Source organism: Rhipicephalus sanguineus, chromosome 4 (genome assembly GCF_013339695.2).
Source record: "Rhipicephalus sanguineus isolate Rsan-2018 chromosome 4, BIME_Rsan_1.4, whole genome shotgun sequence".
Lineage (NCBI taxonomy): Eukaryota > Metazoa > Arthropoda > Arachnida > Ixodida > Ixodidae > Rhipicephalus > Rhipicephalus sanguineus.
The window spans coordinates 87172444-87244532 of NC_051179.1; the positions used below are offsets into that span (position 1 = coordinate 87172444).

Consider the following 72089-nt stretch of genomic DNA (forward strand, 5'->3'; position numbering starts at 1 on the left):
CATGCAAGAAACACAGCGCAGATACGGGTTGCGCGGTCTCCGATTTATACGGGGAAAAGTCGTAACGCGGTGGTATACACCACTTCGAGGTCACCGGCAGGGCACACAGCGGACGAAAACGTAAACGAAAACAGTTACGAAAACGTAACCCCTGGACAAGTCTGGTTTTATCGTATTACGTGTGCTGGTATTACCGAAACATAACCCTCCCACTCCTGGTCGCAAAAATAGCTACTTGAGAGCTCCCCATTTTTTTTCTGCTGTAGACTTATAGCCACAGAACATGAATGAAGGCTCAATTCTGAGTTATAAACAGAGCGAACAACTTTTCAAATCAACCCTCACAGTTAAGCAAGAGGCACAAGATAGCGGTATATGATATTTTGCACACTATGCTCACATAGTTATTAGGGTTCAAAGATGGTTAAAGTCCCATGATACTTGCAAGGAAAGACGTTTGCACACAATCTAGACAAGAACGCAGAAGACACAGACAAACGCAAGACATGGTTGCGCTCCTCCGTGTCTTCTGAGCCCGTGTCTAGTTTGTGCGCAACGATTTTTCCTTGCAAGTATGAACAAACTCATCTAGCAGAAAGTTTTATTGTTCTATGATAATTCACCCAAAATTACGATTTTGCTAATGCGCTTACGTATATGCATGGTGGCAGTTCACCTACCATAAGAAAAAGACTGCTCTGAAGATTTGAAGCGCTGTGAGTTTCACAGAAAATTTGAGTGACTCCTCAGCTGAGACCGCTCTTTTCAATAACGCTAGTTGTCAGTGTAATCAAGACTTTGCCAATGTAAATGCGAAGCAAAAAACAAAAAAAGCGCCAGGCCTGCGCGGAAAGCGCAGCACAGTCACAGCGAAAGCTAGAGCCCGTTTCTAGAGCCCGTTGTAAACTCTCTTGGGGCTGAAGAGTAAAATAACAACCAGGCGTCACACAGTGCTAGCTGCGTAACGAGTGTGTGGTTTAAAGCTTCCAACCCATTCCAAATGGCTCAGTCATAATTCTTCATCGTCATCAGCCGCATGCAGCATCAACAAGGAGGAGAAGGAAAAGAAAAAGTCACAGTTTCGCCGCAACGGCGAAGCAATGATTGCGATAGCAATAAATTGTAATGTAACGCGAAGAACGGAAAGCAGCTCGAAATTGCCAGCGCATCGCTCGACCCCAAAGGACGCACGAAAAGAACGCACACAGGACGAGCGCGAACTAATGCGTCACAGCTCGACACTTGAAGCGCACTGCTCAAACATAAAGCAGGACGCACGAAACGAGCGAACAGGTACACACAAGACGAGCGCGAACTAATTGTCACAGTTTTTACTTATTTCTGTTTGAACAGCGCGCTCCTTTCGCAAACGCGGCCGCTGCAGCGAGCGAAGCGAATCACCCCACCGGCCGCCCCTTCTTTCTTTGAGATAAGCGCACGAAAGCGACGACGCCCTGTAGAGCGAACAGCAACGGCGTTCGCAGGGGCGGGGCGACGATCTTTAAAGCGCGCAACACGCGCGCACGTCGCGCCATCTATGTGGCCACTAAGAAAGCATGCTGAATAACATGGTGTATATAAATAGCTCGCCGTTAGCAGGCTGAGAGACGGTGCTGTCGTGGCCTAACGTCTAACGCGGCGGGCTGCAAAGCGAGAGGTCGCCCGTTCGATTCCGCGCGTCGGAAAGAATTTCTTAATTATTTTTCTTTGTGGCCTTTCTTTATATATACATACTTATACATATACGGTGAATGACGGCGACGGGGACGGACATTTTCCAGCCGAGACTGTCCATATAATTGCTATCGCAATAAAAGTCAGTTTCGCCGCAAAGGTGAAGCAATGAATGCGACAGCAACGAATTACGAAGTCACAAGAAGAACACCAAGCAGCTCGGTACTTGCAGTGCGCCCCTCAAGCGCAACTGAATCCCGAAAAGAACACACGAAGGATGACCACGAGCTAACAACGGTAACAGCTCGACACTTGCAGCGCGCTGCGCTGCTCAAACACCACGAAGGATGCTCGAAAAGAACGCACAGGTACACACAGGACGAGCGCGAACTAGCAACTGTCCCATTTACTTATAGTGTTTGAGCGGCGCGCTATACAACCCAACGCTCTTAGATATTTTTGTTTTCTTGAAAACTTCGGCGCCCCTCCGCGTCTCCTGCCGCGCGGTGGCGTTAGACGCATTCAACATCGCGTGTGGGTACAGAATTGGGCCAGTTTTTAGTGCGCGTCTGAAGGGTAGTTTTCAAACATAAGCAAAATCTAGCAGCATTAAGGAGCATTGCTTTAAAGCGCGCCCTGCGGGCAATCTCGCGGGTGATACTGCACACGCGGAAGCACCTCCGAGATCTGCGTACCGCCATCGTTAAATGGTGTATATAATAGCTCGCCGTAAGAAGCCTACGCAACCGGTTGCGCGTGGCCGAATTATTTAAAGCGGCGCGCTGAGGAGTGACGGTTCGCAGGTTCGAGTCCCAGTGGTGCACTTCGAAATTTTTTTCTTCTGATTTATTTTTCTTTGTTGGTTTTATTTACATATACCTACATATACATATCCGGGGCATGGCGGCGACGGCAAAAAGCAGCCGAGAGTGTCCATATAATTCTTATCGCAATAAAAAACGGAAGAACAGAGATGTTAGCCAGTTCTCGCAGCATCAACAAAGTGCGCATAATGCCTTACAGATGTGTAGCGGTTACCCCGCTTCTTCGCAAAATGACGAATAATGGCATAGTGGGTGCTTTCCTACTTCACAAAAATTATGATTTATGGTGTTGTCGATACCTTGCATGTGTACTTCTATTAGATGCCCCAAGAGAGTTCGGAACGGGCCTAGAAAGGCCGCTCTTCGAGCTTTCGCTGTGACTGTGCTGCGCGTTGCGCGCAGGCCTGGCGTTTCTTTTTACTCAGTCGACTGCATTGATACCGACCGAAATATTTCCGCACCCAACGTGGTTTTGCATGATGACGTCATAATGTGACGTAATAGCAACGTCACGATGACGTCGTCATGTCCCACGTTTTTGCGACCACTGATGTCATCACATTATGATGATTGTTTGTGTCACTCGTGTCAACGCTGCTGAAGCCGACGGTCACTTTTCCGGTTTGACGAGGCATCTAAGGCTTTCGCCTTAATAATGTGTGCCTAGAAAGAGGGATGCAGCTAGGATATTATTTCGATGATCGGAGAGGGCAGGGGGGGGGGGGGGGGGGGCGTCCGATCCAGTATATGTATGTGCGCGTAATATAGATTTGTATATCCGTGCACTGCAGCTTTTTTTTTCCTGAATTGATGTCTGAAAAAAGTTGACTCTCTGCTGTCAAATTCTGTAGGGGCAGGGGCCTTTGTCAAGCCGCAATAATAGCGGCTTTTTGCTCCTGTCCTAGCATTTGTTCTCATGATGAATGCTGAAATAAAGGAATCTGAAATATGAATCTGATATACACGAAAACAATATTTGGGGAAGCGGAGGAGCTGGCGTCACTAAGCACGTGATAGGTGACGCCAGCTTGCAAAAAAGAGTGTTCCACACTTTCTTTTGCGGCGCTGTCAGTGTCAGTCAGTGGCGCTGATTAACAAACACTCCCAGGATTACATGCAGAGAAATACCCAATAAAGTGAACGGGAGGAGGACCGCTGCTGTAACTCAGTTCGTAGAGCATCGGACGAGTTACTCGAAGGTTGAAGGTTCGGCCCCTGCCTGCGGCAAGTTGTCTTTTCGTCCACTTCATTTTCTTCACATTTATATCATAATTCCTAGAATAAAGTTAAGAGACTACAAATAACGTCACCTACACCTTACTTGGCCTCATTGTCTGTTGATTTTCATTGAGATTGTGTCTAATACTAATATTCCCGTTTTGTTCATTCATCGTGAAGAAAAAAAAAAGACGATATGAGCGATGGAGATATTTTTCGCTTTTAATTCTCACGTTGTTCGCGGTTATCAGTGGAACTTCTGAATGTCAGACCTGACAAGGTTAGTAAGCACTGATTTCCTATAAAAGAAAACATTTAACACAATAGAATCTTTAGAAGAAAAAAATCGGCAGATCCCATTTACAGTGGAAATCGATGTTATGCGAAGCATGTGGCTGGAAGGTGACTGCGGCGTAATTTTTTTTACTGAGCGAAACGTTACCAAATTAACGCTAAAGATCTGTATAAATTTTATACGCACACATATATCTTGAAGAGCCGCATATACATTAATAAGCAGTTCACAGTTGGGTAACACTACCAACGGCAACATGGGTACTACGAACAGCAGGAGCGGTAAGCTGATATGTAGTGCTTCTACTTGCCCCTAATGATGGAGAACGCACGCACGTTTCACAAACCCTTTTGCATGTGTGGAAGAGGTTCTCAGCATCACCGTGGTCAGCGAGTACCAGCAGCTGGTCATGACTTGTTATTGGATCCGGTCGTGATCGCGATGACGAGGTGTCATGTGTAGTGAAGTATGAGGTATAGTAGAGCTGCTGAAAATCGTGGATGCCTCGTTTATTTCGTCGACAAATTGTATGCCGACAGAGCCGGCGACATGTCGGAACCTGAAGTCACCCTTAGCGTTGGTGAGGTATAGGCCGTCGAGGCTGGTAGGCCTGAATAGTGCTACGTAGACTACCTGGGCGTATGTGGCCTACGTAGCCCAGTCTACAAAGCGACTGAATATCAATCCGGCATCATCCTCGGTCAGCATGAGGCCATTGCCCAGACTCGTAAGAAAGGAAGAAGACTGTGTCGTTCTGTTAAGTGCACTTTATGGTGCGATGATGTGAGTATCATACGTAACTTTCGTTAATATATTCCTCCGGGATCGAGCAATGCTTCAATATAGCTTGCTGAATCATATGAATACAAATGTAATGTTTATTAGACTGCTATAAAAGCGGAGCCAACACTGGAATTAGAGATGTTAATCTGATATGACGCCTGTATCGTAGGAGTACACATCGTACGAGCATCGTGTAGTCTTTACTGTTTTCTTGCAAAATTAGATAGCCAGCACCATAAGCACAACTGACGCTGCACCGACATTACGCCTGCATAGGCTGTTTTTCCAAACCAGTTTATACACCTGGCGTGGCTCTGTGGTAGAATACCTGATCGCCACGCAGAATGCTTGGGCTCGATTCCTGCTGGGACCCTAAGTTTCATGCTTTCCATTCGTCGGGTAAACGCTGCCGGTGTCGGTTTTTCTTAACGCTCTCGCATTTAAGTTACCAATGTCCGTCCTCGCCGTTCCTGGGTAGACATAAACTGTCAATCAACTGTGGCGCATACCCGTACACCGCGGCCCGTGGTAAACGGGCATGTGCCACACGTGGCTGGAGGAAAGGGTCTGACGACGTACGCGTCAGGATTTACATGTTATTCATGTCATGAACAGACAGTCATATACGTCAAATCCCCTTATCCTCCCATGCCAGTTTTGGTCTACACCAAGTTGAGGAGGCGACCATGAGAGCACCCAGACGTAGGCGGCTAGATATATAGATAGATACGTAGATAGAAACGCTCAAAATGCCAAAGGTTCGCTAAGAAATGCTGCGCATTTAAAATCACAGGGTCCCTTATGCATTCACCTAAGACGACTCGAAGGCGAAAGGCATCTTCTTTTTCCTCTCAGTCGACGCAAGATCCTGCCCCGCCGCCCAACGCACCTTTCCGCACCTAACGTGGCCTTTCACTGCCCCCAGGATCGGAGGCGTTGCAAGATTTCTGCGCATCAACTGGTTCAGCACTGCCTCCGTGATCGGTCCACCTGTGACCAAACGACGATGCCATGTGATAACGTCCCGTGATGTGACTACATAGGGAGCTGTGTAGTCTACATGGCGATATGTGACATCATGTGACGTAATATGGTGACGTCATCACGGGATGATTTTTTGCATCACTCGTGTGTGCCCCGACGCCGCCCACGCGGGACAGCATTCAATTTTCACGTCTGATGAGGCATCTAAGGCTTGCGCCTTAAAGAGCGAGTGATCTCTCCCTGACATAAATCTGGACGTTAGTTTAATGAAAAATGTCTTTGAAGGATGGCACAGGGAAGTGACTAATTTATTGAAGAGGGCCTTTGTTTAACCGCATGCTTTCTAGTATGGCATGCAAAATATATATTGAAATTTATTCCGGCAACTTATTTTACCGATTGTCAACAAATCTTTTCCCACACAGAATCACTGAATGGCTTGCAGTCTACTTATGTGATCGTAATTAGTTTCCAGTTGTGTTGCTTTCCTTAAAATAGAGTACATTCAGTTATCGTCATCTTGGTCATCACTATCTCCTTCGAATTCACTTTCTTCATCCTAACTGCTTTCGTTTGATTAATCACTGTCATCGTCCTCATCCGAGCCATCACCTTCTTCGGATTCACTCTCCTCCTGGGAACCGCTGCCACTAGTTGACCCTTCTTGGCTATCTTCCTCATCCGAGCCATCACCTTCTTCGTATTCACTCTCCTCCTGGGAACCGCTACCACTAGTTGACCTTTCTTGGCTATCTTCCTCATCCGAGCCATCACCTTCTTTGGATTCACTCTCCTCCTGGGAACCGCTACCACTAGTTGACCCTTCATGGCTATCTTCCTCATCTGAGCCATCACCTTCTTCGGATTCACTCTCCTCCTGGGAACCGCTACCACTAGTTGACCCTTCTTGGCTATCTTCCTCATCCGAGCCATCACCTTCTTCGGATTCACTCTCCTCCTGGGAACCGCTACCACTAGTTGACCCTTCTTGGCTATCTTCCTCATCCGAGCCATCACCTTCTTCGGATTCACTCTCCTCCTGGGAACCGCTACCACTAGTTGACCCTTCTTGGCTATCTTCCTCATCCGAGTCATCACCTTCTTCGGATTCACTCTCCTCCTGGGAACCGCTACCACTAGTTGACCCTTCTTGGCTATCTTCCTCATCCGAGCCATCACCTTCTTCGGATTCACTCTCCTCCTGGGAACCGCTACCACTAGTTGACCCTTCTTGGCTATCTTCCTCATCCGAGCCATCACCTTCTTCGGATTCACTCTCCTCCTGGGATTCGCTACCACTAGTTGATCCTTCTTGGCTATCTTCCTCATCCAAGTCATCACCTTCTTCGGATTCACTCTCCTCCTGGGAACCGCTACCACTTGTTGACCCTTCTTGGCTATCTTCCTCATCCGAGCCATCACCTTCTTCGGATTCACTCTCCTCCTGGGAACCGCTACCACTAGTTGATCTTTCTTGGCTGTCTTCCTCATCCGAGCCATCACCTTCTTCGGATTCACTCTCCTCCTGGGAACCGCTACCACTAGTTGACCCTTCTTGGCTATCTTCCTCATCCGAGCCGTCACCTTCTTCGGATTCACTCTCCTCCTGGGAACCGCTACCACTAGTTGACCCTTCCTGGCTATCTTCCTCATCTGAGCCATCACCTTCTTCTGATTCACTCTCCTCCTGGGAACCGCTACCACTAGTTGACCCTTCTTGGCTATCTTCCTCATCCGAGCCATCACCTTCTTCGGATTCACTCTCCTCCTGGGAACCGCTACCACTAGTTGACCCTTCTTGGCTATCTTCCTCATCCGAGCCATCACCTTCTTCGGATTCACTCTCCTCCTGGGATTCGCTACCACTAGTTGATCCTTCTTGGCTATCTTCCTCATCCGAGTCATCACCTTCTTCGGATTCACTCTCCTCCTGGGAACCGCTACCACTAGTTGACCCTTCTTGGCTATCTTCCTCATCCGAGTCATCACCTTCTTCGGATTCACTCTCCTCCTGGGAACCGCTACCACTAGTTGATCCTTCTTGGCTATCTTCCTCATCCGAGCCATCACCTTCTTCGGATTCACTCTCCTCCTGGGAACCGCTACCACTAGTTGACCCTTCTTGGCTATCTTCCTCATCCGAGCCATTACCTTCTTCGGATTCACTCTCCTCCTGGGAACCACTACCACTAGTTGACCTTTCTTGGCTATCTTCCTCATCCGAGCCATCACCTTCTTTGGATTCACTCTCCTCCTGGGAACCGCTACCACTAGTTGACCCTTCCTGGCTATCTTCCTCATCTGAGCCATCACCTTCTTCGGATTCACTCTCCTCCTGGGAACCGCTACCACTAGTTGACCCTTCTTGGCTATCTTCCTCATCCGAGCCATCACCTTCTTCGGATTCACTCTCCTCCTGGGAACCGCTACCACTAGTTGACCCTTCTTGGCTATCTTCCTCATCCGAGCCATCACCTTCTTCGGATTCACTCTCCTCCTGGGAACCGCTACCACTTGTTGACCCTTCTTGGCTATCTTCCTCATCCGAGCCATCACCTTCTTCGGATTCACTCTCCTCCTGGGAACCGCTACCACTAGTTGATCCTTCTTGGCTATCTTCCTCATCCGAGCCATCACCTTCTTCGGATTCACTCTCCTCCTGGGAACCGCTACCACTAGTTGACCCTTCTTGGCTATCTTCCTCATCCGAGCCATCACCTTCTTCAGATTCACTCTCCTCCTGGGAACCGCTACCACTAGTTGATCCTTCTTGGCTATCTTCCTCATCCGAGCCATCACCTTCTTCGGATTCACTCTCCTCCTGGGAACCGCTTCCACTAGCTAACCCTTCTTGGCTATTTTCCTCATCCAAGCTCCGATTTTCTACGGAGTCATTCCCGTCTTTCTGATTGTTTTCGCTGGATACACTTTGTCTGCTTTCATACCTTGGCAAGTAATCACTGTTTTCGCCCGAAGCGTCATCCGCGTCAAGTCTTTCATGCAGATTTGTTGGCTGCGACTTCTTCGCCAGGTCTTCACGATTGCTTGGTATACGCCAATATGGTGCAGCGCATGTAAGGCTAGAGGAAAAATTGAAAACTTAACATTAGAATGATTACTAAGAATCAATTTCTTACTGACGGATGGCACATCGATGGGTAAAAGCATATAGCTAAGTTTGCCATAAGTGATCTTATATGAAATTTTGACGCAGCATTGATTCTGCTGCTTCGTATATCTTGCTGTGTAATTGGTATACTTGTAGATTCCCGGAGGGCTACAGCTTTGCTAAATCTAATTCTATCTCTTTTGTATTTATGTGAGTAACCTAAGGCGCCTTACGATATTACATAGGGATACACACAAAAATAAGTGAAATGTGCATCTTTAGGAAGTACGATACTATAAAAATAGATAAATATCATTCTAAGGAACAAGTTTGGGATTTATATAGAATGTCATGTAGCATATACACGCAAGCATATATATATATATATATATATATATATATATATATATATATATATATATATATATATATATATATATATATATATATATATATATATATATATATATATATATATATATATATAGCTGAAGCCGTGATGACAACCAGTGATAACTTTCGAAAATACAGTATACTCGAGTAAAATAAAAACATCTGGGGGAAATATTAGATGTAGTTATACTAAGGTTAAAATAATATACAATACTACAATTAAACGACAAAACGTTTAAAAGTAAATGTACAAATGCATGTATGTTACGATACGTCGATACGGCTTAAGAAAGTTAAAAGTACAGCTTGAAATGATGATTCTGCAAGTGATTGAGCAGTTGAAGGTACAGAACCTGGCAGTGAATAAAGCTAGGGGAAATTTGATGAGCGTTAGTCTGCGCAAAAATAGGTTTTATTTTATGAGTGCGGTATGCGCGGTTCAAGATGTGAGAATAAAACAGTATGGGGGCTTGAGCATACGGAATATCTCTATGATAAACAGTCTATGGAAGAATAACAACTGGGGAAAATTTCCTTCTTACGTCTAGATAAGGAAGACTGATTACTCTTTGAGTTTGGGAGATGGATACACTTTGATAGTGAGCGAGGGCTTCATGGATTAGGCTCCACATAAACTGTGGAACTTAATTTTAACTGATTCGAGTAGACAGATAGATTTGAAGTTATGTATGTATATTTTAACGGGGGCCTGATTAGGGAACTGCAGGTGAGAAGTCTGGTATCCAAATTCGCATGGTCTAAACGCCATTTGAAAAGAGCAGGTTTTAAAGCGAAGGCTGTAAATGCGCCATATATCGCAAGATCAATCATCGCGTTGAAATGACCTTGAGCCGCCGGAGCCCACGTGCAATGCAAGAAGCGTCCGGCCGGCCTTGGCATAAGATGAGCCGCATGGCTTGAGGCGCAAGCCAGAGAAATAAAGAGAAGGCGCTCGGCTCTCAGCCAGCTCGGACGCTGCAGCTTAGGCTTTGTTCTTTTGTCCCCGCGTCTCTCTCGCTCTAACTCATGGCACTTGATCCACTGCGGAGAGACGTCGCAAGCCCATTCGCTCGAAGCCTCGCCGCTGCTGTACCACGTGGCAAGGCGAAAGTTTAACGGCAGCTTCGCCGGCACTTGGTCGCTCAGACTCGCCATGGATGGCGCGCCGGATGGGCTCTCTGTGCTTAAGTGTTAGAGCGCAAGCGACAAGCTGAATCTACTCATTCACTAGGTATAGTTAGACGATAAGCTGCGGTCTTAAGCAAAGCCAAAGTTGCCTGCTAAAACATCGGAGCAAAGGGGGGCCAGATTAGCATGTGATAAAGAAGTCTACCAAGCGTGGAAGCGTGTCAAGATCGAAGCTATTGCAGCCGCCGCTTGTGTGCACAGTCTGAAAAACAAAGCCAAGCGTACCTTTCGCTCGTGTTAACGAGAATTACGAGAGTTAAAGTTAGCCAATTTCTTTTACATATTGTTGGGGTGATGGGTGATGTGGTCCACAGGAGCGTTACAGTTTAAGTTAAAGGCAAACATAACGCTGAGGTAATTTGTTGAAGACAGTGAATCGATAGGAATACTGCGTACTTTATACATTTTGTGGCAGAGCGAGTATTGAGCAAGTGAAGCAAACTGGCATGTTTAACTTTTTCTTTAACAATTTCCATCTGCCATTAAGCGCACCACTCAATACGCTTAATTTCTTAAAATCAGAGCATAGCGCTTTGAATCAGCAGGGCGGCTTATATTTTTGTACACGACACAGTCATCCACAAGGATGTGCGTTTGAGAACCACGATTAGGTGAAATGTTGCTGCAATAACGACCCGATGCGAAAATCCTCTATCGACCCTGCCCGCACGTCGGAACCTTACCAATGAACGTGGATGGTGTACCAGTTACGGCTCTAATTGACACTTGCGCGCACATGCCTGTTGTGAATGCTCAACTTCTAAACCACCCGAAGAAACTCATTACTCCTGCTCGAACGCCTGTAGTCCGGGCTGGTCTTTTCCCAGTGGCAATACTTTAGATGCGAAAGCATCTTATGCTCGGGGCAGTGTCCGTTCTACGGCGTCCGCACCCATGCTGCGCATGCGCGAACTCTCCCCCCATCTCCTCGCATGAGTGTGAGGAGGTGGGAGGAGGTGACGTGAGCGCTGCCTCCGCTACGTTTCTCCTCTCCCGTTTCCCTCTCTCCGCCACAGCTGTGCGCTCGTATATAATCAACGAAGTTTGTCTAGGTGGCGGCGCGCGCTCGCTCCCGTTGCACTCTCCTTCGCAATGGCGCTATGGACGCTCGCGAAGCTGAACGCAAACGGCAACGCCGGCAAGCGTTGCACTCTCCTTCGCAACGGCGCTATGGACGCTCGCGAAGCTGAACGCAAACGGCAACGCCGGCAAGCGTTGCACTCTCCTTCGCAACGGTGCTATGGACGCTCGCGAAGCTGAACGTAAACGGCAACGCCGGCAAGGGAATCTCGAAGCAGCGAGGCTGCGAAAACGCGCGTTCCCTGTGCTTCCGTCATTCTCTGTGCAACGGTGTGCGAAACGCCATGAATAACGTCAACGTCGGCGTTAGTTGCAGCGGCAGCGCCACCGCCGCGGAGCAGAGGAAGGCTCGGAAAGCCGAACATAAACGTCGGCGTCGGCAAGCGGTAATTCAAACGCCTCGACAACCATCGTCTCATAAGTCACATAAGAGAAACGAAAACTCGATGCGCACCCCCCGCGATGCTTTCTCATCCCAGCATGGTTGCCCGTAGGGGGAGATGGTAAGTCTTTATTGATGTAAATTAGGAACAGGCGGAGACAGAGGACGGAACCACGAGGCATTCTCAAAGTAACGTCGGTATAGTTAGAAACACAGTAGTATAAACTGACCACTTGAGATACGTGAATTAGATTTCCTCAGTACATCGCGTAATATTGCAGTCTACCTGTGGGTTATTAGCTTTCAGTATTTGACGATTATCTTTTACCCAGTCGAAAGCTTTAGAAAAAAGATGGCTGATCCGTCCGTCATAAGAATCGGTATAACACTAAAGTGAAACGTGTTAAGTAGTTGATTGCCTATAGTGCACTGGTACATGACAGCTTGCACAATGTCTACTGTTCTTTGGCAGATATAGCACCGCTTGATGTGGACGTACCCACGTTGACGCTTAGTGGCACATCTCCGTACCGACGAATAACGCCCATGATCAGGATTGAACCCTTGCGGTAGCTGAAACAAGGTTGAGCTGATGTTGTCAAGATAAAGCTGGGCCACGGAGGAAGAAATATCTGGACACCGCATATGGTGAATCCCGCGCAAAGATGGCATCAACAAGCACATCGTAAACACTGATACTCGATATGCACTCCTTGAAAGCGTCGTGAAACGCGAAGAGAAACACGACGAGCGTCGTGTCTTCACTCTACCCTGGCCATTAATGCTCACAGGGCGAGCGGGGAAGGCGGTGCGACAGGCAGGCAAGCGTCGGATGGCTATTTTTCTATATGGATGGATGCTATGAGCGAGGCTTGGGCTAAAGCCGCCACCTCGCGGTGCGTTAAAGCGTTGACATGACATTCTGCTATTGGAAATGCGCCGAGTGGGATGGCCGTAGCAACGACGCGTTGTAGGAGCTAATAGCGGAGGCAACGAAGTCCTCTTTTTTTCGACCCTGGTGGCACACATGTCACCGCCCCGTTATAAAGGGGTCGCTCATAGCGCCATCCATCCATCCAATATCACTGCGAGACGAAAATATGAAAGATAAAAGGCGCGTTCATATTACCTTCGTTATGCGTCTGGCGGTAGCTCAGTGGGCTCAATCGCCGCCAGCCATTGTCGCGGACCGAGATGTCGCGGGTTCGACTCCTGTCAACGGAACTTGTTCTTATAGTTTTTTTTTCTTTGCCATCTGATGGCGTTCATTTTGCTGAGGCATTTCCGTGACGGGAATACGTCATGAAAGTCTTGGTGGACCCCTACATAAAACACGTTCGTGTTAAAATGAGTGAGATGCGTGTGTGTGAAAAAGTTTGTGCTATAGAATGTGAACATCGGTTACTAGTTTATGTTACTATTCAAATGGGGGTGTTGTGCTTCGAGCAACTTTACACGTTGCGTCGCGGAAGGCTTCTTGTAAGGCAGGTCAGGCTGCCAGCGAGCACGAGCGCGAGCGACAACCACAGTCACCGATTGTCGTCTTCCTCTTTCATAACAGCGGAGCGTCTGTCATTCGCATTCAGTACAATTATTCCCCGCGCAATAAGGAGCCATCCTGGCGACCTAGGGGCCAGAAAACACAGGAGGATCGTAGCACTGTTTGAGTCTGGACACGTGAACGATTTCCTGGCCACGGCGGCGATGGTCAGAAGACGGTTCCAGTGGCTCGATGAGGTAGTTCACCGGCGAAGACTGCTGAAGTACACGATATGGACCGTGGTACTTGGGGACCAGCTTGGTGGAAAGGCCAGTAGTAGTAGACCGCACACGCAGCCAAACGAGCGAGCCAGGATCGTAGGAAGTAGTGCTAGTGGACGCGTCGTGGTGGTGCTTCAGGCGCCCCTGGTCTTGTGTTGTGAATGAGCGTGCAAGTTGGCGGCATTCTTCAGCATATGTAGCTGCTTGGGATAGAGTTGTAGACTCTGAGGCATCGGGTCGGTACAAAAGAATAGTGTCCATAGTACAAGAAGGCTCGCTTCCGTAAAGGAGGAAAAATGGGGAGAACCCAGTAGTGCTTTGAATGGCGGTATTATAAGCGAAAGTAATAAACGGTAGTACCCGATCCCAATTGGAGTGGTCTGACGAGATGTACATAGACAGCATGTCACCGAGAGTACGGTTAAAGCGTTCTGGGTCATCCCATTGGTTTGAGGGTGATAGGCGCTTGTGGTGCGGTGCACGACGCGGCACTCACGCAGCAATGCTGTGATCACGTCCGAGAGAAACACACGACCGCGATCACTCAGCAACTCTCGAGGGGCGCCATGACGAAGGACGAGATTGTGGAGAATAAAAGTGGCCACGTCTTTTGCTGTAGATGAAGGAAGGGGTGAAGTTTCGGCGTACCGTGTGAGGTGGTCGACGGCAACGATTATCCAACGGTTACCGTCTGCAGTGCTGGGAAGGAGACCGTAGATGTCGATGCCGACGCGGTCGAACGGTCGGGCAGGGCATGGCAAAGGTAACAAGGCGCCGGCGGCGTGTTGAGGGGGAGTCTTGCGTCGCTGGCATGTGGAACATCCCCGAACGTACTGTCGAATGAAACGATACATGCCACGCCAGTAATATCGAAGCCTGATCCGAGAATAAGTTTTAAGGAAACCTGCGTGGCCGCATTGTGGGTCGTCGTGGAACGTAGAACTAATTTCGGACCGGAGGTGACGCGGAATGACGAGTAACCAGTTACGGCCGCCGTGTGTGTAATTTCGGCAGTAGAGCACGTCTTCGGTGAAGTGATCGGCTTGCCGACGCAATGTCCGAGAGCATGGAGAAGGGGTCCGACCAGACAGAACGTCTAGAATGGAAGCAAGCCAAAGATACTTGCGTTGCTCAGAGGGCATGTCGGAGATGGTGAGGGCGGTGGTATCGCAGGTAGTATGTGTGAAGCTGGCAGAGTCAGGAGACAGGGGCGAACGGGAGAGGGCGTCTGCGTCTGAACGCTTGCGGCCAGAGCGATACACTACGCGGATATCGTATTCTTGGAGCCGTAACGCCCATCGGGCAAGGCGACCACTTGGATATTTTAGTGACGACAACCAACACACGGCATGGTGGTCAGTCACTACGTCAAATGGGCGTCCGTACACGTAAGGCCGAAATTTCTCTATCGCCCAAATAATGGCAAGGCATTCCTTTTCGGTGACAGAATAGTTGCTTTCGGCTTTGGTAAGACTTCGGCTTGAGAAGGCGACGACGTACTCTTGGAAGCGATCTTTCCGTTGCGCAATAGCGCCGAGCCCGACACCGCTAGCGTCTGTGTGGACCTCAGTGGGTGCAGATGGGTCGAAATGTCGCAGAATAGGAGGTGACGTGAGGATGCGGCGCAGTTCGTCGAAAGCATCGTCACAAGGGGGAGACCACGCCGAAAGATCACTAGAGCCAGCGAGGAGCTTGGTCAAAGGGGTGATGATGGTAGCGAAGTTGCGGACAAAGCGCTGGAAATAGGAACAAAGGCCGATGAAGCTTCGGAGCTGTTTCATGGTGGTTGGTTTTGGGAACGCTGAAACGGCTGTTAGTTTGGTGGGATCAGGGAGAATACCGTCCTTCGAAACCACATGCCCTAGGATCGTAAGCTGCCCAGCGGCAAAGTGGCATTTCTTCAGGTTCAGTTGCGGTCCCGCGGCGGAGAGGCAAGCAAGAACTTGCTCGAGGCGGGTTAAATGGGTCGCGAAATCGGTAGAAAAGATGACAATGTCGTCTCAATAACAAAGGCAAATATTCCACTTGAGGCCTCGAAGGATTGTGTCCATCATACGCTCGAAAGTGGCAGGCGCGTTGCAGAGGCCAAAGGGCATGACTGTAAATTCGTAAAGGCCGTCGGGCGTAACAAAAGCCGTTTTTTCGCGATCGGCCTCCGCCATGGGCACCTGCCAGTAGCCAGAGCGCAGATCTAAGGAAGAGAAGAATTCTGCGCCCTGTAGGCAGTCTAGGGCATCGTCGATGCGCGGTAGAGGATAGACATCCTTGCGCGTGATACGGTTGAGACGGCGGTAGTCCACGCAGAACCTGATGGATCCGTCCTTTATCTTCACCAGCACAACTGGAGAGGCCCAGGGGCTGCTGGACGGCTGAATTATTCCACGCTTAAGCATATCGTCTACCTGTTGATCGATGACAATTCGTTCGGAAGTCGACACACGGTATGGACGCTGTCGCAGTGGTGCATGTTGACCGGTATCAATACGGTGGACAACTGCTGACGTTCGACCTAAAGAAGGCTGGTCGTGGTCGAAGGAGGCTCGAAAACGCTGGAGGAGTTGGACAAGCTGTTTCTTCTGCACAGGCGTAAGGTGGGAATCGACGGCTTTGCAGAATACGTCCATAGGAGCAGCTGTGTCAGTTGCAGAAGGGATGGCACAAGGCAGTAGTGATGCCGTGTCTCCAAGTGTTGTATCGTCGAAAATGTCAGCAAAAGTAGTGAGGCTCCCCATACATTCGCCGCGTAGTACAAGAGACGGGACAGCAGAGACGTTGCATGCGTAAAGTGCCGCAGAACCATTGCAAAATTTGATGACGGCAAACGGGAGGATGAAGGTTCGGTGACGCGCACTCGTTACAGATGGCTGAAACAAAGCAGTAGAGTTAGTGGCAGTAGGCGAAAACACAGGCACTATGACGGCGGACAAAGGCGCGATGTGGACGTCAGCTGCGGCAAACACTTTAGGGGGACTGCGGTCGTCGAGGTCAGGGCACGGCTTCGACAACGTGAGTTCAGCACGAGCGCAGTCTACGTGGGCCTGATGGGTAGAAAGAAAATCCCATCCTAGAATGACGTCGTAGGATGATCGCGGAAGAACGACAAACTTGACGGCATACCGAACATCTTGAATCACAACACGAGCTGTGCACTGAGCCGAAGGTGTGATGTAATGCGATGTCGCTGTACGCAGGGCAAGATTCGTAAGCGGTGTGGTAACTTTTCTGAAACTGCGGCACAGTTTCTCACTAATGACAGAAACAACGGCTCCTGTGTCGACAAGTGCACGTACGGCGATACCTTGTACTACTATATCAATTTCGTTGGGCGGATGAAGAGGAGGTCTTGGAGAGTTCGACGACAACGCAGTTCTTGCCTCCGGAACTGCGGCTGTCAGTTTTCCTCTCGTGCGGGGCTAGGTCGTCGAAGCATCGGGGAGATGGATCGGCGACGGGGCGAAGACGAACGGCGTGAGTCGGAAGGGCGTCGAGGGGAAAACGAGTCAGCGACAGCCGAAGAAAGTCGTTGGGAGTGCTGGGCAGTCCGATAATTGGACGAAGCCACACCGTCCTGAGACTGGAAGCTGCGACGTCAACAGTAGCGAGCTATATGCCCTGCCAAACCACACGCGAAACATATCGGCCGATTAACAAAGGTACGCCATGGGCTAACGACAGAAGGTCCGGAGGGCGAAGTAGGATGGGGTACCACCGTGCGTGTGAGCGGCGGCGGCGTCGTGTAGAAGGACCCGGTGGCCCGGTAGGCGCCAGAAACAGATGGAGCCTGTGGTCTGGCAGCGACGGCCGCGTAAGTCAGCGGTGTAGGGGCAGGCGGTGATGGTGGTAGTGCCTGCGCGACTTGCGCCTGAATGACCTGACGAAGACGTGGTTCCAATGATGTCACTGGTGCAGGTAATTGGGCGACAAGGGAAAGTTGACGCGCAACTTCCTCACGGATGAACTTCTTGATCTGTGGCAGTAAAACGGTGTGATCAGCAGTGACGTCATCGACAAGGGTGGAAACCTCAGCTGTAGCCTCGGCAGCGTGGCGCATCGAGACACGCTGCTTTCGCAACTCGTCGTACGACTGACAGAGTTGGACCACGTCAGCGACAGTCTGAGGGTTCCGAGCGACAAGCATCTGAAACGTGTCGTCGTCGACTCCTTTCATGATGTGCTTTATCTTGTCCATTTCGGCGAGAGATGGGTCGACGCGCTTGCATAGGGACAAGACATCTTCGATATAGCTCGTAAACGTCTCGTGCCGGCGCTGGACTCGGCTACGCAAACGCTGTACCGCGCGAAGCCGGCGGGACGACCGAAGACCTCGGTGATGGTTGCCTTAAAGGTCGATCAGGTGGTGATGTCAGCCTCATGGTTTTTAAACCAGAGGCTGGCTACATCAGCTAGGTAAAAGCGCACGTTGGTGAGCTTGTCGCAGTCGTCCCATTTGTTGGAAGCGCTTACGAGTTCGTACTCAACGATCCAATCCTCGACGTCGTGCTCGTCATTGCCGTGAAATACGGGCTGGTCGCGTTGCCGTTGCACGCCAGTACAGAAGACTGTCGTCGTGGCGGCAGCAGCTTGCGAAGGGCCAGGTGCAGTCATGTTGAAAGGCGATGGTAGCGTCCGATTGCGAAGTTCCAGGATGATGGGAACCCTCGCTCCTCCACCACTTCAAATGGGGGTGTTGTGCTTCGAGCAACTTTACACGTTGCGTCGCGGAAGGCTTCTTGTAAGGCAGGTCAGGCTACCAGCGAGCACGAGCTTGGTTGGTTGGTTCCTTAAGGGAATAGCTCAACCCACTACGGGGGATCGGCCACGAAGCGTGCGGCAGTAGACTTTGTGAAAAAAATAAAATAAAAGGAAGATGCTAAAAGATAATTTATAGTAAAAATAAAAAAAGAATAAAAAAATTGTTGGGGCTATTTTGATTTTTTTCCTTTTTTTTAAATGGAATGGCCCGAGCGAAAACCACAGTCACCGATTGTCGTCTTCCTCTTTCATAACAGCGGAGCGTCTGTCATTCGCATTCAGTACACTATAATAGTCAATCTAGAGCTGGAAGCCATATTGATAATGTAGAAGCATGCTTCAGCCCATAACGACCGCCCGCAACAACCTCCTCGCCGAGACGTGGGAGGCCAAGGTATCCGCACGGGACCTAGACGACCAACGAGGACTCGTCGCCAGGGCCCGGGAGGCGATCGCGGCCAGAGGATTCCTGGACTAAAGGACCCTCCCACCTAGAGTGACCCCGAGCTTAAGAGCTCGGGGACACTATTTTGGCAAATTAAAAGTTTATTTCATCATCATCTGTGGAGTCACAGCCTTTTAATGCCGATAGTGCTAATTTTGATTTGCAATGTTCCGTCACACAAGCTACATCCAAAAATTGCCTGAAGATTAGCGGTGAAAAAACAATTGACGAAGGTTATATTTAAAAATGTGGTGCTTATGCCGTCGCGAGTTGTTCGGGTTTTACAGGAAATCTGTTAATATTGTGAGTTGTACTGCGATGCCTTGTCGTAATGCAAGAAAAAGATAATGGCAGGAATATTAAAATCTTATTCATTCTCTGTCGCAATTAGCAGAAAACACTTTAGGCATAGCTTTTTTTCTTCTGTAATAGCTTGTTTCCTGTCGTGAGATCCATTTTGGCTATATTGTGTCTCTACATGCATTACTGTATATTCTACCGCTTTTTGTACGTCGTGCTAAGACTTGAAACACCAACCAAGGTACAGGGACAGGTGGCCGATGCTTGATGCACTTTTTCTTCTCTTGTTTGTGCGAATTGTTCTGTTTAATGTGTGGAGTCCCGCTGGAGCAGTTCTAGCACCCCAGTTAAAACGTGCTTATAATATTTTTTTCAGTCTGTAGTTACGATAACATCTAATTTAATACATGTTATAAAGCAAGTGTAACCCAGAATAACGTCCCAAAGTAAAATGCCTGTGGGGGCATCTTGTTAGTACATGTGCAAAATTGTAGATCATACGGTTAGTAGCTTAGGTAAAAGGAGCGGGAAAGTAGATTAAATACACATCAGTAAATAAAGAACACATCGTATCATATAAGCGTTACGAATACGAAAGAAATTACAAATCAGCATAATAGAAGTAATTAATCAAACATCTGTTAGTTGAAGATTACTCAGCGATGAGCAAGAATACATTTATTGTGAGGTACACATAGATGGACAAAATTTCCGGGGTCTTTAGGTCCTTCCTAAAAGACATAAAAGCGAAAGCCTTTCCACCTTCATTGCCTTTTCATTAAAACATTCATTGAATGGTTTCCTTGCCCTTCGTTGAACCCTTACTCGAGTCTTCTTCTCTTTCTCTTGCTGTACAGCCTTGTCCCTTTTTCCAGGGTTGCCCTGCCTTTTCAGTAGAGAATCGTGCGACATAGTCATAGGCGTGCGCAGGGTTCCCCATTAGGGGGTCAAAGGTTCATTGCAGAGCCCCCCCCACCCTACTAAGTCAATGTATGGGGCAGATTTTGCGCCCCCCCCCTCTTAGGCGAATAGAAGGGTCAATGTACAGGACAGATTTTGCGCCCCCCCTCTTAGGTGATTAGGGGGGGCGACTGCCCCCCCTGTGCGCACGCCTATGGACATAGTGGTGTCAGGGCAAGCGACGCGGTGGATCCTACATTCGGCTGGGCAGCTAAGATCTTCGGGCGAGCGTAAGCACCTGGGCGTTAAGGCTGAGTGACTCGTGGTCTGGAACCCAAAGGAGTAAGTGGGATGTGGAAGAGGGAGGACTAGAAATTACAATGCCTGGTGAAAGATACGTCTGGCATCATAGCTGCGGGTCGCCTACTGAGAATCACTGATGATGACTTTGGTAATAAGTTCAGCTAGCGCGAGCGCGATGGCAACCTCATCAGCTGCGGTGGCCGTTTCTGTTTTCCGAATGCTGCATGCTGGGTACCAGGTGTACCGTGGGGGGCGAGGGCTACCGCTACCATCGCTGGCTTCGAAGGGTGGTGAGAGGTGTCTGTATACTTGATGTCCGGACGTCCGTTGAAGCGTTTCTCGAATCGACGTGCACGGTCGGCCCGTCTCTCAGTGTGGTGTTCCGGATGCATACCTCTTATACAGTAGAATCCTTGCGTAGATATAGTATATCGCCTACGTGCGAACACTGCTCAGCTCCGGCCACTCTCATACGCATGGCGTGGACTTGCACGCACTACCACGCAGACAACGCAAACACCGTGGAGTCGTTGGAGTACCTCCTAGGTGCCTCCGAACCAGCAGACCAACGCCGGCTCATCCAGCACACGGTGGAGGCTGCGGCATTCCAAGGGATCTCCGCCGACCTCCTCTAAGTAGTGATGCAGAACTATCGGTAAATTGACTATCGATAGCATCGATAGTTTTCTTGAAACTATTGATAGTGCAGACAAACTATCGATAGTACTACTATCGACAAACTATCGATAGTGCAATCGGTAGTAAATGGTTAATATTACTAGCGTTATTACTGCCACGTGTGTTTATTGCTTTGTTTTGATGTATTCGGGTTTCAACCACAAAGACTGAGCAACGTTTGACGCAGACAGTGCCGTAATGTTTGAGAAGCTTCACGATTGTTCGAGATCATTCTGTTAAGATTACGCGCCGCACACGAATAATCAAGTTTATTCGAGAGCTAACGCAAGCACCAGCTATAACGCTGGAAGGTTCGATGACTGATGTATAAAAGACGACGCGTTCCACCAGGGGCGTAGCCAGAAATTTTTTTCGGAGGGGGTTCAACGATACTTTATGTATGTTCGTGCGTGCGTTTGTATGTGTGCGTGTATATATACACAAGCAAAACTGAAAAATTTCGGGGGGGTTTGAACCCCCCCAACCCCCCCTTGGCTACGCCCCTGCGTTCCACCGATGATCAGATTACTCGATGGCCGACGACTGTTCTCGCTGCTGTCAATGCGAAGCGTATATCGCTTGAAATGATCTCATAACAGCTTTCGCTGTAATATATGCAAATGCACTGCAACGTTTTGAATATTGATGCAAGCCATGAAACAGTCTTTAAACTACGCGCGCCCTCCCAGCGGACAACGGCGCCTTCGCCGCACGCGATCGGATCGCGTGAGATGGTGACCAGGAAAGAGAGGAAGAAGAAGTGAGGAGCCGCTCGATCCAGAGGGAGAACGCTTTTTGCTTTATAGCGAAAGCTGTTATGAGATCATTTCACCGGCCGTTTTTGGCGTCGTAGTTGTCCGCCGCCGCCGCCGGTGTCCGTAACCAGTATCGCTCGAAATAAGAAAAAAATTCCAGGATGGAACGAGGTTCGAACCTGGGCACTCTGCGTGTGAGTTCAGTATTCAACCTGTGAGCCATGCCGGTGCTTGAAACTGCTTTGCAAAAAGGTCCTATACAGACTTCGTGTCAGGAAGGAACCACATCAGCATATGCAATATAGCGTGGTAGAAGAGTAAAATAAGCACCAAGCGTCGCACAACGTGAATTCTGTAACTAGGCGTCACACAATGCGAATTGCGCAACGAGTAGGTTGTTGAATGCTTCCAACCCATTACAAAGGGGTCTGCCATAATTCTTCATCGTCATCAGGCACAGCATCAACAAAGTGCGCACAATGCCTTACATGCGTTTAGCAGGTACCAACGCTCTTCGTAGAATGACGAAAAATGGCACAGTGCCTGCTGCCCTACTTCTCAAAAATTACAATGATAGCGTGATAGATAGGAGATAGCGTAGCGTAGTTTATAGCGTAGTAGGTTCCTCGCAAGTGCACTTGTATTGGTTGCCAAGGAAGCCCATAAGCGCATGATCCACTTCCTCGGGGTCTCAGTAAAATTACAATGATTTATAGCGTAGTGGGTTCCTCGCTAGTGCACTTGTATTGGTTGCCAAGGAAGCCCATAAGCGCATGATCCATTTCCTCTGGGTCTCAGTAAAGTTCTTCGCCACCCACCCCCCGTCTCTCTACCACGTCAACGTATGTTATACAGCATGACGGGAGAGGGAAATAGCGACCGGGTGTCACCGAATGCAAATTACATAACTGGTGGGCCGCTTAAAGATTCCAACCCATTACAAACGGCTGAGCAATAATTCTTCATCGTCATCAGTCGTCGCGTCAACGAAGTGCACATAATGCCTTAGAGACGTGTAGCTGGTGCCTCGCTTCTCCGCAGAATGACGAATAATGGCTTAGTAGGTGCTTCCCAACTTCACAAAAATTGTGATTAATGGCGTAGTGGGTACCTTTCTAATGTGCTTGTATTGTAGCCCCAGGAGAGTTTAACGGGCTCTAGAAACGCCGCTCTTCCAGCCTTCGCTGTGACTGTGCTGCGGTTTCAGCGCAGGCCTGGCGTTTTTTGACAAGTTAGCCCTCAATAAATAGTTCTCAGAAGACTACCTGAATTGTTCGTTACAATTCTGGTGGAGCTGCTGGGTATGATCTAAAGCCCTGTTCGAGTTAGAGACGGAAGCCCTGAGCCACGCCGACTGGGACCTAACGAGCTCACGCCTGTCCACCAGCGCACCAGCCGTCGTCTGCGTGGTGAGCCACCCGAATTTCCTCTTTTGCGGGAGCCTGCTAGGGAACCACCGGCTGTCTGCGGCGGCAATACCGAAATGACATCCCCAGTCGCCGCAACCCACGTCATCATTGATCAGCCGCGGACTCCCGAGCCTTTCCATGGCGATACGTATGAAGACGCTGAGGATTGGCTTGAAGGATTTGAGCGCGTCGCCGACTGCAATGGATGGGCTGAAGACCGGAAGCTGCGCCGCGTTTATTTCGCGTTGCAAGACAGTGCACGAACATGGTTTGAAAACCATGAAGGAGCTTTCCGGTCACGGGACGATTTCCAGCGGGAGCTGCTGGCCACGTTCCCGAGCACGGACCGCCGGGAAAGAGCTGAGGCCGCTCTGCAAGCGAGAAGCCAGCGGAGCAACGAAAGTGTGGCAATGTACGTCGAAGATATGTCCCGCTTGTTTCGCCGCGCTGACCCGAGCATGAGCGAGGACAAGAAGCTTCGGCATCTGATGCGCGGTGTAAAGCAGGAGCTCTTTGCCGGTTTGGTGCGGAGCCCTCCACGTACCGTCGCGGAATTCCGCTGCGAGGCGACAACTATGGAAAAGACACTCCAACAGCGAGCAAGGCTCTATAACCGAGAAGTAAACGCCGCATCTGTGGAATGGGTGTCCGCAGTATTCGGGAACAGCATCGATGTCTTGCGAGAACTCGTACGATCTGTAGTTCGAGAAGAGCTCCAGAGGCAACAGCTAAACAGCAACCCAACTACAATCTCCTCGTTGGCAGAAGTGGTTCGCGAAGAAGTTAGGCAAGCAGTCCGTGAGCAGCAGCCTCAAGCACTGCCTCAAGCGTCGTTACCGGTGCAGCCAGCGATCTCGTATGCCGAGGTACTCAGAGGAACACCTGGACGTACCTTCGTCGCGGCAACTACACATCTACCCGAACCTCGGTTCACGCCGCCCCCACCTGAGATGAGAGTGCGGAAGGCTGACATATGGCGCACTCCCGATCGAATCCCGCTTTGCTATCACTGCGGCGAAGCTGGCCACCTGTACCGGATGTGCGAATACCGCCGAGCGGGACTTCGGGGTTTTTCCGTAAACGCTCCTTGCCCAAGAAACGGAGAACGCCCTTTTGCGTTCCAGGAGTACTTGTCGACGCGTCAAAGCCTTCACACCTCACAACAGCATCAGCCTCGCTCAACAGCGCCACTGAGGTATAGATCAAGTCCGCGTCCATCTTCAAGTTCCCCAAGGCGACGTTCCCAAAGCCCGCTTCGGGAAAACTAAAATCGGCGACCTGTGGAGGTAAGGCCGCTGCCGACACAACAGAACCTCCAGCGCTGATTTCGGGATATGACGACGGACACGAGCATGGGTGCAGAAACAGTAACGTTGCTTCCGATTTGTGTGTGCTTATAGACGGCTGTGAAATTACTGCTTTAGTGGACACAGGTGCAGACAAATAAGTTATGAGTAGAGAGCTTGCCAGAAAACTGAAAAAAGTGCTGACTCCTTGGACAGGACCGCAAGTGCGAACGGCAGGAGGACACCTGATCGACCCAGCCGGCAGGTGCACTTCTAGAATTGGAATACGTGGCTTCACGTACGTCGCCAGCTTCATTGTCCTGTCGGAATGCTCAAGGGATTTAATTATTGGAATCGACTTTTTGCAGGCGAACGGTGCAGTTATAAATTTGCAGGAAGCGTCCGTGTTCTTCTCCACGAAACGCGCCATTGCGACATTCGAATGTGAAGAGCAATACGACGCGCTCCAGATTGTGGATGACGACGTAACGGTACCCCCAAGATCCAGTGTAGCAGTCACCGTAAGAAGCAACGTATTCAGCGACTATGAAGGAATGGCGGACAGCAACACTAGGCTTCTTCTCGAAAAAGGGATCTGTATGGCACGAGGTCTTGTTCGGCTGCGTAATGGGTGCACGAATGTCTTTTTGACTAATTTCGGAAACGGGGTGCAGCACATGGCGAAGGGAACCGTCATCGCCCGCCTGAACGATTACGTTGAGATTACAGATTTGGGCTCTTCTGATATGGCACCACTCAATTCGGACAACGTAAACTGCATACTCGCATCCATCAGCATCGACACAGCCTTATCACCGGACCAGAAGAGGCAAATCAAGAGCCTTGTACGAGAATTCGCCTCCTGTTTCTCAACGTCATCAAAATTCCAGAGGACATCTATCGCCAAACACCGCATCATAGTCGAGGACTCGGTGAGGCCTATTTGCCAGCACCCCTACCGAGTGTCACCAAGGGAGAGAGAGATCATCAGAAGCCAAGTTGAAGAAATGCTTCGAGACGACGTCATACAACCGTCAGCCAGCCCGTAGGCGTCGCCTGTGGTGCTAGTAAAGAAGAAGGACCACACTTTGCGCTTTTGCGTAGATTACAGAAAGTTGAACGTCGTCACGAAGCGGGATGTCTATCCGCTCCCAAGGATCGATGACACTCTTGACAGATTACGGGATGCGAAATTCTTTTCCTCTTTGGACCTCAAGAGTGGATACTGGCAGATAGAGGTAGACGAAAGAGACCGCGAGAAAACAGCGTTCGTCACTCCAGATGGGCTGTACGAGTTCAAGGTACTCCCGTTCGGCCTCTGTTCCGCACCTGCCACGTTCCAGCGGATGATGGACACTGTACTATCCGGGTTAAAATGGCAGACCTGTCTCGTTTATCTCGACGACGTCGTAATCTTTTCAACCACCTTCGATCAGCATGTGGAACGACTACGAACTGTTCTCAAGGCCATTAGTTCAGCAGGGCTAACGATAAAGCCACAAAAGTGCCATTTTGGTTTCCGCGAACTCCTTTTCCTGGGCCATGTGGTTAGTTCTGAAGGCATCCGCCCTGACCCTGAGAAGACTGCAGCAGTAGGCAAGTTCCCAAGACCCACGGATAAAAAGGCTGTCCGGCGGTTTTTAGGGCTTTGTGCCTATTACAGACGCTTCGTAAAAATTTTTTCCAAGATTGCCGAACCGCTAACACGTCTGACAAAAGAAGATGTGCCTTTCGTCTGGACGAGTGAGCAAGACACTGCATTCCATGAACTACGACAGCGGCTTCAAAATGACCCGGTTCTTGCACACTTTGATGACGAAGCGGAGACAGACATACACACGGACGCAAGTAACTTGGGACTCGGTGACGTCCTTGTTCAATGGCAAAACGGAGAGGAGCGAGTGATTGCTTACGCTAGCCGCACTCTTTCGAAGGCGGAAACTAACTATTCGGCGACAGAAAAAGAATGCCTCGCGGTGATTTGGGCCATAGGAAAATTCCGACCATACCTATACGGTAGACCATTTCGAGCAGTGAGCGACCATCACTCGCTGTGCTGGCTCGCGAATCTCAAGGATCCGTCTGGGCGACTTGCAAGATGGAGCCTGAGGCTGCAGGAGTACGACATAACCGTAGTATACAAGTCTGGCCGCAAGCACAGTGACGCTGACTGCTTGTCACGAGCGCCTGTCGGATCTGCGCCGACGGAAGATGCAGATGACTGTCCGTTTCTTGGAGCCGTCACCACATCAAAAATGGCTCAACATCAGCAGTCTGACGACGATTTACTTCTGCTCATCAGGTATCTGCAAGGACACCCTGTCCGTGTTCCACGAGTTTTCACACGGGGATTGTCATCGTATGTGATGAGAAATAACGTCCTGTACAAGAGGAATTTTGAGCACAGCACCGAGAAATTCCTACTTGTGATCCCTTCGAACTTGCGATCCGAAATCTTGGAAGCCTGTCACGATGACCCCTCATCGGGACACCTCGGAGTGAGTCGAACATTCGCTCGCATTCGTGCCAAGTACTACTGGCCAAAATTACTGCATTCGGTACAGCATTATGTCAGAACTTGTCGGGATTGCCAACGACGCAAGACGCCTCCACTAAAACCGGCCGGCCTCCTTCACCCAATAGAACCCCCAGAGGCCCCGTTCGAACAAGTAGATCTGCTTGGTCCATTTCCGACATCTTCATTAGGAAAAAGATGGATTATAGTAGCGACAGATTACTTAACCCGATATGCCGAGACAGCCTCTTTGATCAGGGGGACAGCCATCGAAGTAGCAGAATTCTTCGTCACTTCCATAGTACTACGACATGGTGCCCCTAAAGTGGTTATTACAGACCGAGGAACTGCATTTACAGCCGATTTGACGCAGTCCATAATGAAGCTTACCCACACCTGCCACAGGAAAACAACTGCTTATCACCCGCAAACGAATGGGCTGACCGAGCGTCTCAACAGAACGCTGACCGATATGTTATCAATTTACGTAGACTTGGAACACCGTACATGGGACAGGATACTACCGTATGCCACATTCGCTTATAATACCGCATTGCAAGAGACTACCCAAGTGACGCCCTTCCAGCTTGTTTATGGCCGAACAGTTACCACGCCTCTGGATGCAATGCTGCCCGTAAACGACAATGCTGAACACAAACTTGACATCAGCGATTTTACCCAGAGGGCTGAAGAAGCACGTCAGCTGGCACGACACCGCATTCGACAACAGCAGCGCATCGATGCGGACCGATACAACTTGCGGCGAAGAGAAGTCGAGTATGCACCAGGTGACAGAGTATGGATATGGACTCCCGTACGAACCCCTGGCCTCTCCGAAAAGCTTCTTCGTCGTTATTTCGGTCCTTACCGAGTGCTCCGCCGAATAGACCGATCTCACCGCGAGTTTCACTACGCCACCGCTGCCGCAGTGCATGCCGGTACTTGTAGTACTCGGTACGTTCAGCTGCCTACAGCTGGTGCATTGGCGAGCTGCATTAACGAGCTTTAGCGGCCTTATTTGGAGGAATTGCGATGGCTGGGTTGACATGCTGTGTACTGGAATACTACAACAGGAGCCTGAAGCAAAATGACTCGGATTTTGCGTGTTCTCAAAGGATTTCAAGCTCCAACAGGAATGTGTGCGACAGTCAACGAAGTCGGACAGAGAGGCAACTACCGCGCACTTTCTTGTTCAACGTGTTCGTGAACTCCCTGTGCACGATGCATCATGGTTTAGCAGTGCCCTATTGCGTCATAGCAACCTTGCTGCGCGAACGATGGACCGATCAGCGACAGCAAAAGTTCATATAACACGAGCTGGATCCCCTTGCCGGGCCAATCACCGCCAGCGGCGACAGGTTGGATACAACGTCCTTTCCGGGCTCAACAGATATCGCTTTAATATATAGGGAGACCTAAACCGACTTCTCACCAAATGCGATGACGACTGTCAAGCATCTAGCATGAACGAGACCTGTGATACAAGTCAAGATTATAACTGCATGCTGTGCACAGCTCGCGCCGTGGAGCGCACAGCGAAAACTCGGCCGTGCCGGTATCGCAGCCAACTCCGCCGCCGGGATTTCCCTGTTCCTTTCAATATGCAATATTATTGTGAACGCATCGTAAAGCGGGCAACAGCGGTAGCAAAGCTGGACTTCTTTATGAGCGTAGGCTATTAACCGTACACTGCCGTTTCGAAGCGGTAGGCCTAGCGACGATACCGGCGCCGAGCCACCGACTGAGGCTGCCGCCGCCAGCCGGAGCGAGCTGCTACTTATCCGCCGCATTGCGTGTGCCGCCAAAATCTCTTACTGACTCATCCATCTCTTGTACAGCAGGAAATATTATGCCATTTACGAGATTTTCGTGATGTTAACCTTTGCCAAACGGCATGAGCGGCCAGTCACTGTTCAGCGGACGCGCCTCTAACCTGCTTCACGGCGACCGTTTTATCTTCATTCACATTTAACTTATTACGGTGATCGAAGTCCTGCGTTGACAACACAGTCTACATGGAAAGTGTCGCTTCGACAAAAAAAAAAGCGCAATAAGCTTCTTTTTTTGGTCCCCTTCGGCTTTTTTTTTTTCTCCTGTTGTCGTATAGCGGAGAGCTCTGCGCAGTTTGGGCAAGTTATTTTCCGGATACTGTAGCTTGTGTCGCTTGCGTTCACTGAAGAAGATATTTGCTCTCATGACGACGGGAACGTGATTTCTCATTTTTTATTACTAATATTTATTCAGCAAAACGAGGCAAGCTCATCAACCCAACGAGACCACCTCGTCACACGTAGGCACTATCAACTGTTCTTTTTTTCTTTTAGCGCTAGGATGCAGTTAATCCGAAATAAAATAACATACGTTGGAGGTGCGGACACAGTTTTCCACCGCGTTCGATCGTCTTGCGTGTCGAGGATTGGTGCAAAACGCCAATATACCTGAAACACGCAGCAAGCAGCCGCACCAGCAGCGCTCCGAGAACTACAACTAAGATGGCGACAGTGCCACTGTCGGAAACTCGCGCATGCGCAGATGGTCTGGTGGGATCGGTCTATTAGCCCCTTGAACTACGAGGTTATGCCAGAAGGAAAAGTGAGTTCATCAAGGTGCCGACGTCGCACAGAAACTGTGCATGTGGTCAGAATGAAGCCATATTACGACCGGCAGTGAACATTCCCTACTTTGTGCCGAATACCACTATCACCGACGCAGATAACGGCTAACACCGTGCCAACACCCTCGCCGCCATACGCATCGGGACGATGCGTTTGGAGGGGGAATAATGATGCAAGCCATGAAATAGTCTTTAAACTACGCGCGCCCTCCCAGCGGACAACGGCGCCTTCGCCGCACGCGATCGGATCGCGTGAGATGATGACCAGGAAAGAGAGGAAGAAGAAGTGAGGAGCCGCTCGATCAAAAGGGAGAACGCTTCTTGTTTTTGACAAGTTAGCCCTCAATAAATAGTTCTCACAAGACTACCTGAATTGTTCATTACAATATTAAGACAAAAAATAGGAAATGAAACAATTAAGTAGTGATGTCAATCATTTTTGATGTCCTATTTTCTACGTATCTCTTACTAAATGACATCGTATTCCCAAATTAGAGTCACCTTACCTACCGCACGCCGATTCGCCCGTGCGTTCGGCTGCTGGCGTTCCGAATCGAGACATAAATACGTCACGCACGACTTCCAATTACCGTATACACACACCAATTCAATCAGACACGTCACACAGTTGAACAGCAAGCATGGTGCGCAAGCAAGGTATGCGTCAGCGATCAGTCGAAGGACGCAATGTCGAATGCTCTCGATGTTGTTCGATAATGTTCTCGAGTGCGCTATGAAGTGAACCTGAACACCAACTACAAAGCTAGCGCAAACAGTCAAGATTCACCAAGTGTCGAAGTAAATGGCATCTCGCACGAAGTCACTACGCGAATGCAACTATGTTACAGTTCCGGACCTAACGAACACACCCAGCCGTGACACGAAAATAGACCGATGAAGCCACGAAGAGAGTTCGCGAGCACATGGCAACATTCGCCGCACGTTTCATTAGTTACACCGCTTACCGCGCAGTCTATTCATAAATGTCGATGAGTCGAAATCACTTCTGATATCCTCTTGAAGAAACACACGCACATATTGCAGTTCCGCCGAGCGTAACACGGCATCGAGTCGAAAAGATCGGTGACTTCTCAACACACGCTAGCAACGCGCCGGACGGTCTGGAAGGGAAATGGCCGTTGCCGCCGAATGTTGCCTGCGTGCAGCCTACCTTTGCGGTACTCTGAAATTTTCCAGTGGCTCTACGCCAAGCGTGCACATCGCGCCATCTATGTGGTAACTAAGAAAGCATGCTGATGTAAGTGGTGTATATAAATAGCTCGCCGTTAGCAGGCTGAAAGACGGTGCTGTTGGCGGCCTAACCGTCTAACGCCGCGCGCTGGAAAGCGGAAGGTCGCCCGTTCGATTCCGCGCGTTGGAAAGTTTTTCTGAATTATTTTTCTTTGTGGCTTTGATATATATATATATATATATATATATATATATATATATATATATATATATATACTTATACGGTGCATGACGCCGCGGTGGTATAGCGGTTACGGTGCTCGGCTGCTGACCCGAAGGTCGCGGGTTTGATCCCGGCCGCGGCGGTCGCTTTTCGATGGAGGCGAAATGGTTGAGGCCCGTGTACTTAGATTTAGGTGCACGTTAAAGAACACCAGATGGTCGAAATTTCCGGAGCCCTCCACTACGGCGTCTCTCATAATCATATCGTGGTTTTGGGACGTAAAACCCCAGATATTATTACGACGGCGACGGCAAAAATCAGCCGAGACTGTCCATATAAGTGCTATCGCAATAAAAAAAAAACATTGCATTTGTGATAGAGTTACTGGACCTCCTCTTTAAAAAGTGGGACATTGGTTAGACACGTTCTTCAGAGGAGCAGAAGTACCTGTACCACGAATTCCTACCAACTAGCACAAACCAGTATACTCTTCAAAGTCATAGTATTTATTTTCTCAAAAGTCAATTACGATCTTTTTAACGGGCTCAAAGCTTTGTGTCAAGGGAGTGGACACGGTCTCAGAGGCAGCACGTCATTGAGTGTACTCTCTGATGTGCGAGACCGCTGTTCTTATAAAAAAATCGCCAGGTCTGCGCGGAACACGCAGCACAGTCACAGCGAAAGCTGGAAGCGTGGCCTTTCTCCCGCTGTAGACTTTCTTGGGGCTAATACAAGTACACATGCAAGGTACCCACTACGCCATAAATCATCGTAATTTTTCTGAAGTAGCGAAGCACCCGCTATGCCATTTTTCGTCATTCTTCGGAGAATCGTGGTACCCGCTACACATGTGTAAGGCATCATGGGAACATTGTGCTGTGGCTGATGAGGATGAAGAATTATGGCTGAGCCCTTTGTAACGGGTTGGAAGCATTCAACGACCGACTCGTTGCGCAATTCGTATTGTGTAACGCCAGGTGGTTATCTTACTATTCTGCCACGCTATATTACATATGTTAACACGATTCCTTGCCCGACATGACGCCTGTGTAGTGTATTAGGGGCGAAGCTCCTTACGCTGTAGCTCAGTCCCTCCGTTGTCGTTGTCGTAGCCATCCCAGCTGCTTCTCGCAATGTTCACTAAATGGCGCTGCGCTGTGACAGTACATGAATTGCTCACTAGATGGCGTGGAGGCGCGCGCTGCGTGTGGGGTTAGTGTGATAGGAGAGCGCCAGATGGCGCGTTAGGAGTCGAAAAGGCGCTCGCTCTTGGCGGGCTTCCTCTTTCGACGCTGCGCCATGAACAGCGAAGACAAGGCGGCAGAGCGGAGGGTACGGAAAGCGGCTGCGGCGCGCGCTCGCCGGCTGGATCCGGCGGTGAGAGTTCGTGAAGTGATCACTAGATGGCGATGGTGGCGCTCGCTCCATAGAGATACATGGTAAAGGCTAGTGTGACGGGATATCACTAGATGGCGCTAGCGCAGCATAGTTGACGAATTAAAATACGAGATCCATTCTGATGTAGGGGAGCGCATAGTGTGATGAGCGATCCCTAGATCATTGGATGGAGGCGATCGTTCAAGATGTTTTGATGCAGTGCGATGGGAGACCGCTAGGGGTGAGAGCTATAAAATGCGCTCGCTCTTGACGCTCTTCCTCTTTTGCTCGGAGTCGCTGCGCCATATGGAAGACAACGTGGCGGAGCGGAGGGCACGGAAAGCGGCTGCTGCGCGTGCTCGCAGACAGAACCCGGAGGTGAGAGCCCGCGAAGCCGAATCTGCACGGAGGCGCCGAGAAACGGATCCCGACGTTCGAGCCCGCGAAGCAGAAGGTGCACGGCGACGCCGAGAAGCGGATCCAGAAACTGCGAGAGCCCGAAAAGCGGCAAAGAAACGCGCGTGCAGGACGTGCATAGACATTGCATTTACGAACGTCCAACTGCAAACCATACAAGAACCGCTCTCCTTGCATTTCACGGACCACAAAGCCGTCATTTGGAAGGGATAGCGGAAGCCAAACCTCATCTAAGAAAATGAATAAAAGTTCTTATATAACCTCACACACTGGTTCTCACGCCTTTCATGATGATGTAATGGGCGAATTTTCACGGAAGAGTCATGAACCTCCGGAGCTTCGCCCACTCATCATCATTCACCCCGTGGATATGCTGCGATTTCCTTTGCGAAGGAGTTACGAGCACCAGCGTGGCTCTGTGGTAGAATACTCGACTGTCACGCAGAGGGCGCGGGTTCAAATCCCATCCGGTCCTAGAAAGTTGTTTCTCATTTCATGGTTTTTTATTTCACGCGATAGCGGTTACGGACACCGGCGGCGGCTGACAAGTATGGCGCCAAAATCGAATGTTGTGATCTCCTAACAGTTTTCGCTGTAACAAACTTCAGCGCCGACAATGCCCTCTCCACGCTGGCCTGCGTGACAGGCGCGCAAAAGTCCACTAGCGTTAATATAAACATCTCTCGTTTGCCACTGTTTTATTTTTCGCACAATTTCAACATTTTTTGCAGTGGAATTCCTGTCTGAGGCACGCGCTAATAGTACACCCTGAGATATGCATAATTCCTCACGTCGCATGACCTCAGTTGTTCCAGATTGCCAAGTTTTCTTGTGAACCGAAAAACGATTGAAAAAAATTTCGGTTTCACTCTGGAACGAAATAACAGATAAAGTTTCGGTTACGTTTTTGCTCCGGTCAAAAATATCGTTTTTTTTCGTTTTTCGTTTTGGTTTTCGTTCCGTTCTGACACACTGGTACCAACATGACTTAAGGAAAATAAAGAAAACGAAATATGAAAAATTCGGCAGATCCCATGCCTTGTGGGAATCGGTTTCATGCGAAGCAGTTAGCAAGTACTTGTCAATGCTGCATTTTCGGCTTTGAGCCAAGCGTTACGAGGTGGATCAACGTGTTTTTGTAAGTGTAGTAGTTGTGCGTACATCGTGGGTTTACCAGGCACGTCCACTACATTGGCGTTTAAGGGGTAACTTATGGTCAGACGTAACGTAAGGAATCACGTTACAGCACATACGTCAGTATTATCTAAACGAAGTGCACTTTATGATGCCATGATGTGAATATCCTACATAACTTTTGTTAGCGTATTCCTCTGGGGTCGAGCAACGCTTGAATATAGCTTGCTGAATGATAAGAATGCAACTGTAATGTTTATTATACGGCTATAAAAGCGGAGCCAACGCTGGAACCTCAGTTGACGTTAACCCGACATGACGCCTGTATCATAGGAGCGCATATGTAATGTCTATTGCTTTGTTATAAAATAAGATAGCCAACACTGCAACCACACTGGACCTTGCACTGACATTACGCCTGCATAGAGTCTTTTCGAGTTGCCTTTGTTTTTCTCGTGCGGGTGGATGTGGAACCTTTGAAGAGCCGGAGGTTTTGTGATGCCGTGGCCAAACCTGCTAAGGTCTCGGAATGCGTGAGGATGTAAACACTAGTAAACACTAGTGGTGACCGCAATTGATTCATTAGTTCCCGCAAAGTTCAAGGCGAAGTGTTCACGTTTTATTTATTTTTTTACTCGTATGCGTCATCGGCGACTGGGACGTCCAAAGGTCTCGCCCGCATCATCAGATCCGCTTTCTCGACCCCCAAGATTCAAAAGGAAAGCTTGCTCAGCTGTTCTGTAGTTCGGCCCGTGCACACCGTGGGCCCGCGCGATAACACGCACCGGACTTCTCGAGTTTCGCAATATGACTCGCGCATGATCAGCAGATCGAAAAGCTCGCTTGCATTGACGACAATGGATGAAGGAAAATGCTCGGAGCTGTTGTCGCTCATCGAGGACAATGTGGATTTCTTCGAGAGCGCGCAGTCGGACCTCGGACAACGCTTCTCGAACCAGTTCGGCGATCTTCACGACGCGGTCACGCAACTTCGTGACGACTGCGCGCTGATCGCTGGCAAGGCCCACCTCTACGATTTCGACGCCGAAACGCCCGGCAACGGATACAGGACGTGTCTGATCATAGTGAACAGGTTTCTCCCCATATGCATCAAGCTCTGCCGGCATGTTGTGGCCAGCCGGGACTCGATGTTCTTCAGGTCGGAGTTTTACCAGAAAGAGCTGGAGGCCCATCTCAGCGTGGTCGCGGGAATGCAAGTGAGCGCCCAGTTTTTGCGCCGAATGCTCGACGTTGGAACAGTGGGCGATTTGTTTGTCGGTGAAAAGCTGAGCATCAAGGAACTCCTAGAGGAGTACGGATCTCTTCCTCAAGTCGGCTTCTACGGAAGACTGGCGGGCTTTTATTTCTGCGAGTCAATGCGGCGAATCATCACCGGCCTCAACATAGTCATGGCTTCATTCAGCGACCAGTACCGCCAGTCGGGAGGGGCGCTTGCCCACGCTGCAGCCTCGCTCATCAACTGTGGCAAGTACACCTTGAACCCGGAGGCAAGGGCCAATCACATCGTGGATGTCACTCAGAATGCATCCCTGGACTTCCTCAAGGCTTTCTGGAGCCTCAACGAAGGAGAACTACTCAAGCGTGTGCCCCAATGGATCTGTCCATCACTGGATGTGTGCGAAGTGGTGACGGTGCCCTCAAAGATGCAGAGGTTGCCAACTGAAAACGGACTGGCCTGGGTGGACATCCCTGTGCCTTCTTCTCACCTGCCAAAGGCTCCTGTTCGCTGCCGACTGCTTTCTTATCGGTGGAGAAAAGGACAGGAGGCAGTCACAGGCAGCCGATGGTTCTCTAGTCCGTCTCCACCATCCAAGGGTCTGCTGCTTCACTGCCATGGCGGTGGGTTCGTGTCCCAAACTCCTGACTCTCATGAGATCTACCTAAGGGACTGGGCAAAGGACCTTGACGTACCCATCCTAACAGTTGACTACTCGCTCTCCCCGGAAGCACCTTTCCCTCGGGCCCTTGAGGAGGTGTTACACGTCTATGCCTGGGCTCTACTCAACCATGAAAAGCTGGGTTGGACCGGTGAAAATATTTGTGTGGCTGGTGACAGTGCCGGAGGGAACCTGATGCTGGCCCTCTGCCTCAAAACCATAGAGCTCAACATTCGGCGTCCCAGCGGAGTGTTTGCGGCATATACACCCGTCATGCTGAGCATGGCACCGTCACCGTCGAGAATTCTGTGTGCCGTGGATCCTCTGCTCCCTCTTGGCTTCATGCTGACTTGCCTTCACGCATACATCGGCTGTGCCAGTGAACCAGACATCAAACTGTGTCCCAAAGCTCCTCCAGAGAAGCCAGCCCGTCGTAAAGGTGTAACGGAAATCGGTGCATTCGATTCCAGCCACAGTTCTGCAGAAACTGTTCGCATTTCCAGCATGCCGCCTGCACCAAAGAGTGATGTGGATACGGGAAACTCCGAGAGCATCTCTCCAACCATGAAGGCCAAAATGCCTCTGACGCGCACGAAGAATGTTGTGCAGCTAGAAGTGGCAGGAGAACTGCCCAGCCAGTACCTCTGTCGCTTTGCGTCTCAGTGTGACGAGACGGACGCCCCGTGCCAGGCCGACCGGCACGAGGACGAACACGTGGTGCTGGAGATGCCTGTGGATCTGACGTTTCCGGTGCGTAATCGGTGCTGTCGTGCAGCCACGTACTGGGTGCGGGCGCTGGTGACCGTGCTCAGTGCCAGCCACTTGTACCAGAGGCACGTGCTCGCCAACTGGGAGCTGCTCTGTGGCCAGAATGGCAAGAAGAGGAAAGGTCTGGCCGTTCCGTGGTTTCGGAGGGCCTCGCGCTTCGACCGCAAGTTCCAGACCATGAAGATTCTGGCAAGCAACCCGTTCATCTCGCCCTACCTCGCCCCAAGCTGGATGCTCCAGAGAATGCCACCTTGCTACTTTGTGGGCCTTCACCTGGACCCCACCTTGGACGACCTCGTCATGCTGTCAAAAAGGTTGAAGGCAGCAAACCGCTATGTGCAGCTTGAAATATTGGACAACCTCCCGCACGCTTTTCTTAATTTTCTGCCCTTTTGCAAAGAAGCTCATGAAGGTTCCAAGAGGTGTGTTGAGATGATCAAGCAGGCACTCTGTATTGAAGTGCCATGATGTACAGTGACTTCTTAACTTAAGCTCTTAGTAATCATGCCAAATGGTGTACAGTTGCGTGCATTGCATATGCTTCTTGCATTCCCAGTGCTGAAGGTGAATCTATGGCTTCTCTATGAGCAGCATTGCTTTATCTGCCCTGTGACTCAATTTTTTTTATGGATTTTAATGTCATTTTTCTTTTTACCTCAATGCACTGCAGCTGTTCCTTTAATTTATCGTATGACCTATTGTACTAAATATTAATAGTGAGGACAGGTACAGGTGCACCAGGCTGGCTCTTGGTACACTTACATATTTTTGTATACATCTTGTAGAGTTTTAAGTGAACAACCTATATAACAATTTGCTCTCTTGAGCAGAGGTGGGCGCTTATGTTATTTAGAGGTAGAAACTGTAGAGCTGCTGTGACAGCTATGAAATGGCACATTTGATTTTTATGAGAGGTTAATGGGATTAAACAAAAATATTCTTACATTTTTTAAAAGAAATATGTATATTTTTAAGCGCATTACTACGTATTTTTTTATGTTGACCAGTAAATGCGACAGAAGCACCATTGCCACCTATTGTCTACCTCACTAGCTACAATGGCACGGCTACCTTTATTTTTAAAATGGTACAAGAATAAAACATTTTTTAAGAAAGTGTCTTCTGTTTGTAGCGCTTTCTTTCGTGTGTCCTATGATTTCAACATTGCATATGGTAGCAGGACATTCAACACTCCATGTTGTCCACACTCTCTCATTGCCATGGAGATGGTGCTCTGGCACTTCCATTTAGCTGGGCAGATGATGCTTGACTTAAGACACATGAAGCTTGAGTGAAGTGACAAATGCAGTCCTTGTGCTATAGTAAAAGTGTGATGCTAACAGTGCTTGGAATTAAGCATGCCAGATCACGTACTGTTCTTCAAAAATTGCATAAGGAAGCTTGTATGCTAGTGTCTACAGAAGTTGCCTGTAAGAAGTTAAAGGGACACTAGACAAATAACATTTTATGTCAGAGTGAAAGGTCAATGCTTGAGAACATCTAAAACATCAATATTATAAACAGGAGCGGTTTAGTGTTTGAGAAATTGAGGTAAATGTAGAATGCAATTTGCGCCACCAGTAGTGGGACATTCTGGAACGCAAGCCTGGTGATGTAGTAGGGCCTCAAGTACACTTAATCACAAGTACTCTAACTACCCATGTTGCAGCGATGGCGTAGTGGGTAGAACATCAGCTTCGCATGCAAGAGGTCCGTGGTTCGAATCCCGGTGCCGGACAATTCCCAACCGGATTAAAAAAAAAAAAAAAAAAAACCGCGTGATGATGGAATTGTGTAAAAAGGCCTGGGGTGCAGCCTCACTGGCGACCACAGCCAGCAATGCACTCCCTCACCAGAGCAGGATTGGCCACCCTGGTGTAGTACTTGGCCACTACCTCCCACATGAATACACCAATTAACCCTCGGCCCTCAGTCCCCAGCGGCTGCGAAGCAACTGACCAAGGCGGCGGTCAGACCTGCGACGCAGCAGAGGGTGCTAAGAATCTCTGGGTCCGGACAGGCCGTCATTGGAATCTGAACTTGGCTACATATAACGCTAGAACTTTATCTAGTGAGGCGAGTCTAGCTGTACTATTCGAGGAATTAGAGGGTGTTAAATGGGATGTAATAGGGCTCAGTGAGGTTAGGAGGCCACAGGAGGCTTATACAGTGCTGAAGAACGGACACGTCCTATGCTATCGTGGCTTAGCTGACAGAAGAGAACTAGGAGTGGGGTTCCTTATTCATAAAAATATAGCTGGCAATATAGAGGAATACTATAGCATTAATGAGAGGGTGTTATGTATCGTGATTAAGTTTAATAAGAGGTACAGGATGAAGGTGATACAGGCCTATGCGCCTACATCCAGCCATGATGATCAACTGGTTGAACGCTTCTACGAAGACGTAGAATCAGCAATGAGTAAGGTAAAGACACAGTATACTGTACTGATGGGCGACTTTAATGCAAAAGTAGGCAAGAAGCAGGCTGGAGATCATGCGGTTGGGGAATATGGCATCGGCTCTAGAAATGCCAGAGGGGAGTTACTAGTAGAGTTCGCAGAACGCAATAATTTACGGATCTTGAACACCTTCTACAGAAAACGGACTACTCGTAAGTGGACGTGGAGGAGTCCTAATGGCGAAACTAAGAATGAAATAGACTTCATAATGTGCGACCACCCGGGCATTATACAGGATGTAGAAGTAGTTAACAAGATCCGATGCAGTGACCATAGAATGGTAAGATCTAGAATTCAACTAGACGTGAGGAAGGAACGGCAGAAACTGATACGCAAGAAGCCGATTAATGAACTAACTCTGCGAGGGAAAGTACAGGAATTCAGAGTTTCACTTCAGAATAGGTACGCGGCTTTAACCGAGGAAACCGACCTTAGCATTGACGCAATGAATGATAATCTGACTAGTATCATTAAGGAGTGTGCAGTGGAAGTCGGGGGTAGAGTCGTTAGACAGGACACTGGTAAGCTATCCCAAGAGACGAAAAACCTCATTAAGAAACGTCAAGCTATGAAAGCCTCAAAGGCAACAGACAAAATAGAGCTGGCGGAGCTTTCGAAGTTGATCAATAGGCGTAAAGTAGCCGACATAAGAAAGTATAATATGGAGAGAATTGAGCATGCTCTAAAGAACGGAAGAAGCCTCAAAGCTACGAAGACAAAACTGTGCATAGGCAAAAATCAGATGTATGCGTTAAGGGACAAGGATGGCAAGGTCACAACCAATATGGATAGAATAGTTGAGATAGCGGAAGAGTTCTACAGAGATCTGTACAGCAGCCGAGACAGTCAGGATGATAACGTAAGAAGCAGTAATATCCCAGAGGAATCTGACATCCCACCAGTATTAACAGGAGAAGTAAAGAAAGCCCTAAAGGGAATGCAAAGAGGCAAAGCCGCTGGTGAGGATCAGGTAACATCAGACTTGTTGAAAGACGGTGGAGAGATTATGTTAGAGAAACTGGCCACCCTGTATACGAAGTGTCTCTCGACAGGGAGGATACCAGAATCTTGGAAGAATGCCAACATCATCTTGATCCATAAGAAAGGGGACGTCAAGGACCTGAAAAATTACAGGCCCATCAGCTTACTGTCCGTTGTCTACAAGCTATTCACAAAAGTAATTGCTAACAGAATTAATACGACATTAGAGTTTAATCAACCAAGGGACCAGGCAGGATTTCGTACAGGCTTCTCAACAATAGACCATATTCATACTATCAATCAGGTGATAGAGAAATGCGCGGAATACAACCAACCCCTATACATAGCCTTCATAGATTACGAGAAGGCATTTGATTCGGTGGAGACATCAGCAGTCATGCAAGCACTGCGGAATCAGGGCATCGACGAAGCCTATATAAACATAATGGAAGAAATCTACAGCGCATCCACAGCCACTATAGTCCTTCATAAAGAAAGCGACAGAATTCCAATAAAGAAGGGCGTACGGCAGGGAGACACGATCTCTCCAATGCTATTCACCGCGTGTTTACAGGAGGTTTTCAGGGCCCTAGATTGGGAAGAATTAGGGATAAGAGTTAATGGAGAGTATCTCAGTAACCTGCGCTTCGCTGATGACATTGCATTGATGAGTAACGCGGGAGACGAATTACAGCTCATGATTACTGAACTGGATACGGAAAGTAGAAGAGTAGGTCTGAAAATTAATATGCATAAAACTAAAGTAATGTGGAACAATCTTGGCAGAGAACAGCGCTTCGCGATAGGTGGCGAGACGCTGGAAGTTGTAAAGGAGTACGTCTACTTAGGACAGCTAGTAACCGCGGAGCCGAACCATGAGAGTGAAATAACTAGAAGAATAAGGATGGGATGGGGCTCATTCGGCAAGCATTATCAAATCATGAATAGTAGTCTACCACTATCTCTCAAGAGGAAGGTATATAACAGCTGCATCTTACCGGTACTTACCTACGGAGCAGAAACCTGGAGACTTACAAAGAGGGTTCAACTTAAATTGAGGACGACGCAGAGAGCGATGGAAAGGAAAATGATAGGTGTAACCTTAAGAGACAGGAAGAGAGCAGAGTGGGTCAGGGAACAAACGGGGGTTAAGGATATCATAGTTGAAATTAAGAGGAAGAAATGGATATGGGCCGGCCACGTAGCACGTCGGCAGGATAACCGGTGGTCATTAAGGGTAACTGACTGGATTCCAAGAGAGGGCAAACGCGTGAGGGGAAGACAGAAAATTAGGTGGGTAGATGAGATTAAGAAGTTTGCAGGTATAACGTGGCAACAGAAAGCACAGGACCGGGTGGATTGGCGGAACATGGGAGAGGCCTTTGCCCTGCAGTGGGCGTAGACAGGCTGATGATGATGAGAGTCTTTTCCCGAAGCATTTTCAAGACCTGGCGTGGCTCTGTGGTAGAATACCTGACTGCGACGCAGAAGGCTTGGGTGAGATTCCTGCTGCGATCCTGATTTTTATTCTTTACATTCGTCAAGTCAACGCTGCCGAGGTTGGGTTTTCTCAACGCTCTCGCATTTAAATTTCAGTGTCTTTAAGCTGTGGATATAAGGGTGGATATAAGCTGTCAATCACCTGTGGCGCATACCCGCATACCGTGGCCCGTGTACACGGGTATGTGCCACACGTGTATGGAGGAAAAGGTTTGACGACTTAGGCGATAGGATTTTCACGTTATTCGTCATGACCAGACTGTCATATTCGTCAAACCCTCTTACCCTGTCATGCCAGTTTTGGTCTACACCATGTTAAAGGGGTCATGAACCACTTTTCCAAGTAATGATCTAATGGCCTCAGTATCGGAGTGTACTGCCTCCCGAATCGATTGCCGCAAAAATTTCTCGAATCCGTCAAGAATCAGCGGAGTTACGCGGGTTTGGCGCACGCTCCCAGCGCTTTCTCTCTTTTCTCGTGCCGGCGAGCGCACTGGAAGCTAGACAGGGAGGGATGGCATGGGGGAAAGAAGTTACGCCAGCGCGCGTCATGAAACGCGATCGCTCTCCCGCTGTGATTCGCTTGCGCGAGTGCGGCTACCGTGTACTGAGGAGTGCGGCGCCGGCAAGTGGCGGCACCCCGCGGCAAGAAGCGCATCTGATCCGAACGCCGCTCTCGATTTACGTCGGCTATCGGCCAATAAGCATGCTATGTCTCTTGCGACGTACAGCGGACAGACGCCCCGCCCACCGACGAGAGTGAGAACCGGCCTCTGTTTGAAAAGAGGGTGCCTGGGGAAACGGCAACTTCGCGCTCCGCTTGTGGCCATTACGCGGCGCGCACGACTGTAATATTTGGCAGAGCAGTTCATAGCCGTGTCAGCTTTCCGCAGGATGTATTTTTTCAATCAGCCCAAGGGGTGCTTCATGACCCCTTTAAGGAGTCGATCACGAGAGCACCCAGACGTAGGCGGCTGATAGATAGATAGATAGATAGATAGATAGATAGATAGATAGATAGATAGATAGATAGATAGATAGATAGATAGATAGATAGATAGATAGACAGAAACGCTCAAAGTGCCTTTGGTTCGCCAAGAAATGCTTCGCATCTAATAATTCTGCAGAAACCATATATTTTGTAAGTAAGCGAGTAATTTGTATGGCTCGCTGAATACTGTGTGCCGCTGCAAACATTTTCAAAGTGCTGAATCCGTGAATGCGGCCGTTCGCAGCGCACAAGAAAAGTGAGACTATGGTATTACTACGAGACTACCAGTATCGTCTCTGCAGTGTACTAACGTACTACTACCACGCTTAGGCGCTTTGAATTCAATTGCCGCGATGTTCACCGAGACGTGGTCAGCGTTTAGTTCGTTAGTCCAAGCGGCAGTGGTTTTAAACAGTTTTTTACAGTGGAGCGCAATCGAAATGCCTGCGCAGGAGATAATAATAGCTCAGCATATGCTTTTTAAACGAAATCCTGCCTTTAGGCATAATAGCTTCTTAGAGAGGCACAAGCATGTTGGTTTCTTGTGGGTTTTCCAATTTGTAACAATAGCACGGGCCATGTATTCGGCGTACTATGTCGGAAGGGCGTCCTGACCTGTCGCTTTGAAACGACCGCGACATCTCCACTGCATCTGTTCTTCCGAACGTATACGGTGACTGAAACTCGACTTAAAGTTAGCATTCGCGCTCTTACGGTACAATGACGAAGTTTATCACAGTGAAGCTGGCATTTACATGTGAACTTACTATGCAACCTTCACGCAAAGGTGAAGACATGAACTGACCTTTTTCATTCTCATGATGTTTCATGTGTGACTGTCATGTTTTTTTATGTGTCGGTAAACTAGAACTGTGCTAGCATGACACATTCGTAGCGGATATTCAGTGCTCTCTTGTTATTACGACGCGGTCGCGTTCGTCATAGCTCTTTCTTAACGCTAGGACAGGAGGACATTTCTCTCTGCCACAGGTCAAATATAAGTCAGCAGTAGTCCTTTCAGTATGTCGGACTACCACCTTTGTTTATGCTGAGTGTCACTACTGCATTTAGGGTCAGTTTATGTGTTATTAAGTGGTCGTGGACAAACTTTCTGCGGCATTAGTAAACTGCGGCTGACTACGTGGAATGTTTCAGGCAACTGTGATTTTTGGATCTATTACAGCGCTCATACTTTACAGATTTAAGCCACGTCTGCGATTGTCTTTGAATATGCTGCCTAACGGTGGAGAGGTGGCATTAGTTCAAGCCGACCCTACTGTCGAAAAGTGGGAGTACATCTTCAACATCAATGCTTTGTTATAATGAAACTGAAATTGTTTATTTGCCACCTTGCACGTTTTCATATGCGGGACTGTGACTTGGGGAAGTGGGGAAGTGGGGAGGCGGCAAGTGCCCCTGTTGCACAATCCCTGCTGACGCCCATGCCAAAGTGTGCAGCTGCGCGCATTGCCTTACGGACGCGTAGTGGGTACTTCGCTGACTCGTCATATGACGAATTATGACGCATTTGGTACATCGCAGCTGCACTTGCAGTAGGCATGTATTCTGGGAGACAGTAAAACGGCCAATGTTACGCGCACAGACGTCCCTTTCCTTGAGGCGCGGTTGAGGCGGCCACTGAGGAGCGAAGCCTGGCAAGGGAGTAACACGATGCGAACGGGGCCCGATCACGCTATCACGTTCTGCTATTCAGGGCGAAGTTCAAGCTTTCTCGAATTTTGTTTCTGTGTTATAGAAGCTTCCGTTCAGGGCGAACTCGCGATTATACTATTTATGCAAATGCCAATGCGTAAAAGGTTACAAGACAGCCCCTTCACGAATTTGAATGATGTCTGGAGGCACATAGGAGACGGAGCCCCCACAAAGCAGAGTGGTAGAAAGAGAACGCATAATGCTGCGGTTGCGCACCAGGCATTGCGTGAGGGGAGAGGGCATTGCCTCTACGCCACGTCACCGTCGCTCTCGCAAGGCTATGTTATCAGCGCGGGCTTTGTACGCGCAAGCTCTCGCTTGCGTTCTTACTTTGCCTCAGCAAATACTATGAAATAATTGTAAAAAGCAGAATAAATTCGAAAGAAAAACTTTGGCTGTAGCGAGTTTCGAATCTGTGACTGTAACGCTCACCCACCGCGGGCTTAGCCAATGCCCCCTGGGTAGCAGGCTTGAGCACTCGGCTTTATGACATCATGCCACTTGGACCGAAATTTTGATTCACACTTTTCGTCACGCCGAGCTTGGCAATGGAAGTTTTGGTCCAAGTAGCGTAATGTGGCAAGGCGGAGTACTTAGACCTGCTATCTGAAAAGGAAGCGGCTCTTGGAGGAGATGAAGATGGCGGTATTTTCTGCAATATAAAAAGTGTCGCGCAGTCCGCACCTTTCTTTCTCACCAAAACTAAGCTTAGCTGCTGCGCGAGCCTGTCTGGCATTGGTGGCCGCTTCTACTTCCGCGGTCTCTCGTTGCGTAGGACGTTCTGTGGCATGCGGAGGTGCCACCGCATGCTGCTGCTGCTTGCTGGGTCAAACGTTCAATTGTACGTGCGCGTAAATGCGTTCGCATTCACAACACGAAAAAAGTTCTTCGGTGTCCTCAGAGATTCCTTTAATAATTTGAACTTGAGTAGTGTTTTGTAAAAGTGCTACACTAATCTACAGATCTCGCTTCATTTTAGCTCTGGAACCCTTTGTCGAAATCTGCGCAAAATGTATTCTTCTTTATGTTTTTACTATTAATTTATCTAAGAATATTGCAGGCAGGGTGTCGGAACGAAATGTCTTTCGTTTTGGTTTTAGTTTCGTTCCACCGCAAGAAGTTCCGTTCCGTTTCTGTTCCGGAACGAAAAAAAAAAATGTTCCGTAACGGTTCGTAACGTTTTTTTATGGAAAATTTTCAAGCTAAAGTAATCATAAAAAAAACATTTAATTTGTGATGTAGTTACTTGTCTTCCTCCTAAGAAAGCGGGACAAGGGTAAAAAACGTTCTTCAGAGGAGCGGAAGTAAATGTACGATGAATTCCTTCCAACTAGCACAAACCAGTATACTCTTATAAGTAATAGTACTTATTTTTTCCAAATTCAATTACGATTTTTAGTGGGCTCAATGCTTCGTGTCAAGGGAGGGAGCACAATATCAGAAGCAGCACGTCATTGAGTGTACTCTATGATGTGCGAGACCGCTGTTCTGATAAAAAGATCGCCAGACCTGCGCGGAACGCGCAGCACTGTCACAGCGAAAGTTGGAAGAGCGGACTTTGTAGAGGCCGTTGTAGAGTCTCTTGAGGCAACTGATACAAGTACACATTCACGGTACCCACTACGCCATAAATCATCGTAATTTTTCTGAAGCAGCGAAGTTCCCACTATGTCATTTTTCGTCATTCTTCGGAGAATCGGGGTAGGCGCTACACATCTGTAAGGCATTATGTGCGCTTTGTGCTGTGGCTGATGACGATGAAGAATTATGGCTGAGCACTTTGTAGTGGGTGGGAAGCATTAAACCACATACTCTTTGCGAAATTAGCATTGTGTGATGGCTGGTTGTCGTTTTACTCTTCTGCCACGCTGTATTACATATGTTAACACGATTCCTTGCCCGACATGACGCCTGTATAGCGTATTTTTGCGAAGGAGTTATAAGCACCAGCGTGGTACTGTGGTTGAAGACTCGACTGCCACGCAGGGGGCGTGGGTTAAAATACCATCCGATCCTATAAATCTGTTTCTCATTTCATTTTTTCTTATTTCACGCGATAGTGGTCACGGACACGGGCGGCGGCGGACAACTATGGTGCCAAAATCAGCTGTTGTGATCTCATAAGAGCCTTCGCTGTAACAAACTTCAGCGCCGACAATGCCCTCTACACTTTGGCCTACGTCACAGGCCCGCAAAAGTCCACTTGCGTTAATATAAACACCTCTGGTTGCCACTGTTTTCGTTTTTCGCACAATTTCAACATATCTTTGCTTTGGAATTCCTGCCTGAGGTACGCGCTTTTACTGTACCCTGAGATCTGCTCACATTGCATGAGCTCAGTTTTTCTGGACTGCGAAGTTTTCTCGTGAACCGAAAAACGATTGAAAAAATTTCGGTTTCACTCCGGAACGAAATAATATATAAAGTTTCGGTTACGTTTTCGTTCCGGTCAAAAATATCGTTTTTTTTCGTTTTTCGTTTTCGGTTTTCGTTCCGTTCCGACACCCTGATTGCAGGGTCGCTTGACTCCAAGCACTCATAAATTTAATATAACGTACTCTATCCAAACATCTCCAGTTACGCTGATTATGTTTCAGTAATACCCATGTGAGGAAACATAGTGTGATGATAACAAGGGGATCATAAAAATTCAACATTACATGTAGAGTGCTGAGCTTAAAACAAGCATGTGATTTCGACAAACTTGCACTCGAACAGTTTTGAACTAAATCCCCTTCACAAGAATTCTTTTTTACCAGCAGTAACACACCGTTCAACTAACGTGTACTAACGCATGCCCAAACATACCTGCTCCAACCCAAACCGTAAACTAAGCCTAACATAACTTATTTATCCACTCGTGTACAGCGTATTGTCTGCCAAAACAGCATTCAACGGAGCTGGTTGGTTCACAGCTAACACTAATACCGCGGGCAAAGAAATAAAGTAACACAGCGCGCATAGAATGGCACCGAGCGTATGGAAATAACACCGGGCCCATCGAAATAAAGTTTCAGTTGTTAGTAGAGCGACGATCTTGTCTGCTAACACAGGTTCAAGCAGCGAACTGGGAACGGGGGACAATGAGACAGACAGACAAGGACGACAGTGTCATCTATGAACCAACTAGCTCCGACGTTGAATACCGTTTTGTTCTTGTCTGTCTTCTCCTTGTCCCTCGTTTTCAGTTCCGTCGCTCGAACCAGTATTAGTATTGTCGGCCTCCGTCATATCATTATGGTTGCATTGCGGGGCGTTGTCGGAAAACGGTTTACCTAGCTTGAGTTTGTCAGGTCACGTCCAAATTGGGAATCTGGCGTCTACACTGAACGCAGTTTTCTGTCGCCGGGATTCTTCGTCGTTCGCACTGTATGCCCGCCGCGCCACCTCAGTGGTGTCCCTTTATATGCATAGGATACTGCATAAAGGACCGGCATATACAGGGACATTAGCTAAGGATGAAGCATCCATTTGGAATCGTGTTGATGGCAAGTGCCACCATGATCATTATTAGCCCCTGCTATGCTCTGTAGTTTGTACTAACAAGTTTTCAATTCTGACCTTTACCCTCTTCCAAATTTTTCACTGCTACTGCTAAACCTTTCATCTCATGGGTTCCGTAGTTTCCCGCCACCAATCTTCCAGCCTTCTCTTACTGGAGTTTACGGCGATGATGTGATGGTGGCCTGCCTCCTTATAACGGGGATGGTGCGTTACTGTAAGCTCCATATGCGGTGTAGGCGTTAAAAACGAAGCGCGCAGGATACCCCCGATGTCCTCGCGGCTCATACTGTGCTCTTTTCTCCATTGGCGTGGGGTCCCTTGAGGAGGAGGAGGAATAAACTTTATTAGGAGAAACCAGCAGGTTTAAGTGGCCGGGCCTAGGCAAGCCCTTGACGTCCCCTCATGGGGTCCCTTGAGTGGAGATTCTTTTTCTTTGCACCTGTTTAGCGTGCTTAAACCACAATGACTGGTGGTCCGCAGTGAGAGAATCCGGCGGCAGCAGTCGCGATAAGTGACTGGAGCGGAAAGGGCTATTTCGGTGGATCTCGCGGTTGTAGTAGACGCCGGATTCTCCTGTGTGATTGTGCCATAAGAGACACCGGTTGTCACCGAAGGAAAAACTGTGTTTTTTCGCCTGATTTTTATCGCAAGAATTGCGTTGTCGTTGTTACATTGGCCTAAAGAAGGTTAATTGCACTTTTGTTGTACAAGTAGTATTAGATGCATGTCATTAACTGCCGAACGTCTATACGGGAGGCACAAAATGGGATAGATGAAAATCTTCCGTCTGTAAAAGTCTGTGACCCATTGACTATTAGTTATCTACCGAAAGGAAGCTACAGTAAAGCCCTTGCATTGATTACTTATATGCCAACAGCACTTTATGCGCATCATTATTTTGCCAAGTTATATTTTCGCTCATGGTGTACCGTACGATCACCCCTTTTTCATGCACAATGAAATTTGTTCCATATCGCACGCTTAGCTACAAAATGGCGGATATTCATACAAAAAGCTGTGTAGCTCGGAATGATTAAAGTTACAGTTTTCACAGTTTTTAAAGCGAATTGTTTTCAAAGACAATCAACTATTTGGTCTTTATTGATTAAGAACTGTCCTTACACTTTACATAATTGAGGCCAATGTTTAGGAAGACGTACTTCGAATACCGCAAACGCAAAACGGAAAAAAAGTTCAGCGTTAGCGCTAGTTCTGTCAATTATAATATAAGGACCAACAGATTTGGCAGCACAAGTAAACAAGTGTTTTAACTGTACCTTATACAGACCGCTACAGCCAGCAGAGCCAGCCATGGGCGAATCGCAGTCATCCTCACGGTCGAAATGTTGAGCCCGTTGTCCGAGCACTTGATGCTTCCAGCGGTCGTGTTGGTACTACAGAGGACGTCCGGTGCTTTTAGGCGATTTTAGATGAAAAAACAAAGTACAAGCACACGTATACCTTAAAAACCCAATGCTCTTTCTTAATGTCTATGAGGCGACCTTTGATAGTTGCCCTTCAACTTCAAGGTCGGTCTTTTTCTTGTCCTTATGTTGACCGCTCTCCCAGGAAGCACATTTGGTGCCCTCTTGACATTGGCAGCTTTTCCGGCAGTGAGGCGTGATGGCCAGGTGTTACTGGGAGGTGAAATGTCGTTGCACATGGCTGGTGTGCCGCTCGGAGCAAATCACAGCAATACTGTGGAAGAATCGTATTTGGTACAATAAAAATGAATTGATGGCGATTGCATTTTTTCAATCTACTACGCATGTGCGTTTGGTGACAATGCCGCTTTATACTTCGCATTGGAGCAGAACGGCCATATCAACGTTAAACTTGGTAACAACATGAGTGCTGAGTAGTTCCAGCAAACATGAGAAGAATAGATGAAAGACAGACGAGGACACTGCTGTGTCACAGCAGCTTCTGCGCACAGAGACATGCCAGATGGACACGTGTGACCACTCCTTCGACTGTCTCGAGTAACGTGAATTGTGCACGTGATTTCAGTGTACAAGTGGTCTTGTCTCACTCAATGCAGCAGTTGGTGCCTTGAAGAAGACAAGACCACTTGTCCAAACCTTGGCTCCAGCGACACCTTCTGTTCAAATATTTTTCATTTCTTTAAGCTTCCATCTTCCTCTCAGCTTTTGACTTGCATGAATCTTCAAGGCGGTGCTACACGTAAGGTGTGGATATGCCCCCCAAATGTTTTAACAATAGTGACCCCATGTAACTGCGCGACAGGTAGTCTGTGGCAATCTGAAGGAATACTGTCGGAATTGGTGATAGTGGCGATGCCGCGAAAGAGGTCATTCCAATTGGATACTGCATGTACGAAAAAGGAGGCGGAGAGTGTAGCAATGCGGTTGTGTGGCCGGGTGACTTGATGGGCATGACCGCTGCTATGAGGTATGCGTGCTGATGGGATGATGAAGCTTAGTTGGGCAGGGGTGCTGTAAAGAAGCATGTCAAACCAGGCTATAGTGGCAATGCGGTGGCAAGGGGCATAGGTTAGCAGTGACGACTCTGTTTTTGAGAATGATACAATGAGTAGGATGAATGAATAAATCGGACCGCAGGATTCCGTAATGCCTCCAGAGTGTTTATGTGGTGTTTGCAGCGAGATCGTGCTACACGTGGCAATATGGATAGGCGGTCGGCGGCACTTATCCAGATGTACACAGCAGTGCTTCACTTTGAACGGTCTGAGCCGATTGTCAGCGAATAAAGCGCGTGGATTGCAGCCTAATCGCGATACATACAACCTCCACTGCCACATTAATGCGCGAAGCCAGCCTAACGTTGCTATTACGTATGCGAGAAGCGCAATTTGCCAACGAATGGGGTAGTGGCCTTCGGCGACAGTAATGTGTTTTCACACTGCGCTCGATGTTTTTCTTGTTGCAATTGCACGTATTCAGCTTTTGTTCCGCCTTGAGTACGATAAAAATACTATTACACGACTGAACCAAGGAAGTACTTACCTCTTGCATGAGTGGATACCAAAAACAATAAAAAAGCCTGCAATGCGGCGTAATGAGTTGAAGTAGAACATTGTGCAATCTGCTCTTCTCTTTGCATGAATACGCAACCGCATTGTTTTTCTACACAACTTTTTTCTTCAAAGAATAATGTCCGCTACCTTCCTTCATGCTATAAAAAAACGTCAAGCAGAAGCCCAAGTTACAATATGTATGTAAAAAAAAAACATGGCTGATCCTCCTTTCGGTATAACACGAAAGTGAAACGTGTTTTCACAGGGGTAGGTGAGCGCTTATTGTGCATTGTTTTGCCACGAGGGCGAAGGAATGAATGCTATAGCAACAAATTGTAATGTGACGCGAAGAAGGGAAAGCAGCTCGAAACTTGCAGCGCGCTCTAAAGCAGAAAGGACGCACGAAAACTAACAACTGTCACAATTGTTATTTATTTGTGAGTAAGCAGCGCGATCCTTCCGCAAACGCGGCGGCTGCAGCGAGCGAAGTGACCTTCGTGTTCTCTTAATGTCAACGGACACTTGCGGTGAAAGCACAAGCCGTACAAACCTACCCCATCAGGAGATAAGCGCGCGCTCACGAGAGACACCCCCTGTAGAGGCGCGTTCGCATCGCAACGCGCGTGGTGACGACTTTCAAAGCGCGCCCTCCGCGTCCGTCCCGCCATCTCGCTAGTGATAACAAGAACGCGCTGAAGCCACCGAGCTCTGAGTACCGCCAACGGTAAATAGTGCATATAAATAACTTGCCGTTAGTAAGCTGGAGAACGTACGCTCTGTGGCCGAGTGGTTTCACGCCGCGCGCTGTGGAGCAGGGGTCGTAGGTTCGACCCCCGGTTCTTCAACTTTCTTTCAATGCCATCTGTTAGTGTATATTTTACAACGTCATATCCGTGACGGAAATACGTCAGTGGAGCCGTGGTGGGCCCCCGGCATAAAACCCTTTCGTTTCAGAAAGGTGAGGTTTGGTCAACATCCCGATATGACTGTGAGGCACACCGTCATGATTAATAATACTGATCACCTGGGGTTTTTTAAAGCCTACCTAAATCTGAGCAAACGGGCACTTTTGTATAATTTGTCCCAAGCTATAATTACACCGGCAGCTCAGTTTTACGATTTCAGTGTCATGCATGATCCTCGTGTAGTACTCTATTCCATTTTCTGTCCTTGTAAGAGAACAATTGATGCAGAAAAGCGCCATATTTCACATCCAATTACAGATATACCTCTGTAGCGGGACAAGGACCGTACAATAAAAGGGCACCTTAAGTACAGCTAAATTTCATCGCGTAGCCGCTAAATGACCGCCACGAAATTATACTCCTAACAACAAGTGTGCCGCTATAGAAGAGCATGTCTTGAGGTCATTTTTTTTAGATGCCAAGCAGCTTCTGCGCTGGGCTTTGCCTGTAGTTCTATTGGCGACCGTCCGCTTTCTACCACCTGGCTATAGTGAACTACACCTGGCTATGCGCGCGCTCGCGGCAAGGAAAAGTCTTCTTCCTCTTGTTCTTCGACCGCCTTGACGATGATACGTGCAGAGCACTTTAGGGACCCGGGCTGCCATATGCTCTCCTAGCTTGGCGTAATGTAGACAAAACCATGTGTGCTCGCACGCGCTAGCGCGTTCGGGTCTGTGTAAGGGGCTGGGTAAGACGCTGTGGCCTCTCCCCCCTACACTCTCTCAGCAATCATGTGATGGCGTCGGCGAACGAGATTATGCAGACGCGCGATGAGCCAACGCGTTGTATCCTAGTCTGAACGCGCTGGCACGCGCTAGCGCGTTCGCGCCCGTGTAAGGGGCTGGATAAGACGCTGTGGCCTTTCCCCCTTACACACTCTCAGCAATCACGTGATGGCGTCGGGGAACGAGATTCTGCAGACGCGCAATGAACCAGCGTGGCGTGCTCCAACAAGAGTTCGGGATGAGTAACAGCAACAGCAACTACAATGAATTCATGGTGCGCACCACTTGCAAGGACGCGTTAGCATCGGGCAAGGTGCCCGTGATGAACGGAATCTTAAGTCGACCCATGCGCTGCTTCGCATCCCCACATGGTTCCCTTTAGTGGGAGATGTAGTTTTTTTACCACTAACTGGCCATTGCAGACGCCAGTTCATGCCTTGCGGATTTCAAAATCGCCAACACTTCACGAGATGGCGTCGCTAAAATTCGCATTCGCACTTCGACATTTATTACTTCTTTTGCTTAGGACGACGCCAAGTGCACCATGTGATGCACTTGAACGACACCCATTGAAATGATTTTGGCTCCTACATTGAAATGATTTTGGCAAATGGACGGTACGATGATTATACCTAGCGTCATACCGAGACGTACATGCCCTCACTTATTAGAGGGCTTATTAGCCTCGGAAGGCGAGATGATTTTGTGTATCGTGCAGGCATATATACAAGCATTTGACTCTATTAACACAACGGAACAAGCTGCCCTCTGCGGACGTGCATGGCGTTCTCACACATGCGAACATGTTGTGGCTAGCATAAGACGCAAGGAGCATACAGGGTTTAGTCCGCTCGCCGGTAGGTGCGGCCTATGTTCGATCCGAGGCCAAGAGGGATGAAGCGGGCTCCATGTGGCAGCGGCGTACTTATTCTTTGGTGTGATAATGGTTTTGCAGGCCATTAACATTGCGTAGAAACTATCGTAAGTAGCGCAACTAGACAGGACACAGCAAAAAACAGACGAGCAAAGGCGCACACTAGCGACTGATTTTTATTGACGGCGGATCCACATCTTTATACGTCAACAAGCTGCGCAGGCGCACCATCATAACAACCAACAACCAATTAAGGTGCAATAAAAAAAATAAAAATAAAACAAGGCCGAAAGAAATTGAATTTCAGCACTGCACAGCGCAAGGGAAGTGTCGCTTACACCCTCCTCACCTGCTTTCCTGATAAAACACCAACTCGCCCAATAGACAACTCTTTTAACATTGCGTGTTCAGGCGTATGCCGTAAAAGACGGTTTAGAAAAGCCGATAGTTTTGTTAGCAGGCGCGTTTATGTTAGCGACATGTGCGCCCAACACCTTCAAGATGACGTTATAGTTAAATTCACCGGAAGTGATTACGTCCATCGTATAAAATGTAGTTTTACCTACAATAGTTGAAACGGAATCTACATGATCGAATGTTCGTATTATCACAAACAGTAGAGTGGCAAAGCGGGACAGCCTGTTAATGTTAGATTAAATGGGCATCGCGCGGACATGGAGAAGAAATTAGTTCAAATTACCGAAAGCAGTGGCACAACATGTTAATGTAGCAGGTTACAACTTCGACGATCTCAAACTTTACATATTTCAGTGAAATTTTCGATCCCGAAGAAACAGAAAATATAAAGGGCCATAACTTATTCGCAAGTTTAATACACTCCAGCCAGCTGGTATAAACGTTTCAAAGCGGGCTCTTGAGTCCATCCGATACGGTACATACACAACAAAAATCGATGAGAATTAAGCCCTTATTCTAGAAATTCCTAACCATGCTTATCCCCGTGCAATTATCATTGTCAAGTGGTGCTTCCTTCTGACAACCATAATTCAGCGAAACGTCAGCCCCCGCTCCCGCTTTTTGTCTTTTTCACGGGCTATTCCTCTTCACTTTTGACTCACCCAATTCTACACGGCGGCCCCTCCTTCCCTCCAATCCCATTAAACTTTTGCATTTGCCCTCTGCTCCTCCTTTCTTTGGGTTGAATGAGAGGGTACGAAGCATATACTGACAAGCGCTACAGAAAGCAGTTGCAGCCTTGAAGAAGGCAAGTTCCCTCGGTGGAAACGTCGGCTCCAGCACACCCCCTGTTTACGAATTTGTCATCACGTGCGCCCAAAGTTAGATCATGTGTCAAGGTTACTTATAAGCACCCTTATCACTTGAGTGCCTCTACATTACCGTTTTGTAGCGTTAGCTACACTAGCCTAGCCGAGCCAGTTTCACGTGGCTCCTCAAGAGCCGTGCTGCGCATGCGCGAGGATAAGTGATGTCACACAGCTGGCGCATCGGAGCCGGCACCTCCCGCGCACTCCGTCGCTGCCGCGCGCGACTCGCTGCCGCCGGTCTGCGGTTTCCAGAGGAGTGACGTTGTAGCCGAGGTAGACGTACTGGCGCCGGCGCGCGCGCAGCTATTCGCCTTCGCTGTGCAGTCGCCGTCTGACACTGCGCTGGAGCCGCATGGTAGCGCCTCTGGCTGGCGCTTGCCAGTGTGGTTTAGCCATGGAGAAGGAGAGCGCAAATGCTACTCAACGGCGCAGAAGAGCGGAGAAGCTTAACTCATGGGATCCCGAAGCAGTTGCCTGGCAAAATAAATATACATGTGTCACATAATATGTATACCATGTGTGTGTCATTAGAGCAGCAGTAAGCATGATAATCAAGCTAATTATAGACAATAAAGAAAACTAAGAACCATCAGCTGAACCTTTGCTAACGCTTCGTTATCCTGGCATAGCCGAGCTAAGACAGTGCAACATTTTTTAAAGGAAAAGATAGGTGGTTACAGCAACGCAAAAAAACATACTGATTTGCATATGGCAGGACTTAGGTTCAGGAGCTACTACTTGAAACACGTTTTAATGGCGTGAATATCACCTTGAAGGGCTTGCTGCTCAAAGGGAATAATGATCAAGCGATAATTGACATAGTCATCACAAGTTTGACATGACAAATGCAAAGTAAGCCATTTATGCATATTGGAAAAAAGAGGGGCCCCAGTGCTAACTCTTGGGGATGCTGGATGTTCCTGGGAGAAGGTTGGATGTGTTCGTCATTCCCTGACACAGATTAGGATCGATTGTACAGAAAAGCTTCCATCCAGTGGAGAACATCATTGTTAGTGTTTAGGCCAGATAGCTTTACCAAAAGCTGATGAGGCATTTTACGAAAAACATTCGCGAAAAAATAGAAAATGCCAGCAGTTTGTTGACTGACGACATTTAGCCAGTTCACAGGATAGGTATTTGCGAAAACCATGGAGTGCAGAATTAAATGAAGTCATCCGCATAGGCGTGCGCAGGGTTCACCATCAGAGGGGGCGAAGGTTCATTGCAGCGCTCGCCCCTTACTATGTCAATGTACGAGTCGGATTTTGGGTCCCCCTATTAGGTGACTAGGGGGATCAATGTATGGGGCAGGCTTTGCGCCTCCCCCCTGCCCCCACCCCCCCTTGCGCACGCCTATGGTCATCCGAGTCTAGGAGGTACATGATTTATGTATATCAGGCCGGTGTACTTAGATTTAGGTGCACGGTAAAGAACCCCAGGTGGTCAATATTTCCGGAGCCCCCCCCCCCCCCCCTACGGCGTCCCTCATAATCATATAGTGGTCTTGGGACGTTAAACCCCAACAGTTATTATTATTATTATTATTATTATTATTATTATTATTATTATTATTATTATTATTATTATTATTGTTATTCTGATTATGATTTTTGTATAAAAACATGCGGCGTGGATTTGTGAAGTAGACTGGAATAATTCAATCCAGATTGTGTGTTTCCTTACTTATGGATCGGAACAACATTTCCCACTTTCCACTCCCAGTTTATGTGACTCGTATAGAAAGAGAATGGCGGGAATTCATTTCGATGACGCGGACAGAGAGGAGTCAATACACAGCCAGCACGATTTTTATCTATTTATCTATTTATTGATTTATTTTCACGAGCCCGCTTCTTCTGCGGAAATTGAGCACGTGGTTGAGCGAGCCCGGCTTGCCACAATCACTCGGTTGTCCGGTCTGCTATGCGGTGGCATTCATTCATGCCTTCTTAGCACGAACAAGGCAGATGTTCAGTGGAAGTTGGAAGCTTGAAGGGATGAAAAATCTTTGAACATAGGGTGTTGTTGGAGCCAGCATTTCGACAAGTGGTCTTGTGTTTTTTAAGGCAGTTGCTCTCTTGAAGAAACGAGACCACTTGTGGAAACGTTAGCTTCAGTGACACATCCTCTTCAAGAATTATTTGTTTAGAACGTGAAACATGCAGACTATTGCGTATCCGAAGAGATGAGTGTCCTGTAGTGCATGCTTGCATTGACCCAACCAGCCGAGTAACTCAACTGAGTGCGTTGTTGAAAGAGAATGAGAGTAACAAAGACACAAGTAAGTTGCAGAAGCATTCGTAGCATTTAGTAAAAACTTCTAATTTCGTCTACTCCCCTTGACGATGTAATCTTGAGATGGCCATTCTGAGATAATATGCCTATCTGTGGAAAACTGTCTCTTGTGCAAGCAATGGTGTATATGTTTGCTCATACAGCATCGCTTACAACCCTGTTCTCTTTGTTACTAAGTGTATTTTTACGTTTGCGTTCCACTTTCACAATCCGCTGAAATATTGTGGATTTCTCTTTAGCAAGTTAGGAAGGCACTCGTAGAAAAAGCGTAGCGTATTGGTGTAAGGTATGCGGCTTATGCGGTGTAGTTATTAGTCCACGTACATCAACTTGGTCTCACTTTTGTAGCTTAGAAATTGTGTTTCTTTTGATTTCCTAGTAATTTTAGTGATTGGTTTAACAATGTTTTATCCTCAATAGCCCTAAAACTGCGTACTACATGCATATGAATCAATTCACGTACCTGGTTCTTGAAAACAACCGACTTCTTTTGCTACAAAATGTCCAGAAAACGCTGTTTCATCGTAAACAAGAAGCCGTTTACCTCAACGTTAAAAAATTCGTGATGGGCCTTATTATGAAGGCAGATTGTTTTCGTACAAATTTCGCGTACCAGCGGAGCAATGATAAATGTTGGCTGAATGACCTATTTTCTTTATGTTACGGTTGACATGCCACTAGGATTGTTCGCCAGTATGAAATGTAAAATGTGCTCCGAATTCTGCGCAACACACATTGGTTCAGATAACAGCGAGAGATGAAAGTTGAGAAAATCATCAAAAACTGTTCATGCCTAGGTTGCTTGTTTGAAGTTAAGTAGTTACGCTAGTCTTTTGAAGGGTTGTTAAATCTGGACGGGCAGTTATTACGAATCCAGTGAAATTTGTCACTTGCGGTGTACTTCTTCTGAAATACGATATATCTAGTTATAAGGAAGCGTATCGTAGCTCACCTAGGCATGTGACTAATATGCACTATGGCTATCTGAGCAAGTGTAAGGTGCAGACGGGTTGATAGGCGAGCTAATTGGTATAGATTCATTAGGTAGACTTGGTAGCGAAAACAAACAGGGCACTCGAAGAGCGGGGCGCAAACAAGCGCGGACTTGAATTTGTTCACAGACGAAATATATCCCAGAAAAAACATGAGGGAAAGGGAAGCACTAGAGGGAAGGGTCAACCGAAATCAAGTGTTTCCCAGAAACGAGATCTCACAATCTAAACGTGATACAGAGGGTGAAGTGACACAACTATCAGTGTTCTTCTTTATAAAAAAGGCTTCAGCAATCTCCCTAGTTTTCGTGTCATGATTAGTGTACAGAACCTAGGTGCGCGAAAATTTCGGTACGCAACCACACTTTGCGCAGTGGGCGGACAAGTGCAAACGTGGTGCAGACTTTAGCGCATTGTAGAGCTCTCGCTGGCGCACACTCAGGCAGCGCCCAGTGTGCCCGATATATACCCTGTTACAAATCGGTGGAATGCAATAAACCACATTCGTTCGACATTTAGTAAATCGATTGACATGATTTACACCACAACCCTTTTTGGCGGGACCCACCTTTATTTTGCTTTTCATGTCAATCTTTGAATACATCTGCTGCTATTCTTTGCTGGCGAAAAAAAAAAAAAGCAACGTCAACATAAATTTTTTTGCAATTTTTTTACCCCATGTGAAAACCCATGCCCATACGGAACGACTGCAAACATCTGTCGCGTTCTTGCAGCATCAGCAGAGCAACCTTTTCTTTCTTCATTCGCAAAACCTTTTGAGCGGCAAACACCAGAACACTAGTCGAAAAGTCGGCATCTTGCAATTTGGGGCGATAAGCTTTACATCCCAAAATCTGGCATTTGTATTGGCTCTCGTGTAGAACCCGTCCTGTGCGATATCTTAAGTTATTTGGATAGGGTTTTGAAAACGGCATTGAGTAGCCTTGCAATTTTTCAGATATGTCGATGATTACGTCGTGCTAGTCGAATGTGCTTTTATAGAATGGAACAGGGCTAAGATTATTGAAATATTTGAGCAAAAATGGCACGGATTGCGCTTCACGCATGTCCGCAAGGTAATACATTGCAGTTTCTTGGTCTTGAGTTATATTTTCATGCGAGTCACTTATGCTGGTCTATTCCCCCGTTCAAACAAACCGATTTTATATTATTCATCTTCCCATTCTAAGGTAGTAAAATCATGTAATGCGGTTAACTTCCTGAATTCAGCTGTTATGAAGTCATGTCACCACAAAATGACATGATAACTAGGTTGCAAGATGCCTGCTTTCCGACTTATGTTATGGTGGTTTCCGCTCAAAAGGATTGGCGAATGAAAAAAAGAAAAAGGATCCTCCACTGATGCTGCAAAAAGCCGAGAGAGGTTCGCGGTCGTTCCGTATGGACATATAGGGTAAAAAAAAATGCGCAAAAATATTTAATGCTCACGTTGTTTTTTTCAGCCAGCAAAGAATAGCAGCAGATGCGTTCAGAGATTGACATAAAAAGCAAAATAAAGGTAGGCCCCGCCAAAAAGGGTTGTGGTGTAAATCATGTCAATCATTTTACTAACTGTCGACCGAATGTGGTTTATTGCATCCCATCGACTTGTAACAGGGTATATATCGGGCAGACTGGGCGCTGCCTGAATCTACGCCTGCGAGAGCCCAAAAATGCCCTAAAGTCTGCAGCACGTTTGCACTTGTCCGCCCATTGCGCAAGATGTGGTTGCATACCGGAATTTTCACTCATGCGTGTTCTGTACGCTAATCATGACGCAAAGACTAGGGAGATTGCGGAAGCCTTTTTATAAAGAAGAAGACTGATAGTTGTGTCAGTTCACCCTCTGTATAACTTTTACATCGTGAAATCTCGTTTCTGGAAGACACTTGATTTCGGTTCACCCTTCCCTCTTGTATTTCCCATTTGATCATGCTTTTTTTTTCTGGTATACATTTCTTCTGTGAATAAATCGAAGTCCGCGCTTGTTTGTGTCCCGCTCTTCCTGTGTCCCGTTTGTTTGCGCTGCCGAGTCTACAAAAAGTGTAAGGTCTCTTGCATGCTTTAAAAAATACAGTGCATGAAACAAGTGTAGCGTGTTATTTCTAGAAGATGCAGTGCCTACTTGGGTTGCAACCGCGGATACGCCTTGCATCCAATATCTATGACAAATGGTCATTTTCTGCTGATCTATATAACATTCAGTTGGTGTGTGCTTGGCTAAAAAGAGCCAGAGGCGTAGGCAGAAAGTGTTTTCGGAAAGAGGGGAGGGGGCACCTCCTTGATCTGAAATGGGGGCCGGGCAGGCAGGTGCGGTGGAGTGCCATTTTGTGCTCTATATGCCAAGCGAGAAAAACATCGAGGGGGGGGGGGGGGGGAGTGTGGAGGGACGGGCAAGCAATGAATAAGGTAATCCCATCCGGAGCTGCCGGCCGCATTTTTATTGCCAAGCACTGCTCAAGGTTCCGTGAGGCAATTGCAATTTCCTTAGGCGAAGCAAGGCCGCACAAGGTCATGGAGGATCATTCCAAATTTCTAGATTGTCTGACTCATTTTAAAGAAACATATTTTAAAGCGAAGCTTTCTTTAAAAGCCACCCTGTGCTTTGCTGACGGTGTCCGCCATTGCAGCGTCCTTGCTGACTATGTCTCACCGATTCCGAACTGGTCGAGGTATTGAAGCTTTGGCACTTCTGTTATTGAGCCCAGCAGTCCGTGCGCTAATCGTTGGGCTAAGGCCACATGCTTGCTTCTTGTGCGACAGCGCCACCTCTATGCTTTCCAAGTGCCCTTTGCGAAGGAATACATTCTTTGAGAGTAGCTTCTTGAATGAATAGATTCTTTGAACGGAGCTATGATCTTAGTCGAACATCGCTGCCGAAGCCGTTTGCACAAACCAACGTCCTCCTTGCTGCTGATGCCTTCCTATTTTCGCAGACTGTAATTCCGTAATACGTTGTCTAAAAAATAAAGCGGCATACAGTCGTCGCATATGCCATTTTCATTCAATACATCCCATAATATTTCCTGATCAACGTTGTGATGCGCTCCAGTAATATCTAGAAAGCACAGAGGTCTCTTTTGTTTTAGAGATATCTATATAATCTGTATAAGAACAAATAGGTTATCGTCTAAGTGCATGCCGATTTGTAATTCATCCTGGAGTTTTCCCAAATAATGTTATGTTCTGCCCATGCGCGCACCTGTAATTTAATTGCTTGCATCGCCAGTCTGTTGGGCACCGTTGTAATGATCCTATGTAATGGTGGTAGCGTCGCATAAAGCGCGGTAAATTCACTGCCGCAAGCGACAGCCGACTTTGCGGGTTGTTTCCTCTGACATATATTTAGGTGAAATTGTGTATAAGGTGTAATTTAATGTGAAACGCTAGCGACACGCAAGTTGTAGTACTTGCGACAACACATGTCTGTTTTATAACATCAGCGCTGTTCTTCAATTAAAATTTATCCGTTTATCCTACGCTGCATGCCTTCATTTCATCCCGCACACTAGAGAGAGAGAGAGAGAGAGAGAGAGAGAGAGAGAGAGAGAGAGAGAGAGAGAGAGAGAGAGGTTTTTTTATAGAAAGGCAGAGAGGTCGGCCTGAGCGATAGTATGCTCTAGCCTGCCCTAGTGTCCCGCACACTAGAATATGTACTTTCCAATGCGTTTGCTTTTCTCAACTGACTGTAGACGATCACGTCTCCGTCTTCGACTTTTTCAAGTGTCAACGACCGCTTTGAGAATCCCCCGCTGAATCCTGTACGATTCGTTTTCTTCAGCCATATTATTCTTAGAAGCGGATAATATCTGCACGAGAAATTAAAATGAACGGTCGAGTAAAGCCGACGGGCCCCACGCTTTCGACACTTTGCCAGTATATAGACTTAATAAAAACCAGCAGATAATTAAGCCAGGGAAGGTATAGGGGACGTTAGGTGTACTGTGTTAAGTGCATTGCAGTAATTGCGATACAGGTGTGAAGAAAGTAAAGTGGACGAAAAGACAACTCGCCGCTGGCAGGAACCGAACCTGCAACCTTCGGATAACGCGCCCGATTCTCTACCAATTGAGCTACGGCGGCGGTGGTCGTTCTGTAGTCCACATTATCGGGTATTTATGTGCACAGTGTTAGTATTAGTCAGCGCCCCACGTAGCCACGACATCGAGTGCGGAACACATTTAAGTGTGCAGCACTTTAGGGGCACAGGCTCTATGCTGTCGTCGTTGTCGCTTGGCGTAACGCAGGTAAAACCACAGAGTTTCCTATAAATAAACTAGAGGGAACTCTGGCGCTAGTGTCTCTGGGAGCTGCAACGCATGACGCATACCCATCAATCCCAGCATGGGATTGATGGGTAGTACACGGATTTGTCTAAACTTCGTTCTTTCGGCTCCGTTTGGCTCCGCGTCACCTGCATCCGCTTTGTCGCAAAACAAAGTTCAGCAAAGGATGGCAGTTCCACTTCACCACTTTAACCTTTTTAGGCTCACCAATTAAAATCTGGTCACGAAGTTCACGGCAGTTTATTATTTTATCCGAAACGAACGCTAAAACACAACAATAGACAAAGCCACAAATGCGTTCGAAGCCGTAAGGACGAAGACTAGGCAAATCCGTGTACTACCCATCATTCCCATGGTGGATGAACGATCGCAGCGCCAGAGTCCCCTCTAGTTAATTTTAAGAACTCTATGGGTAAAACCACGTATAGCACAGCCATCTAGCATAGCCAGGTATAGCAATGGGGCGGAAAAGGGAAGTGAGGATGACGACGAGCGATGTGAGGGTGAGGAGGAGGGAAAGGAGGAAGGGAGGGGGAGTAGGAAGAAAATATGCTGTCATCGTATGCTGTCATCTTATGACGCCGCTTGGCGTCACGCACGCAAAACAATGCATAGCATAGCGATGCATAGCAAGTGGTAGGAAAGGAAATTGAGGATGAGGAGAAGTGACGTGAGGGTGAGGAGGATCGAAAGGAGGAATGGAGAGGGTAACGCACATCATATCCAAGTATGGCGTCAGGCAGGCAAAATTATGTAAAGCATGCCATGTTAGCAAGGGGTCGGGAAAGGGAAGTGAGGGTGACGAGGAGTGATGTGAGGGTGAGGAGAATAGAAAGGGGGAAGGACGAGGGTAAAGCATAGCAAAGCCATGTGTGGCGAGAATCATTTTAGCATAGTCGTGTATAGCACGTGGATGTATTGCAGTAATTGTGATACAGGTATGAAGAAAGATAAGGGGACGAAAAGACAATTTGCCACCGGCAGGGACCGAAACTGCAACCTTCGGATAACGTAGGTTGCAGGCACAATACTCTTAAAACAGTACATACATTCCTTGGCTTCATTACCTGCTGGTGTTCGTTTAAGGTTGCATCAAATAAACAAACGTGTCAAAATTCCCTCCTTTCATTCATCCAGTATGATAGGTCACTCTAGATCAGGCAAAGGTGTCTATTGCGGCTGTTCCTTCGAGTGCAGCCCGAGCAGCAGCAAAGAGCCCGCAGCCTGCCCCAACCATCCCCCGAGAATAGCCGCAGTGTGGCGCCACAGTTCAAATGTTAAAAAGGGCGCTGCCGGAGTGTCGCTCAGAATTCTGGTCTAAAGTGTCAGTGAAACGTAGTCAGGACTTCTGTGGAAAAGCCGAGCCAGTTTCCATCTCCTTGAGGCGAGCTTGAGCGTTGAGCTGGGAAACGGTGCTGAGCACTAGGGATAGTCTGCTTTCTTATAATAGTTGTAATGGAATAGGGGGTGGATGGATGGATGCATCCTATGAGCTTCCCCTTGAAAACGGAGCGGTTGCATATGCGCCACCAAGATCGACAAAAGAAAAGAAAGCTTTAATGTTTCCACTAAGTTGCGCAAAACTTCGCAGAGCAAAGCACGAGCCCGTCGCCGCTTATGCGCGGCTTCCTCCTCGTGAGTACGTACTTCCTTAGGACGCCCGATGAATCTCTGGACACGATCGGGCGCAGCCGGGCTATGCACTATAGAGCGGAGGTTGCGCGCGATGTCTCCGTCGGGAGGCGTGAAGAAGAATTTTTTCGTGAAGAATTTCCTCGTGGCAAGAATTTTTCTCTTTCTTTGTATCGTTTTTTTTTCTCTCTCTCTCTACTTCTTTCTCTCTCGTTTATGTTGTCTCTGTCTCTCTTTCTTTAACTTTCTGCATTGCTTTCTCTCTATTTCTTTCTTTCTCATTCTGTGCTACGCTTTACTCTATTCCCTCCTCCTTTCTCTCCTCCTCACGCTCATTTCACTTTCCCACCCTTGCTACACTATACCATACTATACTATACAATCCGTCTATGCTATGCTCTGCTAGCGTGCTTGGATAGCCGAGCGGTCAGGACGCTGGCCTTCGGATCGATGGTACGCGGGTTCGAATCACGCCTCTTGAAGAATTTTGTTTCGGCAAGAATTTTTCTCTTTCTTTCCGTCTCTCTGCTTGTTTCTCTCTTTCTTTCTCTCTCTCTCTCTCTCTGTACTCGTTCTCTCACCTAACGAATTCGGACCAATCCCGCTACTCACCGCTACAGCGTGGCATGTAATAACCCTTTATTAAGGCCTCGCCGTAGCGGTGAGTAGTGGGATTTGCCCAAATTTTGTGGCACATACCCGTTCATGATGATGATAGGTTTGCGACAGGGTCACCACTTTACGACCGGCTTAAACAGCTTCGCTGTTAAAACAATCTTTTTAAACGGCCTATTCCTTGTCCAATTCGAATATATCGTTGCTACTGTAGAAAACAAAAGCATAGATTTATATCTCAGCTCTCTGCCCCTTACGGCCACATGAACTTATTGTAACACGAAAGTGTCTTATGCCGGGGTCCACCACGGCTCCACTGACGTATTTCCGTCACAGATATGACGTCGTAAAATATAAATACTGACAGTGGGCAAAGAAAAAGTTGCGTCACCTGGAATCGAACTTGTAACCCCTCGCTCCGCAGCGCGATACGATTCGGCCACGGACGGCACGCTCTTCACAATGCTAACGGCGAGCTATTTATATACACCATTTACCGGTGGCGATACTCAGAGATCCGTGTACAGCGTGTTTTCGTTATCAGTAGTGAGATGGCGCGAATGGCTCGAAGAGCGCGCTTTAAAAGTCGCCGCCGCTGCGACGAGCGCCCGCCTCTGCAGGGCGTGGTCGCTCGTGCGTGCGCTTATCTCGTGATCGCGGTGGTTCGTACGTCTTGCGTTGACTCTGAGCGCACGAAGGTCACTCGGCCCACTGCAGTGGCCGCTTTTGCGAAAGGAGCGCGGTGCTCACGCAGAAATAAGTTACAAATGTGACAGTTCGCTCTCATCCTGTGTATGTTCGTTCGGTGCGTGCTTTCTGCTTGAGCAGCGCTTTGCAAGTTTCGATCTGCTTGCTGTTCTTCGCGTGACATTAAATTTGCTGCTGTAGCATTCATTCCTCCGCCCTTGGAGCGAAAGAATGCACAACAAACGCTCAACTACGTCAGTGAAGACACGTTTCACTTTCGTATTATACCGATTCCCATAACAGAGGGATCAGCCACGTTTTTTCCACAATATACACTTGGGTGGATATCTCCCCATTCAATCAAAACATGCTCCGACGTTTCCCTAGCTTTCCCATAGCATGTACATTTTTCTTCTTCTTTACTGAATCTCGCTTTATAACTACGCGCTCTAAGGCAGCCCGACCTTGCTTCAAACAGTAAAGCGCCTCCCTTTGAATTATCACAAAATGCCTCCCTCCTTAAATCGCTTTTGCCTTTTCGGTAGTTACTCAGAACCGGTTTATTTCCATCGCTGCTATCCAACAAATCCTCTCCGCCTCTCTGACTTTTCGGTTAATGCTCTGCGTTGGCATATCCATTACACTGCCAGCCGTATACTTGCTGGTGAGTCTCCTAGTTCTTTTTTTTTCCACTGTGAGTCAGCGCTCTTCCTATACAAATACCGCAACGCCTTCTCTGCCCATCTACTCTGTTTCACATTCCTTAGCCTCTCTTCGAATCTTATTTTGCTCCGAGCTTTCATCACTTCAAAACTCGTTGATCCCGTATCGCCCTTTACAGCCTCATTAGTGAGCGCCCAACGTGCGCGTCCCTCAGTTTTTTTTACTTAAAGCACACCACTGAGTTTCCAAATGTACGCTCTGGAACCAATACACCTTTCCACAAACCTCGAAGCACCTCGCACCTATTGTATCCCCATGATGCTCTGTGCTTCATTATGACCACATTCCTCTTTCCCTTCGCTGCCGAGGCTTTTTCATGTAGCTCCATGCATCTGTCACCCTCATTTACCTACACTGTGAGGTACTGGTATTCGCTTACCCTCGGTATTTCTTGGCCCTGTGTTGACACCGCCTGATCATTGGAATCATTGAATACCATCAATGCACATTTTGTTACACTAAATCATAGTCCTAGAACTTCAGCTTTTCTTCCGCGTATATCTGCCAGCCGCTGTATATCATCTCGACTGTCCGCAAATAAGACGATATCGTCCGCATAAAATAAACCTGGAAGCTTCTGCTCAATCATCACGCCGCCCTGTCTGTGTAACAGAATAAAACCAATGTTGCTACCTTCTAGCGCTTTTTCGACCCTCACCATGTACAGCTTGAATAACAGTGGGGACAAATGACATCCCTGCCTCAGCCCCTTGCTAATAACAATGTTATCTTTGCTACTCTTTGCTTCCCATTCTATGCAAACTGTATTTTCTCGGTATATCCCCCTCAAAAGCTGCGTACAGCCGTTGCCTATGCACACTTCTTTCAATAAAACCCAGAAAATTTCCTGATTAACCTTGTCATATGTCCAAGTGCTGTCTAGAAAAGCCATGTACAATGGCCTGTTTTCCAGTTTACATAATTATATACACTGAGTAAGAACAAAGAGGTTATCGCCTAACTACCTGTCGATTCGAAATCCATCCTGAAGTTCTTTCAAAATGTCGTCATCCTTTTAATCTTACTATATCCATTTTTAATTATATAGAAATTAAATCTTTTTGTAATTTTACTACCTGCATCGCCAACCTTATAGTAACGATGTAATGGTTAGAGGTATATACAAGCGAATGTTATCTTTCTCTCCCTGGCCTGTATAGATTAAGTTCATTCTACGTTTTAGCCAGCTGTCCGGTATTTGCTTGTCGTGTAAGAATTTTAAAGACGATATTAAAGACGATAGTCTTTCTTGGGGAACTTAAACGCAGAAATTTTGGTCTGTCTTTCTGTTTGTCGGCACGTCCCTCGATTCAGCCACTCGGCCAAAGTTGAACGCCTTGCACGAGGGCCAGCCATCGTGGACGGCTCATTAGGTTCATACTTGTCTACATGGTTGATCAAAAGGCAAACATTACGCATATCTGAGGCGCAACACCACTAGATAAGTATTAGGTGGTGTGTTCCTTTAATAGAAAATACATAGATACGTAATTCTAGAGACCCTAGTTTCTTAAGCTGCGCTGAAAATGCGACTGCGCCGAAACTTGGCTTCCACCGTGCCCTCTGCGCGAGCTCATTGTTGTGTTTCGGTTTCAGTTCAGTATTGCACTGTACGAGTGCCATGGGGCGCCGCTCTGGCATTCCTGCTTATAGTGTACTAGAATAATTATTCTAGTACACTATATTCCTGCTTTACCCAGGCGACGTGAATATAAAAGAGTGTGTGGAGAGTACTCGTTGAGTGCGGACGTTTCTTCTGCTTCGGCGCTTCGCGCCAAACCGCGTGTTCGGGCTGGCTGGCGTCCCCGCCGGTCGCGTTGGTCACCGCCGGTCTTGCCTGCTGCTGCGCCGGGACTACCAGCCCGCAACACAGCATTCACGTTTCCCGACGTATTGCCAGATGGCGTTCATATCTCACGCAGCGCCTCTTCTATCGTCTTTACACGACATCTGCAGCGAAGCACGCAGATACGCGGCCAATTTTTCTACGGCTTTCACCAGTGCTTCTTCAGTGTTTTTTCCTGGTTCATTATTGAGGCTAATAGGAATACCATCTAATCCCGGGGCAGTGCGCTTTGGGTTTTTAAACGCGAAGCATTTCTTAGCGAACCTCTGGCACTTGCGGCGTTTCTATATACGTATCTATCTATCCGCCTACGTCTGGGCGCTCTCCTGGTCGTCTCCGTAGGTTGTAATAAACCAAAATTTGCACAGCATATGATGAGTGTATGACGAACATGATTCACAGGTCATGACGCGAATAACGCAAAATACCTGTCGCGTACGTCATGAAATCCTTTCCCTCAGTCACATACCCGCATACCAGAGTTCATGTTATACGGGTATGTGCCTCAGGTGATAACATAGTCTCACTCAACGCAGTAACCGCGAACATACACACTGACACGGAAAGAAAGGGATAATGATAGTAATTTGTGGGGTTCTACGTCCCAAAACCACGATATGATCATGAGACGCCGTAGAGAAGGGCTCCGGAAATTTTGGCCGTCTGGTATTCTTTAACGTGCACTGACATGGCACATTACACGGGCTTCTAGCAATTCGCCCCCATCGAAATGCGACCGCCGCGGCCGGGATCGAACTCGCGACCTTCGGGTCAACAGCCGAGCACCATAACCACTACACCACAGCGGCGGACGTAAGGAAAGCTAGGGAACTGAAGACAGAACACCCCTGGAAGACGCTGGTCCACGTGGTCCGCAACGTCGACCACATGGATTCCGCAAAAACCGGAGTCAATTCTTCCTGCAATAACTCTGCCGAGAGGACCATGTCCCTCATGATTACCGGTGACTTCAGCATTGATTTATGAAACCCAACAACGCCTGGTTCTTAGACGGCATAAAAGACAGCTTGGATGTGGACAGGGCATCAGAAGACCTCGGTGCCACGTCCAGGACAGGAGGCATCATAGATCACTCCTTCGCAAGAGCCATCTGCAGTTTGAATCAGCACTACTATACCCCGTATTTCACTACACTTAGACCCCTCGTAGCCGCGATCACGAACGGATCCGATAACAAGTCCGGTCCAGCTGCTGGTGCTCCCTGATCACGGTGATGGTGACCTTATTCAAGAACTGTCAAGGACCCCTTCCACACATGCATACAGGTTCGGGAAACGTGCGTGCGTTCTCCGTCATAACGGATAAGTATAAGCATAACAACTGTAACGCAACTCTAACAACTGCAACTGTGACTGTAACGTACGGGCAGTGTGCCTGCTCGTGCCACTATGCTGTGTATATATCTTGGGAAACTTTTCTGAATAAAGCTTAGTTGCGAGTAGCGCTTGTCCTGTGCATCTGCGTTCATTTTCCTGTTAGAATTCGCGCTATCCAGTGTTAAAGAGTATAAGCAACACATATCAGCTTACTTACTGCGTCAGGTGTTGGTAATGCCTATGTTGCTGTTGGTATCGTTAAGCAACGTACTGTAAACAACTGGTTGTATAGCACATGTTCGACTCTTCAAAATATGTGTGTGCGTATACCATTTGCAGATTTCTCGAGCGTCATTCCGCAACGTTTCGCTCAATGTGAAAAATTGCGACATAGCCACCTTCCTGCGCATGCTTCGCATAACATCGATTCCCACGGTACGTGGGATCTGCCGAATTTTTTTCTTCGGGCTTCTTCCAGTTGAAATTCTGAAGTACTAGCTCTTCCTCGGTTGCACTGTTCTTCATACGTTTACTCATCGGGGAAATTCCCTGGACGATCTTCTCCAACGAGTCGGTTCTTACATTTTCGATGTAAACTAGCGCTTCGTAACGTTCCAATTGATTTCCTCCTTCACCTACAATATGTTGTTGCACTGTGACGGACTTCCCACCTAGCGCTTTTATTTTCCTCCAAAATACCCTAGGCGCAGCCTTCCTTTTTCCGTGAATACCTGCCACCCAGTGTTCACCTTCACCTTTAATTTTTGCTTCGACCAATATCTGTACAATGGAGTTTATCCCTAATATATTTCCTATCTTTTGTTGACTTCGTCCTGCGGCCGCTTCTCTTTTTTTTGCCTGTATATGGTCCCGTGATGCTTCATCTCGCTTCTCGATCGCTTCCCGGATTTTCCTGTTCCACTAGCATTTCGTTTTTCGCTGTCCTTTCCAGCAAATAGTTTTGTTCTCGTTCCTTATTTCTGTCGTCATTACACGTAACAGCTCACTAGTATACCCCCAGTCCTTGACTGATATTTTGCCCAAACCTTCCTGGATTCTTGCGGTTATATTTGTTATTTGTTTCTCATTTAAATAGGAGCTGCCAGACTTTGATTCCGTGGTCTAATTTCCAGTTTTATATCCCATTTGTAATGTTATGTGTCTATGATCGCTACCCAAGTTGTTAACCCCTCCTCGTCTATTCTGATTTCTCTCAGTTTGTCAAAAGTTCCTTAGGTCATGAGACAATAATCAATGTTCGATTGATTGGTTGCCTGTTTCCGACTTCCCACGTGATCTGCCCATCAGACTTAGGCCCCATGTTACCTATCTCAAGACTGTGTTGCTCGCAGAGATCTAAGCAGCACTCGTTTGGTGTCTGTGTATCCGTCAAGGTCCTGTATGTGGGCAAATATGTCCCCTAACAGGAAGATTTCGGCCCCTTTACCAAATTGCCTAATATCCTTGCTGATGCAATTTCTCCTTTTTCTTTTCTCTGCAGTTATCCTCGCCCACAAGTAAGCTACCCCTAGCCACGTTTCCTTTCCGCTTACTGTGCCCGAAATTCACACGTGCTCTGTACACGTATGCTTTACTCTACCCCATTGAGCTCCGTGATAAATTTGCATTCCAACACCCCCACCTTTCTTTTCTGATGTTAACCTGTTGCGCCCTACCCAAACATAATTTAAATGTGTGCTGGCTCTTGTGTGCTGACTCATGTTGACGCCTAGTTCGTAGAGGTTCGTAGTTTGAGCCGCAAACGCGTGCGTCCCGCTGGCCTCTGTCTCGTTCCACCAAGGCACGACATTCGCCCGTCGAAATCGTGCCCTTTCTGCAACACGTATTGCAGCAGTTTTGTTAGTCGGTGCTGTCGCAATCGAAGTAGTCGGCGGCGGAGAAATCCCGTTCGTGCATGTGTAAGCTGCAGTACTCCAATGAGCCGGCGCACGCTAACACGAAGCGAAAGGCAAAGAACGTAACTGCGTGCGACGCCAGCGCGGCCAGAATAGGCGTGCGCAGACGGGGGCAGGGCGGCGGCCGCCTACCCCATTCACCTAAGAAGAGGGGGGCGCAATGTCTGCCCCATACATTGACTTAATAGGGAGGGGGTGGGGCGCCGCGATCAACCTTCGCCCTCCCTGAAGGGGAACCCTGCGCACGCCTATGGCGGCCAGTGTCCCTCGTATCGAGACGCTTTAACCATGACCTCCGATATCGCGCTATCTCGGAGTAAGCGCTAGTAAGTGTCAATCGTGACGCATTACTTCTTTTCACCTCTCACAGACAGCGGCACCGCTCCGCTCCGCCCCGCCTACCTGCACCGCCATCAGAGAGCACCGTGCGAGAGAGAATGTGTGAAAGATATAAGGCGCGTTCGTGAAGGGGCCAGCATCTCCCAAGGTAGGTTACTTGGTTTAGCGTCAGGCGCTTACTATCGCGGCCGCAACGTCGTGGGTTCGATTCCCAGCGGCGGTTCCTTTCCTTGTTTTTTTCTTTCTTACCCGTTGGCGTCCATTTTATCAACGTCATATTCGTAACGGGTGTACTTGGTGGACCCCGGCATAAAACACTTTCGTGTTGAAATCATGAAAGTTGCGCGGAGTTCGACATATTCATCGAATTTCAAGGGTGAAATGGAAACTGATCGCGCCCGGTGCGCTAAGTGCGGCGGAACACCGGGACGACACGTGGCAGGGAAGTGACGAAATTCGAATGCAGGCGCGCAAAAGCAGAATCTGGCCAGAAAAATCGGCCAGCATTCTGAAATACACAAGTACACAGCTTAATGTTTGTGTGCGATGGATTGTGCTTATGTGATTCTTTCTTAAACTATAAAGAGTCGCGAATAACTATTTCGCGTGTCTGCAAGAAGAAGCGCCGAAGTGGCCGCCCCTGAGTTTTATGCTTGCCAGACAAAGAAAAGGTTGATATCGCGGTTTTCTTGTGCACAGTTCGAAAGAAATGGATAAGCAACAAACACTACGTGCGAAAATAAGGCTATGCGCGGGCACAAGTGAG

General features: G+C 48.0%; 2 protein-coding genes across 51 annotated transcripts; one reads left to right on the plus strand and one right to left on the minus strand.

Moving 5' to 3' along the window:
- Positions 1 to 6099: 6099 nt before the first annotated feature.
- Positions 6100 to 49219, minus strand: LOC119390380 (uncharacterized protein DDB_G0290685). Of its 50 annotated transcripts, none has more exons than XM_049414780.1 (11): positions 49085 to 49219; positions 8578 to 8858; positions 8335 to 8496; positions 8092 to 8253; positions 7849 to 8010; positions 7687 to 7767; positions 7525 to 7605; positions 7363 to 7443; positions 7120 to 7281; positions 6634 to 7038; positions 6100 to 6552 (listed from the first exon to the last, which is right to left on the minus strand). In XM_049414780.1, exons 1-11 carry the CDS (start codon positions 49135 to 49137, stop codon positions 6356 to 6358), a joined length of 1827 nt encoding a protein of 608 aa, XP_049270737.1. In that variant the 5' UTR covers positions 49138 to 49219; the 3' UTR covers positions 6100 to 6355. The 50 variants fall into 50 exon arrangements, with proteins under 50 accessions (XP_049270737.1, XP_049270731.1, XP_049270729.1 ...); XM_049414774.1 differs by having other exon boundaries at positions 6634 to 6795; positions 6877 to 7038; positions 7687 to 8010; XM_049414772.1 differs by having other exon boundaries at positions 7687 to 8010; positions 8416 to 8496.
- Positions 34588 to 37774, plus strand: LOC119390381 (hormone-sensitive lipase). The gene has a single exon (XM_037657997.2). The coding sequence runs from the start codon at positions 34809 to 34811 to the stop codon at positions 37122 to 37124; it is 2316 nt and encodes a 771-aa protein (XP_037513925.1). The 5' UTR covers positions 34588 to 34808; the 3' UTR covers positions 37125 to 37774.
- Positions 49220 to 72089: the final 22870 nt, after the last annotated feature.

Excerpts from the sequence above, each read along its gene's own strand:
- LOC119390381 (XM_037657997.2), top strand. The coding sequence starts at position 34,809 with ATGATCAGCAGATCGAAAAGCTCGCTTGCATTGACGACAATGGATGAA.
- LOC119390380 (XM_049414770.1), bottom strand. The coding sequence starts at position 49,137 with ATGACTGCGATTCGCCCATGGCTGGCTCTGCTGGCTGTAGCGGTCTGT. Across the intron at positions 8,859-49,084 it reads GCTGTAGCGGTCTGTATAAG|CCTTACATGCGCTGCACCAT; the intron begins GTACAGTTAAAA and ends TTTTTCCTCTAG. Across the intron at positions 7,687-7,767 it reads GGAGAGTGAATCCGAAGAAG|GTGATGACTCGGATGAGGAA; the intron begins GTGATGACTCGG and ends AATCCGAAGAAG.